At 34.7% G+C, this 72,089-nt stretch overlaps 4 protein-coding genes, 1 long non-coding RNA gene and 1 pseudogene across 6 annotated transcripts; 5 read left to right on the top strand and 1 right to left on the bottom strand.

Annotated features, from left to right (window-relative positions):
* Positions 1-1,731: 1,731 nt before the first annotated feature.
* LOC149400277 (uncharacterized) lies at positions 1,732-3,882 on the top strand. Its single transcript, XR_016296310.1, has 2 exons — positions 1,732-3,210; positions 3,407-3,882. It is a non-coding gene; the product is annotated as an uncharacterized LOC149400277 (long non-coding RNA).
* A 9,331-nt stretch (positions 3,883-13,213) lies between these two features.
* Positions 13,214-15,233, top strand: LOC149400276 (glutathione S-transferase F11-like). Its single transcript, XM_089613113.1, has 3 exons — positions 13,214-13,402; positions 13,597-13,645; positions 14,588-15,233. Exons 1-3 carry the CDS (start codon positions 13,256-13,258, stop codon positions 15,043-15,045), a joined length of 654 nt encoding a protein of 217 aa, XP_089469239.1. The 5' UTR covers positions 13,214-13,255; the 3' UTR covers positions 15,046-15,233.
* Positions 15,234-16,740: 1,507 nt separating this feature from the next.
* LOC149400275 (SAUR-like auxin-responsive protein family) lies at positions 16,741-17,817 on the top strand. The gene has a single exon (XM_089610296.1). The coding sequence runs from the start codon at positions 17,304-17,306 to the stop codon at positions 17,640-17,642; it is 339 nt and encodes a 112-aa protein (XP_089466422.1). The 5' UTR covers positions 16,741-17,303; the 3' UTR covers positions 17,643-17,817.
* A 13,853-nt stretch (positions 17,818-31,670) lies between these two features.
* LOC149400274 (CDPK-related kinase 3) lies at positions 31,671-35,834 on the bottom strand. Of its 2 annotated transcripts, XM_089611668.1 has the most exons (11): positions 35,070-35,834; positions 34,572-34,702; positions 34,279-34,320; positions 34,085-34,193; positions 33,889-33,967; positions 33,474-33,770; positions 33,159-33,268; positions 32,902-33,009; positions 32,721-32,783; positions 32,231-32,398; positions 31,671-32,142 (listed from the first exon to the last, which is right to left on the bottom strand). In XM_089611668.1, exons 1-11 carry the CDS (start codon positions 35,595-35,597, stop codon positions 32,005-32,007), a joined length of 1,773 nt encoding a protein of 590 aa, XP_089467794.1. In that variant the 5' UTR covers positions 35,598-35,834; the 3' UTR covers positions 31,671-32,004. The 2 variants fall into 2 exon arrangements, with proteins under 2 accessions (XP_089467794.1, XP_089467796.1); XM_089611670.1 differs by lacking the exon at positions 32,902-33,009.
* Positions 35,835-51,936: 16,102 nt separating this feature from the next.
* ROPGAP3 (Rho GTPase activating protein with PAK-box/P21-Rho-binding domain-containing protein) lies at positions 51,937-55,144 on the top strand. The gene is made up of 5 exons (XM_089612881.1): positions 51,937-52,643; positions 53,211-53,331; positions 53,441-53,560; positions 53,629-53,859; positions 54,436-55,144. Exons 1-5 carry the CDS (start codon positions 52,171-52,173, stop codon positions 54,901-54,903), a joined length of 1,413 nt encoding a protein of 470 aa, XP_089469007.1. The 5' UTR covers positions 51,937-52,170; the 3' UTR covers positions 54,904-55,144.
* A 9,256-nt stretch (positions 55,145-64,400) lies between these two features.
* LOC149400272 (protein trichome birefringence-like 14) lies at positions 64,401-70,950 on the top strand (annotated as a pseudogene).
* Positions 70,951-72,089: the final 1,139 nt, after the last annotated feature.

Below are 72,089 nucleotides of genomic sequence, written 5' to 3'. Positions count from 1 at the left end.
ACTTAAGATTTACATCTGAAAGTGGTTATTTGCCTAAAATTTACAAAACGTTGACATTATTCAAACGTTTAAATTGACTATTTTTTTTAATGAATCCGCAATCGTAAAGTTGACACATGAGAGAATAGGTTACAATAATGTCCTCCAACCTTCCATATATACAAATATCTCGAGACTTTTTTGAACTTCTCAAAATTTGTTGCCATAGGTTATATCTTGCGTTCAACGACTCCATAAATGGTTATTTGGCTTAAAGCAAAAGAAAAAACACAATACCTTTTTCGATTTCATATTTTTGGGATTAAATATGTACCATATGTCCCCAGTGTCCAAAGTAAATCCTTTATTCATATTAGTCAAACACAATCAGAAAATTGTAATTGCATGTCCCCATTAATTTCTTAACTTCTGTATCTCGTAGGAGATCAAGACAAGAATGAGAGAGAGAGAGAGAGAGAGAGAGAGAGAGAGAGAGAGAGAGAGAGAGAGAGAGAGAGAGAGAAAATTGATATATATATACATATTATTTTAGCGTACAAACTCACTCAAAATTCAATGCATTATTCAAAAGCATCAAACGTTTGCTACTATTCAACTTGGGGGAGTTGAATGGAGAAAGTATTTGACCAAAACAAAAAAAGTTGGAAATTGAAAAAGAAGATAGTCATAACACTAGGAATATAAATTCACTTATAATTTAGGAGAAAAATAGAAAATTGGCAATTGGACATAGAGATAAAGGGTAAAAAAAAAGGGTAAAAAGGGCAGAGTAAAAACGAGAGAATGGACCCCTGAGCTGAGCCCCATCTGTCGGTCATCGCCTCGAACTCTTCGCCCCTCTCTCTCTAAAATGACACGCCAGACGAGGGTTTCTTTATTATAAATTTAAATAAACACAAGATTAATTATTAGACTATAATAACACAACACACAGAACAAATAAATAAATAAAAATAAAAAAGTTTGGGAAAAAATATTAAATGAGGTTTCTACTATCGGGCAGCTCAATAACTCAACCACTCCTCTGACTCCCTTTCTGCCACTGCATTACTCTGATTCCTTTTCTATTAATTGTTTCTCATTCTAATATCTGTATTTTATTTAGTACGTGGTTCATGTAGGCCAATCCAACGGTCGAAATTGAATAGATCGGCGTGTGTGTTTCTCTCTCTAGTCCACCAAGAACATGCCTAGCCATTTTAGCCAGCTCATTTGAGTAAGGCTATGCTGGAGAGATGACACAATCAAAACATCACTCACTCATTCATTCATTCATCCGAAACCCAAAATCTAATGCCGGGTTATCATCAATTCATCATCACAAGTCACAACCACACACACACATGATTATAGTATATATATATATATATATATATATATACACAAAATACGAACTAATTGCTGTACGAGGTGTTCACATCCGGAATCCAACGGTGGATATGAATGCGATGAGAGAGAGAGAGAGAGTGCATGGGGTCGTGGTCACTTCTGGAATTGAGAGAAACGGAACCAAAAAGGGCTTGGTGGTGTGGGACCCACCAGTTCTGGCACCAATCTTTTGTCTTTTGTAAGGGTTTGGCTTTTTGGGCTCAGCTTTGGCTTTCCAATGAAATAAATGAATATCGATACATACTAAAATAAAAAATCAAAAATAAAAATCTCAAATTTCACTTACTTATAACCCCCCTCAATTCCCATGTCTTTCCCATATTCCATTCATCATTATCTCATTATCTCTCTCTCTCTCTCTCTCTCTCTCAACCCCCTTGAACACAGCCGAGACTCTTGGGGGATAAATTAGAGAGAAAAGTAACACACAGACACACAGAAAAACCCAATTCTAGTTTATTTGCTCCTGTGTTTTCTGATTTTTTATTATGCTGGTTTTGTTGGATCTTATTCATGGCATCTTGAGGGGAATGTTGTCTGGCTCGAGGACACTTTGATCAAAATATTATCCACACAGATATTACTCTTGTGATGATCTGATCTGTATTTCGTAATCTACTATTAAATTTTGATTCAGCGTGTCGTCGGACCAGGCTTCATTCCCCCCAAAATCAGAAAGCTTTCCAACAAAATCAATGGCTTTCAAAGAAGCCGCGCTCAATTCAGGTTTTTTTTTTGTTATATATGCGATATTATGGGTTTTGTTTTTATTTTTTTATCCTCGTTTGTTTTTATAGGTCGATTGAAGATTTTAGCCGTTTGCAAATTTGTTGTAATGTAATGATGATGTGGTTTGACTAATGTTTCTTTTTTGTTTTCTATTTGGGAGATATTGAAGATTGGTTCATCATTACTTTCACAACCTTTCTTTTTTTCTTCTTCTTCTCTGAACATATGTTTGTTAAGATTCGGTTTTGTCAGTCTAAGTTTAAAAGCCCCTTTTCCGGTTCATCATTAGGCAGATTCTGGTCATGATGGCTTTTCTGAATTTTTATCTTTCCCTTAGCCTATATGTCTTTTTCTGCAATATTCAGATCTGGATTTTCACTTTCGTATAAACATCATCTCTTATTTATTTTCACATTCTATTGCACGCCCTGCTCTATTTCTTTCTCTCTCTCTCTATATTAGGGTTTCATATCTTATATATGTATAAATGAAATCAAGCTTAATTAAATAAAAATAAAGATTGCCTAAAAAAATGAGCACCACCGAGAATTTACGACGCTATGTCAATGTAGTTTGTGATATTTAGTTTGGCCGTTTGGGGAAATCAAGATCTGGAATATTATAGTTTTCACATGAAGTTGGAGATATGGATCACATATTATTAATTGACAATTTTTTACAGCTACATAAAATATAAAGTATTATTTTTTTATTTCAGATTTATAAGCTGTCCACAACCAGGCTCAATAATGTTTTGCTACAACAATTTTCACTCTCTTTATTATTCAAAATATATGATGTCCTATTTACTTCGGTTTTGTCTAAACATGTGACATGACATAATAGTGTCTCTAGACAGCAACATTTTTCTCTGGGAAGAGTAATAAGCTGATTTGATTTTCTGTATCTACTAGAACAGTTCACAGTGTTGTGAATATCCGGTTGTTTCTTTTCATTCGAAACCCTAGTCTTAGTTTTATCAACATGTCATTGATTTAGATATAGCTTCACCATTTGCTCTTGTGTAGCAAAATCCACGAGATCTGACTGTCAGACGAGCTCTTGAACAATTGATACATCAATTCCTTACCGGTACTGTTCATATTTGATTTTAAATTATCACGGCCATTGTGATGTAATTAGTCAGCGATTCATAATGCATGATCAGTGTTCTGATAAGATGTATCTCTGGAATTGATTCTTCCTTATTTTGTTGAATGATCTATATGGTAACTGCTTATATTATATAAGCCTTTGTATATCTTTTTGTTGTTGTTGGATAAAGCAGGTATGATATTGAAAATTTTGAGCACATTCACATGAAAACATACAGAATATTTATCATCGAAGAAAACAGCTGTGCGTGACCACAAAGGAAAGTGAAAGAAAGTGATCATAGGCCTTCTTTATCACAAGATATATCTCTCTTACGTTCTCTATAGGAAGACTAGAAATATTGATTTTTTTTATTATGTGCATGATATTTTAGTGTTCGTTTAAAAATCAATGTAAAAAAGTCTTTCGCTATATAACAAAAGTGGATCTTTTACATATCGAGAGGAAGAAAAATCCAACTTTAATCTCATTCCATCATATTAAAGATAATACAATCAAATGAAATTTTGGTTGTTTAAAATAAGACAGCCTTTAATTTCTTCATCTTCTCCTTTTTTCACTGAAGAGTATGAAAAGACGCAGTCCTGATTGTGTCGTCTCATTAGAAGAGCTTTTATGGGAAATTGTTTCACTTTTTACCTTTGTCAACATGTCATGGTGAAAAACAAAAACCTTGTTTTACTTTCTGTTTTTTTTTTTTTTCTAATTATTTTTTTGGTGGTACATCGGGACTAGTAGCTTAGCCTCAACCCAATGACGCACACAGACATAGAAAGTGAATGAGAGCTTGATAATTGAATGTGGTTTTGACTATCAATGATCGTCATCAACCCCCAAAAAAGGCTTGTGTGGACATGACTCGGCATGAAATACCAAACCAAGTTGGTGTTTATAAAAGGGACTAATTGACCAAGACCTCCAAAAAGGTGCTTTATTTAATAGACTTTCTAACTCTCTTGGTCCTATCTGGTAGGAAATTTAAGGACCCTGTACCTTGCAGTAGGGCTTATTAGGCCGTATTTAATTTGTAGATGGGATTTTTAGGTGTTGAATCCTTAGAAGAACTGAAAACTTTGTATGGTGGATAGGCTTTCACGAGTTATTTAGCTCCACTCGTGCGTGCTTATATTAATGACCTCACAATTTAAGCGAGTCTTTCAAATACAGTTATTCATGTGAAGGCCACTTCCTTTTGTGAAAAGTTACCCATAAGCTTTTATTATTTTTTATTTTTTCTGTTTTTTTTTATTTATTTATTTTTTCGTCTAAGAGAAGCTCTTTAAGTGGAAAAAGCTTATGGGGGAAGTCTCTCATACGCTGCCAAAATCCATGTCAAACCATAACGCTGGCACTGAATAAGTCTGAGTTTTGCTCTTGAGCAATGAAAAAAAAGTCTTGAGTGGTTTTATTTTTCCAGATACTGAACGATTTTCTTAAGGAATAATATTTAAACTCACAAGATGATAACATAGTCACATATAGGCCGATCGAGTAACTAACCCCAGTCTTCTAAATGTATATATGAGAAGATAAGAGAAACTCGCTTGTCGAATTTATAATTAATAGTATTAGGTCATGGATACCAAGCTCATATTGTTGGAAACTAAACTTATTTTCCTAAGGGGACATCTGGGGTTCAGTGGGTTTGAACTCAGAGGTGGCGTTAAAATATCACTATATCAAACTAGGAAGCACTTGAAAACAAAACTTGATTTCGGTATATTTTAGTCTAGATTAATTGCTTTATGTTTAATTTTTTTTGGGCTTAGTATAAGTTCCTAGAATAGTCTTGTAATGTTTAGAATCTCTGGATTATTCTTATAGTTGTAAGAATTAATAGAAAATAACGTTTAGCGTTTAGAGCTTGTGATTTATAAAGTTGAGAACTCTTTTTTAGAATACGAATTAATATATAATCCTACTTTTTGTATCAAGAAATTCAAAAGCTACCAAATAATACACAAAGATCTTCCTATTTATCAAAAATGATATTTCCTTTATAATATTCTTCTCATCAAAGTGGTATCAAACCTATATGATCCTTTTAGTGGCGAGCGAAGGATTCTCTTTTTCAAATAGAAAAATTACACGGACTAAATCACTTGAAATGTGGAAATTGCAATCTAGCCAACATTTCAGCTAAGTTTCAACATAGCCACAATTGATGACGTGACTTTTATTAGTCATTTAGCAAATTACATATTTATCCTTTGCTTAAAAGTCAGCTGAATATCACATGTAACCAACGTTTGACCGCCAAAATCACCTATTTATTTTGGTTTATTTTCGTTTATTTATTACACGCTATATGAATTTATTCCATCATATTTTTATTTCTCGTTTTGGAGGTCAATTAGTTGCTCTGATTCGATGGATTTGATTTTCATTGACTTTCTCTTTCAATGCACACGAATATATCTCATTAATTAGGGAGTACTTATGTTTTTTATTTTATTTTTTTTAACGTATGAAAAATGTTTATAATAGGCATAAAAAATGGAAAAATGGTATGAAGTAGCCAATTCAAACTATGACTTTTGCAAAATAGCCATAGTTTCATTAGATATAGCAAAATAGCCAATTGAGAGTACTATGACTTTTAATCCTGCCTCGATTAATTTTAATCCAGCATGAAGCTTACATTCTGTCTTTATAGTTCGTTGGGATTAAATTTAATCCAACCTAGATTAATCTTACTTGAGCTAGTATGCATATAGTTGACAAATTATGGCTATTTTGCAAAAGCTTAAGTTCTATTGGGCTATATAGCTGCTGGACCCTAAAAAAATTATAATTGTTACAGCCCTAAAATTTGAAAAATGCATAATTTATAAATAAAAATTAATGAAAATATACTTACAATTCACAAGTTACTTATTTTAATCAATATTTAATTTGTTTAATATATTATATTAATTAATGATTTTTATAAAGGAAAAATAGTATGAAGTAACCAATTCAAACTATGACTTTTGCAAAATAGCATAGTTTCATTAGGTATAGCAAAATAACCAATTAAGAGTACAGATTTTCATTAAATTTAATCCTGCCTCGATTAATTTTAATTCAGCCTTCATAAAACTTACATTATGTCTTTATAATTCGTTGAGATTAAATTTAATTCAACCTAGATTAATCTTACTTTGGCTAGTTTGCTTATAGTTGACAAGCTATGACTATTTTGCAAAAGCTTAAGTTCTATTGGGCTATATAGCCACTGGACCCTTTTATAAATAAAAATTAACAAAAATTTACTGACGATTCACACAAAAATTTATTGACGACTCACAAGTTACTTATTTTAATCAATATTTGATTTGTTTCCTATATTATATTCATTACTGGTTTTCCTTTTAAATTTGAATCCAAACGTGTACTAAGTCTGATGACCTTGTTGACTTTCTTATTAGTAGGACTCAAACGTTGGCTACTGTTTTATTTTCACTAATTTAAACCACACAAGGGTATATTCGATATTTCATAGTCGTAAATTTCAGTAAATGGCTATATTACAAAATTTACCAAACGTGGACTAGATCTTAAAAACCACGTTTTAAAATGGGTATGTTGCTAGTTTACCTTTTTAAATATCGATGCTCACTAATGACAGTTATCACAATTGCAGTATCAAGATGAAGCCGGTAATACTAGGAGCTCAAGATGCATAAGAAACCATCGAGAAAGGACTTTAGGTGCAACATGAAACTATACGAGGTCAAGTTCAAGGGGAGACATTGGAGGAGTTAAAAAAGAGAGACAAAAATATTTGTTTCTATTTTTCAATCAGTGAGTGAGTGATCAAGATACGAAGTCTTCAAAGCCATGATTACGAAAGAAGCATAGAACAAACTTCAAACTTGTAACAAAAGAGTTAACAAGTTAAAAAATAACTAGTCTTTAAAGTTTAAACCTTTAAAAGTGAATTTGAAGGTTTGTTTACGGTAGACGCCGAGTCATTTTTCTAAAAGAAATTGTGAAGACATTGATAAAGTGAATGTCATAAAAAATTCTCTATGCTTTAATCCAAGTTTCTTTTTTTTTTTTATATATATAAAATAACTTTAATCCAAGTAGTTTTAACTTCATTGAACAACTACTACAACTCAATGATGAAAGAAAACTATAAATATTAAAAGAGTCAAAGAAAACTATAAATATTAAAAGAGTCAAAGAAAACTATAAATATTAAAAGGGCCAAGATGGTTACAACCAAAAAAAAGGAGGAAAAGGAGCATATGCAACTACAAAAACTACAACTTTAATAATTGTTTCTAACTCTCTTGTCTTGGTCCTATCTTGTAGGAATTTTAAGGACCCAGTTCTTTGAATGAGGGCTCATTGGGCAGTATTAAATTTATAGATGGATTTATGGGGATCAAGTCTCTCATACACTGCTGAATCCAGGCCACACTAAAAAGCTGGCACTAAAGTCTGAGTTTTGCTCTAGAACGATAGTTAACAAAGTCTTGAATGTTTTTATAACGATTCCTTAATATATATATATAGACACACGAGATTATAATATATATATATATATATATATATATATATATATATATATGGACTGAGCTGTAAATCTTATTCGTTTTAATATCAGTTCATAGTTTGAATATGTAATGATTAGTTGTATTTCATCTTATTTTTTAATAATTACACGAACCATGTGTGTCTGGAATAATTTCCCCTTTTCTAGAGGTGTGAGAGGGTAAAAACTCTCAGATAGAGAGATAAAATTTGAGCCTACACTCTATAAGGTGGTCGAATTTCTCAAGAGGAGATGAGAAAATATTTGAAACCCTAGCACACTAGGTTGGTTGAACTCTTCTCTGTCCCTAACCACTACTATAAATTGTGGATTTTACAACACTTAAAAACTGTTGTGAAGTGATAACTTCTGTACCATTGTATAATCCAGTGTTGTAGAAAGCTTCTATAACACTTAAATAATCGTAGTAGAATTCTGGGAATTCTACAACGCTTAGCTAATCGTTATGTAATCCCGGGTACTTTATAACGGTTAGTTAAACGTTGTAAAAACTTCTACAACGGTCCTCTGCTGTTGTAAAAATAGTGGATTTGTGACGTGCTCGCCGCGGCGAGATCTTCTACAACGGATATTTGTTCCATTGTAGAAGATCTCGCTGCGGCGATAATTACACGTCGCCGCGGCTAAGAAACGGGTTTACGAGTATTATATTTTTTAAAAAATTTTATTTGTTTCGTCAAATGTTACTGATATTTCACTAGAATTCCTAAGCATTTTCAAAGTTATCTGACTATAATATTTTGATAATTGAGTGTAGTTCAACTGATAGAGGTCATCTCTAAGTGCTGCAACTACAGTACTTCCTTCGAAGTCTTGTCCTTGTTGAGACAATGGTCACGGTAAAATTCAATGATATTTTGATGTCTTATGTAATTGCAGAAATGTTAAGTCATATTTTCGGTGATTTTTGAAACTTGTGGGATATTTTTCGAAAGGCAGTTGTCATCTTAACCTCTAAACAAGAATAACCAATATATAAAATAGGTAGAGAAGAGCCACTACCAACAACGAGCATGTTCTTTTCCTTGTAATTTGATTGTAGGTTGATGTTGCTCAACTCAGATGTCACATGATGTGTTGCTTGATAAGTGTGTTTCATGCGCGTTTAACTACTATTTTCCGGCTTGAATTTAGCAAGTTAGCGGGTGTTTTTTTTTTTTTTTATGGTTTTAGAGTGATTATGATGATTTACAAGTCCAAATGAGTGAAAGAGCCTTTATAAGCTTTTTGAAGTCATTTTCCGATAACATGAAGCAATCGGGAGTCAAAACGGAGCACGAGACGCGAAGAGACAAAAATTTGGGACTGCGCGCGCCGCGCAGTACCCTTCTCGCGCAGCGCGGTGTATGCATCCAATCTCCGAGCAATGCGTGTGCTTTACCTCGCGCCGCGCACTATCCACTGCGCGCCGCGCGAGGTTTGTGCATCAAGTCCAAACGATATGCGCACTCCGCGCACTTCCCAAAAGTTTCGAAGCGCGCCGCAACCTTCCTTTTGCGCGCCGCACAGTTCCGTCAGGCAAAATAGGAAATTAACGATTTTTGAATCGTTTGAACCGTCGGATCAGTTTGAATGACCTAGATCACTCCGAAAATCAAGAGAAAATCTATATTATGAACTCTTGTAACCTAAAACTACACTTAGCTTTTATTTTAGTTTTTCTTAGGTTGTTTGGCTAGTTGGGAGGGAAAAGACAACCAGAGAAGAAGATCACCGTTTGTCGCGATTTACAACTGTGATTCGGCATCTTTTTTATTTATTTTTTTTTTTTAATCTCTACTCCTTGGAATTCTCTTTTATTTATGCTTTGTTTCTATTTAGTTTTCATGGTTTGTTTTATTTTATTTTGTGTTTCTGTTCCTCACGATGCCGTGAACTACTCCTCTTAAGGGTTATGGTATAGCGAGTCTTGAACATGGTTATGGATTCAAATTCACTTCAATAAAGTATTTACCCGTCCTATATTGCTTTGCTTAATTCAATTATGTTCTTAATGCTTGAATGTGATTAGCTACCTCATTTTTGAATTTTATAGTGACTTGATGCTTGAGAAAAATTAGATTGATTGTGTTTTTTTTTTTAATTGAATTACTATAATACATTCTTCGGCTAGAGATAGCTAGACTGTTATTGAGTCGTTTAAGCGTACATTCTTGTGTTTAATGCTTGCCTTGTTTTTAGGAATTGAGATCGAGAGAAAAAATTCCGGCATAAGTTCAGGTTACTAGCAGAGTATGAATGTTTTTAGTGATATTATGATTGTGAACGTGACTAGCAGAGTATGAATGTTTAAATCGTGCCTAAATTTCGAGAATCATAACTATTGAATAGACTAGTGAAGCCATAGTCTTACTTTTGCATAACCGTAAAACTACCGTTTAATTGCTTTGTTTAGTTTCTTGTAAACAAATTTGTGACATCTTTTTCCCCATCTTTTGAATTCAATTCGGTCTAGTTGATTTAATTGTTGATTAAGCTTAGTCCTTGTGGGTTCGACATCCGTACTTACTATTCTATATTATGGGCGAGACGTGCACTTGCGTGTGCGAAAATATCGCAACATTGCTCCACTGTTGAAAAATAAATCCTAATCGGAGAGATCTTCTTAGGTTGATATTGCATATGCTTGAGCACCATGAGTCTGAAGTTGTTGCAGTGAACTTGAGTTAGATGGTCGAGGTGAGGTTTGGCTTGGAAGTTGACATTGACATTGAAAATTGAGGTCGAACCAATGAAAACACTTGATGGCCATTGGCCGATTATTGCCACAAAGTTGGCAAAGAGGATGCGAGTTATTGTTGTAGCTGAAACCACTGGATCTGCCTCCACCGCCGCGACCACGGTTGAATCGATCACCAATGTTGCCTCATCTGCCGCAAAATGGCAGATTTTCCGTGGGAGCTACAAACGGATCTGATGCATAGACTGAGTTCAGTGTCTTAAGACGCATCTCTTGCAATTGCAACGAAAATTGAATCTCCGGTAGTAATAGGTCATCAAAGCGGCTTGTGAGATTGACAACAAAAGATTCATGATCGGATCCGAGACCACCAAGGATGTAAAGAAATAGGTTATTGTCAGCTATATTCTTCATTTTGAGTACGTACCCATCAACGCTCAAATTGTCTTTCATCATCTGAACTAAAAGCCTCAATTGCAAAACTCTGGCTTTGGAAGTTGCTTAAAAATCTGGCTAAGGGTTGACCTAGCATGCTCTCTGAATTTGAGTCAACGAGCCAGCTCAATAGAAATTGGTCATGTCGCAGCCTGAGTATGCATTTGGGATTCAGAGTCTGACTTGACGTGCCATTAGTATTAGCCGATTGAAGAAACTGAGCCGGTTTGAGCAAGAAGCCTTCAAGGAGTTCATGTCTCCAGCAGTTGAGAGGACCTGGAAATTGTGTTAATCTAATCGGAGACTCAGTGCATTAACGTGCATATTGTGTTCGCTGAAAAAGCCTTCATCGATGAACTGTAAAAAAAAAATAAAGCTATTACGACCGCTGAAAGCATGTAAAGATTGTCAACGAAAGCAATACAGAAATAAAAACATAGAGAGAATAGAGAGAGATTGACTTGACTAAGAAACTGATTTTTGAACTGAATAAATCTCAGCTGTTGATATATAACGAATTCCTAACTTGTATCAACGACTGATATTACAATGACTTCCAACTAACTTTAATAGTCTCGACCTACGACCTGAATTTGTTTATGAGATTGAAGATATTTTTTTCGTCGCGAATGGTGAATTAGTTCATTATTTTCCATCTCACAGAGGTTGTATTAGTATGTCGGATTTCGATAAATGTTTTCCATTTTTAATACTTGGTCGTTGTTCGGGTAGTTCCCCACCAGCACTATCCTCAAGCTCACGGCATTTTGTTTTAACTTGCATCTGTGTAACATGTTGCCAACTTTACTCTCCAACTTGATTCCTGAAACGGTCGTTTCATTGGCGGAAAAATGTCGTCCAGGATTACGGATCGGGTGGGCAAATGGAACCAAATTGTTTGTTTCGAGTAAAGGAATGACATTTGATGTATATTCAGGGACCAAGTTGTTTGTGGTGTGTGTGAGCCTGGGACTCGGTACATGGATTCTCTGCTAGAGCAAATCTATGAACTGTACACGGATTTCGTATCGTGTTGATGAACCCCTTTTATGAGATAGAAATGCCTCTATACACACCGCGTTTTTCGTGACCAATCTAACACGCTGCCATCTTGGGCCGGTAATAGGTCCAGCTCAGCCCCGTGTCGTTTTGATTCCATTCTCCATTTGGTCGCAGTACACAATTCTTGTTTTGTTAGTTGTAGATCATTTTAATCGTCTTTCAATTATTTTATTTTTTTTACTCACTATCACCACTGTATCTATTTCTTCTAGATATGTAAAAGCTCTTCCAAGTTCTCTGGTTGTTATAGCTTCTGTGGTTGTACGTTAAGTATCATCTGATATGAAGTTATGCAGAGGATGATTAAATATGACTGGATTGACCATTTGTCTCTTTTTCTCAAAGGACTTGTTTTGCTATGGGTTGTCTTCCTTTGCAGGGAGAGAAAGAGAGAGGGAGTGCAAAAGTAACAATTCAGGCCTTAGTTATAACCAACAAAAGCACCTTCTCTAATCACAGTTCAACACGGAAACAAACACTTCAATAGACAATTTAAAACAGAGAATTGAACATATCAATCATCATCTCAGCTTGCAACAAGAGAGAGCTTAAGTGCACAAATAAAAATTGATTTGAAGAAATATTCAAAGTTAGGTCCTGAATCACTTGCTAGAACCCATAGCAGAAACGGAACTGAGATGAGTTAACGGCGAGCAGAATTAAAATTCAGGTCTTGTTTACACATATAGAATTGAATTGTGTTTCGCCGAACTGGTATTTTGCATTTTTGGGTACAATTAATTCGGAAAATAAGGAATCCATTAGGAGTAGCAACCTCACTGAGTTGAGGAGGTTCACGGTCTCAACAACACAAAATCTGTGTTCTTCATTTGTGAGTATATAATTTAAATGCATATTTCAACCGAATCAAGCGAATTCATAAGATTTCATACGAACGAAGGAAGACCTGGATTCAATAACATGGTTTCTTGAATATACGCAAAACTGAGAAGGGGCATAATCTATTGGAAGAAATTGTTGGATTAAAGAATTTAATGAGACATAAATCAAATTTCAAATTAAAGGGGTTTTGTTTGTTACCTTGATGGCTCGGAAAGCTCTGTACTCGGGGTAATTATTTTCACACAATATTTGGGGATTTTTGGCAAAGAGTAGAGTGACAACCACCACGTGTTCACGCAGCTATTGACTAGATGTGTAACCAACAAAATTACCCATGCAAAAACGATAGAGTCAGTGACAACCACCATCACCACGTCCACGTGTAATTACATTTACATGTATACATATACCCGACATGAATTGGAGAAATAATAGGTGATTAAAGAGTATAAAAAATGGTGGTCAAAGTGTATGGTTCGCTCAAGTCAGCTTGCACGCAGAGAGTGCTTTGTTGCTTTATAGAGAAAGAGGTTGAGTTCGAGATTGTGAATGTTGATCTCCCCTCCGGAGAGCACAAGCAACCAAACTTCCTAGCCTTGCAGGTTTTAATCTTTAATTTTTCTTTTATTTTTGTCGTGTTAGATGTAATTCAAAAAAATTGTTGGATTATTGACATGTCAAATTTTGTTTTTGATTGTTTTTTTTTTATTTCGATAGATTGATGTCTTTTTCTTAACTTTAATCAACCATTGTATTAGACTTTTTTTAACAGCTTTTTTTTTTTTTTGTCGTACAGCCTTTTGGCCAAGTTCCAGTCATAGAAGACGGGGATTTCAGGCTTTTCGGTAAGAAATTAACGTTTTGATGGCAAGCTAATTAGCAGTGAATATATTTTTGGACATATATACATGTGACAAAAAAAAAAAAAAAAAAAAAAAAAAAAAACTCCTTACTTTTCCAATTATGTGTTAGATGTTGCTCAATAAATTGTGCAATATGTTTATCGTGTGTGTTCGACATTAAAAAAAAAAAAAAAAAAAAAGAAGGAGAGATTTGCATGTGCGTTTTTTTTTTTTTTTTTGTATTTTGGTCTTTAGAGAGCAATATTATATCATATTTGTTCCCGCATATGGATATTGGTCCTAACGTTTTTTTTATACACTTTGGCATATTATAGTAATTGTAATATTTACACTCAGTGCTGATATAAATTGTTCATTATCTTCAGCAAGAAAACAATGACAAAATTTATAGGCTTGAATTTTTACTCTCGCATTGCTTTCGTGTATCATGTAAGCATAAATCATAATATGCAATTTAAAACCCTAATAATTGAATCAAACATAATAACCAAAATCTTAGAAACTAGATGATTTTCACAGACAATAAAAAATAAAGAGAACATACCTTGATCCATGACGAGAGCGTGACGGCGACGACGGAAGCGGTTAATCATCAGGATTGATTTCTCTCTCCTGACCCATTTAGGTTTTAACAGCTTTCTTTTGATGGTTCAGTAAAATTACGTTATGGGTTGAGATATGACCAATCCCAAGAGTTACCTTTATATATACCCACCATCAGGATATAATAGGGAAATTATCTTTTATTTATTAACCAATAGAATTTATCTTATTTATTATTAAACTAATGGGTATTAATACACTTGGGCCATAATTGTTTCACACGTACAAACCCACGTTGTGTGCTTCAGAAACAATGGGTCCAACATATCAACCTAAAGTAAGATCTTAAATTTCTTTTTTTTTTTTCTTTTTTTTTTTCAGAGTCTAGGGCTATAATCAAATACTACGCATCAAAGCATGAAAAACGCGGAAACGATCTACTGGGGTCTACCGCAGAGGAGAGGGCCATAGTGGACCAATGGCTTGAGATCGAAGCAAACAACTTCAATGGTCTAATTTACACTCTCGTGATGCAGCTGATTATCCTACCGAGCATTACTAAGGACCATTCAGTGGACCAAAAATTGGTGGCAAGTTGTGAGGAGAAACTTAGCAAAGTCCTTGACATATATAACGAGAGGTTGGGTCATGTCAAATACCTAGCCGGTGAGTCCTTTACGCTTGCGGATCTCACCCATCTCCCCGGAATTAGGTATCTTATCGATGAAGCTAAGATGGGACACCTCATTTCGTCGAAAATGAACGTTAAGGAGTGGTGGGGCAACATCTCTACCCGGCCCTCTTGGATCAAACTCATGAAGATCGCGGCTTTGGATTGATTGATATTGATGCTTTGGCTTTTTTTCATTTTTTTCATTTGTGTTTATCTTGGTTTGATGTGTCGTATGGTTTCTCACGCTATTAAATTTACCAATGTACTTGTATTTGTTCAGCTTTGAAATTAGACCAAACTGTTTAAGACTATTTTACAAATTTTAGATTCGTCTGGAACTCTGGATTAGGAAAAATTGTCATACACTAGATGAACGGTTTGAAAATTGGTTGTCAATCCACATGTAAAAAAAACAATAATTATTATTTTATTTTATTTAGACACACTATGCTTACGATAAATTTCAAAACCGTACTACCACATACAATTTTCACTCTTTTTTTTAGTTCATTTGGGCCAATAGCCCTCTAACTCTAAGCCATGCTTGGGCCTGACCCAACAAAGATAAAGCTAACGTTTGCCTCAAGCGCTGAGTTTATTGGGGATATGGCTCACCGTTCAAGAAAAAAAAACCTAAATATTTGGCTCTGATTCAACTTAGCAAATTTTGTATTTCTAATATCGAAAAGAAAACAAAGAAATAAATATTACATAGTATGAGTTCAGTTAACATATTACCACGTATAAAGTATAAACAATCTTAGTAGGAGCACAGTGGTATACCAAAAATAAAAAGGTACAGAAAAACTGAATTAAACGCTATTCTTATAATTTAGAAATGGTGAGATGACCACTCCACACGAAAGAGCGATATTTAGGATGTATACCAAATTGACAATTTTCCTTCAATTTTTTTTTTTTCGACAATTTCATATAAAAAAATGGACATTTTCCATAGGAGAATGTTTGTCACTTCCATTACACGTATACAGAAGGGAAGACACATTCCGTTGTTGTATATAATAATAGTAATATATATATATATATACAAAAATGATAAATCATAATAATACATATATAATATAAATGACGTCCACATAGACACGTTCAAGGTCTACTATTGGATGTGACAAGAATATATGTTTGCTTACATATGACACGTCAGCTGTCCGCTATGTGCCACGTGACATTATCTTCTTCATTAACCGTACACGTGTTTAGCTCTGCTCGCCACATTATTTACACCCCAACATGCATGCCTTCACTGCTCAAAACCTCCCTCTCCGTTCATTTGTTTCGAATTTCAATACAAACATAAAAGTAAATATATTCACTTTCTTTTAGTGATTATCAATCGTTCCGGTGACGAATATCCTTTTAGATTATCTAAAGTCTTCCTTTTGCAGAAAAATAAATTAGTCTTTACTCACAAGATTTATATCTGGAAACGTCACTCTCTATTTCGGTTTAAAACTCATATTTTTTTCGAATTTATTTATCGTAACAAATTCGAAAAAAACAAAGCATAACAAACCCTACTTGTATGCAGACTTGGACGACAAAATATTCCACTCCAGGCTTTTTAACATTTCAATCGTACGTGAACCGTGTCGTATTAAAATATGCAAAAAGAGCGAATTTTTGTGGTTATAACCCTCCTCTAATATAATTGTTCAAAATAGCGTTCGACAATATCTTTGTAACAATCCATACATTCATTTTAAAACCGGTACCAATGTCATCATGCATGCTGTATATAGACGTAGTCCGTTATAAATCTTAAAATCGCATATTTAAAAAAATATCTTGTGATTGATACAGATTGTGTCTTTACGATTTTGTTTCCTTGGGTGCATAGACACAATAACAAAAAGTAGGAGTCACACAACACAAGTAAACAAAAGGCAATTTAAATTCCAGACCCACCACCACAAAACCTCTATCCTAATTCCCATCTGATTGGGTTACATAGAAGAGTTGACGATCACGATAATATAATATATAGAGATAGTCCTCCAATATAAAATCCCACTACGCTCCGTAGAAAACAAGAAACAGTATCAAGTAATCGTATAGTACCACATGAAAAAAAAAAATTAAATAAATAAAAAAAAACCTTCTTCTTCCTCTCTCTCTCTCTCTCTCTCCTCTTTCTCTCTCTATAAAACCAAACCACCCTATATTCTTTTGTTTCCCGTTGGGTGTTGTTATGCGTTCGGTATTTGTATTTTGTCAACCATGACGACCAATCCACCACTCTTTCCTTCTTCTTCTTCATCTTCTTCACAAAAAGCCCTATTCATCAACCAAGAAGATCCTTGGCCATATTCTTAAGCTACTCTCTTTTATTTTATATATTCCCAATATACCATTTCTCTCTCCGTGTGTGTGTGCGAGCGAGTCTTTGTTTATTAGAAGGCGAAAATGAAGAGCAGTAGCAACAAGAAGGAGGCGAAGATTCGAGACGTGCCAAAGGGGTGCACGGCAATAAAGGTGGGGAGCGAAGGAGAGGAACAGCAGAGATTCGTGGTCCCGGTCATGTACTTCAACCACCCTCTCTTCCTCGACCTCCTCAAGGAAGCCGAGGACGTGTACGGATTTAATCACAGCGGTCCGATCTCCATCCCCTGCCACGTGGAGCAGTTTCGTTGCGTCCGAGCCTTGATCGACCAAGAAAACGCCCTCGGTCTCCACCACCACCACCACCACCACAATCACCACCACCACCAACACCACCACCACTTGGGTTGCTTCAGAGCTTGACAAGAACAGATCTCAATTTCTTTTTCTTTTTCTTTTAAGGATTTTATATGATGACGACAAAAGTTGTGTGTTGTTGGCTTGGTGACCGGTGAAAGCAAGAAAAACTAAAAATCTTTGCTTTGTAATTTCGATGAAACCGTGGTGTTATTATTAATTAGTTGTTCCTTTTGGTTTTGCCTTTTCTTTTTATGTTATTTTTGTTTGCTTTTTATATAATCGAATTTTGATGGCGTAAAGGACGGTATAATAGGAAGGCCCTAATAGTAAGGGGATTGCTTAGAAAAAGGTAATTGCTTTCGCTTGATGAGTTTGGTGACGCCGAAAGAGGATTTCACGATGGAATCTGAACATTAAATACACATATCTTCACTACCTCTTTGAATTAGTCAACAGCTATGCGTATATAACTATATATTCAAACCTATTTCCACTTTCGCTTCTTTTTATTTTAAGCAATGTATGTGTATATAAATACAAGAGCTTTCAATGTATATACACGAACCTTAAATTTTGCTCGTTTACTACTTATTGTCTTTAGTGTTTATGTACTACTATAAATGTTAGTCAAAAGGATTATTAGCATTAATAATGCTTTCCTAACTATGGCAATAAATATCAAATATACTTTACACTTTTTATCTCGACTAACATCATATCATCAAAGATTATTTCTTAAAATTCATGGAATAAAGTCTAAATAAATAATATATATATATATATATATATATATATGTATGTATGTGTGTTTCAGAAAAAAAAAGGTTAATAATAGAGAAAAGTCAAAGGGAGTGCCAAAGCAGGTGTGTTCATGCATGAACACCACGTCTTGTGATTTTTCTCAGTTAAACTTGAACCCCGAAAAATGATTTTTTTTTTCTTTCTTTCTTTCAACATAATAACAAGCCGTTTAAAATCGGCAAGGTATTTCTATTTTTATTCTTTTATTCATTTAAGTTAGATAGAAATCTCTTACGTCTCAGAGCTTGGAAATTCAAGGCTCAGACTGAGGGCCAGCACTTGTGGGCCTTTGTTGGCCAGTTCTCATCGTAGTTATTTTTTAGTACTTTGTCAGACTGTCAGTGAGCCTCTACATAATTTCTTATTACGTAACTGTCTCACTGCAAAAGATTATTACTATATATATATATACAAGAAATAGGTTCCGGCGTTGCCCGGGAGGCTTGATAAATTTTAATTTAGATAATAATGTGAACGGTTTGCAATTGTTGGTTATCACTTATCATACGTAAAAGTTAGCATTTCTTTTACCACTTTTTAATATATATTTAAACCATTTTAATTAAATAATAACTCAGATACACAATTTTTTTTAGCAACGTAAAAATTATGATTAATCAACATCATTACTTATATGTTCATTAGTTTTCAATAATTGTACTGATCATAAGTAATTTGAATTATAAAACTATTAATCGGTTAATAATTGTTATCGTTTTAAAGTTAGTTTAGGGAATTTTCATTTTTAGATTATTTTTGGAATTTTCGCTTTTTAGTAAGTTGTAATTATGAACACGATTTTTTTTAGCAACGCAAAAATTATGATTAATCAACATCATTACTTATATGTTCATTAGTTTTCAATAATTGTACTGATCATAAGTAATTTGAATTATAAAACTATTAATCGGTTAATAATTGTTATCATTTTAAAGTTAGTTTAGGGAATTTTCATTTTTAGATTATTTTTGGAATTTTCGCTTTTTAGTAAGTTGTAATTATGAACACGATTTTTTTTAGCAACGCAAAAATTATGATTAATCAACATCATTACTTATATGTTCATTAGTTTTCAATAATTGTACTGATCATAAGTAATTTGAATTATAAAACTATTAATCGGTTAATAACTGTTATCGTTTTAAAGTTAGTTTAGGATATTTTCATTTTTAGATTATTTTTGGAATTTTCGCTTTTTAGAGTTGTTTCTGGAATTTTCGTTTTTTAAAGTTGTTTTTTGGAATTTTGTTATGCGGTTACAGATGTAATTTTAAAACTTAAATAGGTATTTTTGGAAATTTAAAAAAAAAGGAGTTACTGTAGCATGAATATAAAAAGTGGGTTTTGCTATATATATAATAATAATATAGTATACACATATATATATATATATATATATATATATATATATATTTATTTTGCTTGAAGAATAGGTGCACAATATCATTTAAAAGGTTACATTGATGAATTCTTTCGCTGATGCAAATATTATTGAATTTGTCTTTGGGCACGATATTTTGTTTCATCAATTATGGTTAGATATTTTGTCACAATAGACTCAGACAATGACAATTGATCTATCAGCAAATAATAAATTCGTATTTTTTTAGAACGCAACTCGCCACCAAATTAATACTTTCAACATGAGAGAGATTAGCTGAACAAGAAATCAACTTGCTTAATTATATTATGGCAAACTAATTATCCAAGTGACAGAAAATACAAATTAAATTACATATCTCTATTCCCACTGCACTAAAATTTATAGATGTTGTGTCCCACCTCTTCTAAATTATTCATTTATTTATCTGGATATAACGCTTCGTAGCTATAAAATTATTATTCTTACATATTTTCTATCTGTCAAATAAAAAATTGCAAGTCTATCCCAATGATAAGTTAAAAAAAAAAAAAAAAAAAAAAAAAAAAAAAAAAAGAGTAAAAGGCATGTGTCCGTAAATAGTACCATAACAGAATTCAGAATTTTTGTACCATACATAACAAAATTTTGGTAATGTTCTATTCCGACCGCCCAAATTTTTTGAGGATTGATGTTCATCAGCGCGTTGATGACGCCCACACAAGTGGAACCCATCATGTCTGGTGGACACCGCATCATTGAACATCATTTTTGAAGTTTAATTGTGCATACAAATTTGGTGACTATACTAAAATTTCAAAACTAGGCGATCGATTTGGATTGAGTTTTATGGAATTAAATCCATGCCTCATTTTGATTATCTATATGAACGGTGTTTTCATTATCAAATATTGAATAGCAGCTAGCGACTATTGCCATTAGACATATCTATCTTTTTGTGGTTAAAACTAGGGTTATTAACCTATATAGTCATAGCGCTATAGTGGTTTTCTAAAATAGTCCACCTTTCGTTAATGTGTTGTAAATAGTCATAGCCACCTATTTACAATAGACGAAAAGACACTTATGTCACAGCCGTTTCCCGCCCGATATTATTAGCCCATTAATTAAAAAAGGAAATCAAATTTCGGCCTTAACTACTCGCGTGGATATCGAGGGATATTCATTTACACCAAAATTAAACCATCACACGTAACCCGATTGAATACACAATAAAAAAAAATGGAAAGAAACTCTAAGCGGCGATTCGACATCAAACGAGAAATCTAACCGGCGTTTAAAGATCTAAGACCGATATCACAACCGATGGCCAAATAACAAAAAAAACAAGGTATGCATGAACTATTTTATTGCATGCGACAACATTTTCTTTGTCACCGAAAAAGAATTGCTTTTGTTTGCTTTATTTTGGGCATAGGGTTAGACTGGATGCGAGTTTTGACATTCTTTTTTTTTTAAAAAAACGAAATGGATAATCGGTTTGGGGACTGGAAATGGATCGCTAATTAACAGGAAAATATTCGGGAATCAATTTACTTTCTATTTCCGAAAATAGAAACTAATTCAAATTAAGCAAGCGGTTAAATTTTTGAATTTTCGCTGGTTATTCAAATTGAAACTTCCTAATCGGTTTCATATTTGATTCAAATTTTTTTTAAAAAAAAATTGCCTAATTTAAAACAGGTGGCCGAAATGAATAAGGCAAAAATGTAAAAAAAGAAGAAGTTAATAAGCTGCCACGTATGCACAGTGGCTATTTACGGAGTATTTACCAAAGGTTGGCTAATTCACAAATCCTACGGTTTAGGTGGCTTATATAGCTAATTTTTTGTTAAAACTATGCCGTTTGACTGTTACATGTATGTATAACTAGGATTGACTTGTGATTATTATGCTTACAGTAAATGTGGGCGTTAAGGCCTTGTTTGGTAGGAGGAAAAATAGAAGGATGGATTGACACGTGGATGATTTTTCTATGGAAATAAGTTCATTCTCTTGTTTGGTAGGAGGAAAAATAGAATGATGGATTGACACATGGATGATTTTTCTATGGAAATAAATTCATTCTCTTGTTTGGTAGAGAATAAAGAAAACAAGGATTAAGAGAGATTCTTTTCTGTGGGATCCACACAAAACAATCCATTCTAAATTGAAATGATTGTGAATGATGGACACAAAAATGAAAGAAAATTACAAATATAACATTTAATATTCTAATTATTATACAAATATAATGACAATTTAGTAATTTTAATATGCAAAACACCAATCATTCATCTCTACTATAACAAACAAAAGATGGATTCTAATCTTTCCTCACACTATATATACTAAACAACTTTTTAAAAATTTATAATCCATCACTTACCATTCCTTTCTCTTCCCTCTTATTTAATCAATCCACTCATTTTTCTCTCATTCCTACTAAACAAAGCTTTAGGTAACAATAACATTGATTGGCCTAATCTCCTTTAATAATAAAAAAAAAAGTTTGATGGGGTTGACTTGTAAATCTAGAATAAAAAATTAAAAATCTAGCAAAAAGTGCAAAATAAATAACTTAAGGGAGAGTTATAGCCCCCTTGGACCTTTCTGGCTTCGTGTCTATTATGAAGACTTCAATCTAAATAATACTTGCTCGAACAATTTCAAAGCTTCATTTCGCATTCCTTATTTCTCTTTTCTTGGTAGCCATGTATTTACATTTTCCAATCAAATCTGAAATTCTATCGAATTGGAGATAATTGATGATGGAGTAAATAGCTTTTTCAAAACATCATGAATACGATGGCAGAGAGCCTGCTTATTGAGAATTATTTGATGAACCTTTTTAAAAAAATTGGTTTAAAATGCGATATGTCAACCGGACAATTATAGTGGTTAGTTGGGGCAGACAAATCCCAGTGTGTCAATAAAATGGGAAAGATTTCATATATCTTAGCTTCATCGCACTCAGGAGAGAAAGCAAATAAAAGCGAGGGTGCGACTCATCATAACCATCTACAGTTTGGTCCATTCACCGGACGCCAACTATGAACTTGCAAATTGTTCATAAACGTATCAACTTACGTGCCACACTCAATTTTAAAACCGGTGAAAAATATGCGTACGTCGCGTCACATTTGCTAAACTTTAGGTTCACTTCACTTTGGATATATATATCAAGTAAAATTTGTAGAGGTTAATTTGTGCTATCAAGAATCGTAAACAATGGGCACCAAAGAAATCGACGATTAAGAAAAAACTCTTAAAAATCCTGAACGAATAATAAATGTGAAAAATTTATTTTGTACATTGATTAGACTTTCATGGGTAAATAAGACTTGCGTTCACTTTCTAATGGAATATGGAGACACATATAAGGTGAAAGTAAATAAATATCAAAGATAAAAAGAAAGATAATTTGATAAAGGAAATATAAAACTAACATACCCTCAAAATAATGTATGTTATAGATACAAATTCACATTTCTGGTGCGGAAGGGTATTAGGTGCGACATGTCGCATCTAAATGTCGCACCTAAGCCCATATTCGGTGCGACATGTCGCACCGGATACTCATCCGGATGACTAAAAATTTCGCTAATGTTTAGTGTTATTCGGTGCGACATTGTCGCACCTAATATGAAATTCTCGCACCTAATACCTTTAGGTGCGACAAATGTCGCACCTAATACCGTTAGGTGCGACAAATGTCGCGCACCCAATGGGTTTTAAATTTAAAGTTGTCCGCCAAATCCCTCCGAAATTTTTTGGATCTGGGATTTCATATTGGGTGCGACAATGTTGCACCTAATATGATTATTAGGTGCGACAATGTCGCACCCAATAGTCTTAGGGTTTTTAAACCCGAGCCTCTTCTTCTCATTCACTCTTCTCTCAACCCGAGCTTCTCTGCAACTCGACCTCGACTCGTCTCTCTCAACCCCACGCCTCGTCTCTCGTGATCCGACTCTCTCTCTGGTACGTCCTCCTCTCTCTCTCTCTGTCTCACCGTCTCTCAATCTCACTCTGTCGCTCTCTCTCTCAGCCAGCCCCCCGCCCCGCCCGCGCCCGCCGGCCGTGACCAGCCTGCCCCGTCCCGCCACCTGCACCATCCCCCGCTCGCTCCGGTACGTCCCCCTCTCTCTCTCTCTCTGTCTCACCGTCTCTCAATCTCACTCTGTCTCTCTCTCTCTCTCTCTCTCTCAGCCAGCCCCGCGCCCCGCCGACCGTGACCAGCCTCCCCCGCCCCGCCGCCTGCACCAGCCCCCCGCCCCAACCGGCGCATACCCGACCCGAGCCGCGCGCCTCAGCTGAGCCCGACCCCCACGACGAGGTATGGGTTCCCCTCGTTGATGTTTTGGTCTCGGAATTTGTTTTGTTGGCCATGTGGTTTAGGAATTGATTTTGGATTTGATTTTTTTTTTGAAACGTTTGGTTCTTAATGCTTGGGTAAGGATTAAAAATCATGTTTTGATTAGATTGGTTAGAGATTTTGGATTGGTGAGATTTTGGATTGGTGAGGTTAATTCGTTAAGTTTATGTGAAGTTGAATTGGAATGTTTAATTTAGTTTAGTTTTAGATTATCGTAATTATTTGAATTGAAATATTTATGTGATTGTTACTTAGTAATTACGTTAGTTAAGTTGAATTGAAATGTTTAATTTAGTTTAGTTTTAGATTATCGTAATTATTTGAATTGAAATTGAAATTGAAATGTTTATGTGATTTAATTAGTTAACTTAATTGAAATTGAAATTTTTTAAATTGCACATCGAACACTCTTTGACATTTTGGAACGATTTGAGAAACGGTCCAAGCACGCGCGACTTTGAGGGGGCGCACCGGTTGACTCGAGCATTAGTTTTACTATTGGCGCCATTCGTTTCGAAGCTACGGACATTATCTACATGGAACGCTTTTCGAGTCTGTCGGCAACAATTTTTCGGCTCCTTAAAATGTCATTTACTGCACTTAATTCGCGTTTAATGTTTTGTGTTAATTATGTGTTTAATTTCGGTTGTTGTCTTTTGGTTTTCCCCAACTGTTGGGTTTCTTTTGTTGTGTATTTAAGGCTGCGTTTCAGACTTTGTAAGTCAGACTTGATTAAGAAATATTTCCAGAAATCCAATCTTCGTTATCCCTGTTTGGAATCGGATTTGTATTTTTAATAAAGAATTTTATTTTCATTTCTAATTTACACATGTTGTTAATTAATTTTTATGTAATTATAGATGAATTTTGATTTTTTTTTCTAATTTATAATTTTGTGAATTTTTTTTAATTAAAATAACCTATTCGGTGCGACATGTCGCACCAAATATAATGGCGGGAAGGGTATTAGGTGCGACATTGTCGCACCTGATATGAATATACCCGCCAATTTTAATAAATTTGGCAGGAAAATAGCTTAGGCATTAGGTGCGACATTGTCGCACCTGAAAGTGTCGCACCTAAAGGTGTACTTATTAGGTGCGACATGTCGCACCCAATGCCTTTTGCTACGGGTTATCCGGTGCGACGCCGTCGCACCTAATAAACTTTTAGGTGCGACATATGAAGTATTCGGTGCGACAATCGTCGCACCGGATGACGATTTTTGTCCTAGTGATATAGTATAATATAGTATCAGTAATTATGATTATAAAATACATAAAAAAAATTATAAAAAATATATTGATGAGAGAGAGAGAAAAAAAAATAATATACATTAATTTTTTTTTTTACAAAATAGATTAAAAAAAACTAAAAAAAAATGATATAGTATAATTAAGAAAAAAACCTTAAAAATCATGAACGAATAATAAAATGTAAAAAATTTATTTTGTACATCGATTAGATTTTCTTGGGTAAATAAGACCTGCGTTCGCTTTTCAATTAAATATGGAGACACATATAAGGTGAAAAGAAATAAATATCAAAGAGAGAAAAAAAATAGAATTTAATAAAGAAAATATAAAACTAACATACAGTCAAAATAATGTATGTTATTGATATAGTATAATATAGTATCTGTAATTATAATTATAAAATACATAAAAAAAATTATACAAAATATATTGACGAGAGAGGGAGAAAAAAAACAATATACATAAAAAAAAAAAAAAATTTACAAAAGAGATTGAAAAAAACCTAAAAAAAACGATATAGTATAATTAAGAAAAACCCTTAAAAATAATGAACGAATAAGAAAATGTAAAAAATTTATTTTGCATATCGATTAGGCTTTCATTGATAAATAAGACGTACGTTCGCTTTCCAATGAAATATGAAGACACATATAAGGTGAAGGGAAATAAATATCAAAGAGAAAAAGAAATAGAATTTAATAATGAAAATATAAAACTAATATACAGTCAAAATAATGTATGTTATTGATAGTATCAGCAATTTTGATTATAAAATACATAAAAAAAAATTATACAAAATATATTGATGAAAGAGGGAGCAAAAAAACCAATATAAATAAAAAAAAATTTACAAAATATTTAAAAACTAAAAAAAAAAAACAAAAACAAAAATAAAGGCAAAGAAAAAAGAAAAAAGAAAAAAGAAAAAAACTGAAACGCACAGAGGCAAAAAAAAAAAAAAAAAACCGAAAGAGACAGGGCAAAAAAAAAAAAAAAAAAAGGCGCCACGTGGCGGCCTGAAGATAAAAGTTGGGGGAGAGGTTGCATTTATTATCTATGTTATAAAAATAATGTATGTTATTGATAGTATCAGTAATTTTGATTATAAAATACATAAAAAAAAAATTTATACAAAATATATTGATGAAAGAGGGAGAAAAAAAGCCAATATAAATAAAAAAAAATTACAAAATATTAAAGAACTAAAAAAAACAAAAACAAAAACAAAAATAAGGCAAAGGAAAAAGAAATAAGAAATAAGAAAAAAAAAAAAAAAAAAAAAAAACCCCAACCGAAAAGGCACAGGGCAAAAAAAAAAAAAAAAACTGAAACGCACAAAGGCAAAAAAAAAAAAAAAAAAGGCGCCACGTGGCGGCCTGAAGATAACAGTTGGGGGAGAGGTTGCATTTATTATCTATGTTATAAAAATAATGTATGTTATTGATAGTATCAGTAATTTTGATTATAAAATACATAAAAAAAAATTTATACAAAATATATTGATGAAAGAGGGAGAAAAAAAGCCAATATAAATAAAAAAAAAATTACAAAATATTAAAGAACTAAAAAAAACAAAAACAAAAACAAAAATAAGGCAAAGAAAAAAGAAATAAGAAATAAGAAAAAAAAAAAAAAAAAAAAAAAAACCCAACCGAAAAGGCACAGGGCAAAAAAAAAAAATCTGAAACGCACAAAGGCAAAAAAAAAAAAAAAAAAAGGCCGCCACGTGTCGCCACGTGGCGGCCTGAGGATAAAAGTTGGGAGAGAGGTTGTGTTTATTATCTATGTTATATATATATATATATATATATATATATATATATATATATATATATATATATATATATGTTCCATTGGACAAATTTTAAGTGTGCTTCACAGAATAAATTTTAAGTTGCGGCGCTGGGAATTAAAGTCAGAGGGGTCATATTTGAAAAAAATTGAAAACAAAATCGTATAAATTGAGCTAAAAATATTTTAAAAAAATATAAAAATTTAGGTTAAAATTTGTAATTTTTTAAATGAGGGGGAATCAACCCACCGTACTCTGTACGTGGCTCCGTCACTGCTCATATTTTATTCCTTTTATTATTCTATTGGGAAAAATTAATAAAAAAAAAACATCACAAAAAACCTTCTATATTAACTTCTTTCTTTCTTTTTTTTTCTTTTTTTTTTGAGATTTGATGGAGTTTAGTAAGACCCAATATCTCTCGCGATTCCAAGTACGAAAGGCTGCTTCGCAAATGGACAGCATGTACTTCATGACTGGGAACGAACTAGATTGGACAATGGAGGCACTTTAGACAATCTGATTATAATCTAGATCGTTTGCCCAAGGTTCTTCATGATGAAAATGGCAATGTCGAATATTGGCACTCTAAAACTGATTACACATATTGTTTATATCAAGGAAAAAATGCCGTTTTCGTTGCCGTTTCAAGGTTCCTGATTTACGGAAATCGTCATGTCGATGGAAAATCGAATGGAAAAATATGGAAAATGGCAAGTGAAATGCCGTTTTCAAATGCCGTTTTCCATGAAAAACCGACGTGCCGATGGAAAACCGAACGGAAAAAATGTGGTAAAATATATTTAAAATATATACATGTAATACATACATATATTTTTCAATTTTTAAACATATATAAAGAAAATACATTATGTATATAATCTTATTGAATAGAAAATTGTCTATATATATATATAATATTTTATAAATGTGTGCTATTAATAATATTTAATATATATAATTTATAAATGTGTGATATTATGTATTAGAATTGTCTCATAGTATGTGTGATATTAAATATAATAGAATTGGATATTATATATAATCTTTAAATGTGTGATATTATATATTAGACTATGTGTGATATTATAATTTATAAATAGAGGTTATTATAAACACATATATTTATAAAAATGTCCACTTAGACTATGAGACAAAAAAAAAAAAAAAAACGACAACAGCCAAAAAAACGACACAAAAAAGAAAAACGACAGCAAAAAAAACGACAGTTAAAACGACAAACGACGAAAATAGACGAAAACGACAAAAAATAAAAAAAAACGACGAAAATCGGCGAAAAACGACGACGAAACGACATATTTGACTTTCGACGTCCGTTGACTCGCCAGAAATGAATTTCCCGGCGAAAATCGTGGAAATTCTCCGGCATTTGATTCCCTGATTTATATAGAGCACAATCAGCGTATATGATCCGAGTTTCATAATTCCAAATGGTGAACCGGAGCATGAGGATAGATCGATATCCAGGAGGGGGTGGTCAGGAAACGATCGAGGCGTTCAAGGATCACTTCGTTGCCATTTATTCAGAACCAAGTAACTGTGTCATGGGATTGACCAAGGTCGTGAAGACAACAATCATCAATTACATTAGTGAAATTGACAAGATGATGACGTGGTCTCAGACCACATGTAAAATACTAACGCTGTTTAACATTGTCGTGTGGGATTGTCCCAAACGTACTTTAATTTTACACGTATTCGTGGAGGGATTCAAGGAATGGAGGGCACCATCTGGGTTAGTTGCAGGCAGCGCATAGGAGTAGGACCTTAGGTCTAACCCAGGACCAAGCCATTGATCTTTTCAGAGCCGGTCCCAGGCTTGAAAAGGACCTAAACTGGGCATTAAAATTTCTAAACTATAATCATAAAAATAATAAATAAATATTTTCTAAAACTCAAAATATACACTTTTAATCAAAACAACAACAAAAAATTAGTCAAAATCGTTTATATCATTAATAATAAAATTGAATATATGTGTCTAAAGTACTTTTTAAATAAAAAATAAATAAATTTTAAACAAAAATAAAATAAAATATTTATTTTATTTAATAAGATCGAGGCTAATTAGGGCCCAGACCGGGTCCGGATTGGGCTTTTTTGAGGGCCCGGGCCGAGTCCGGGCTTGAGGGCCTATATCCGAAACCCAGTCCAAGCCCTTCAACAAGCCTAGTTCGGCCCGAGCCTATTCCCAAAAGGGAAATGGCCTTAGATAGTAGTCTTTTTGATACTTTTGACCAAAATGTTGTGGTCATTGTTTTTGGACAAAAATACTACCTAACCATATAGGAAAAGTCTTAAGTGCCCTTTGGTTTTTTATTTTGTTCATTTCCATTAAACGTGCTCTCAGCTCTCTCTCTCTCTCTCTCTCTCTCTCTCTCTCTCTCTCTCTCTCTCTCTCCTTGTTCATTGTTTCAAAGCTCTATCTTTCTCCTCTTTTTTCTTCTCTCGTTCATTTAAGGTAAAAAAAAAAAAAAGCTTGCCTTTTTCTGTTTGTCGTCGCCAGTGTGGTTTGTCCGCCGTCGTCGTCGCCGAAGAGGTAAACTTTATCTCTTCATGTAGGCGAACGAAATCTGGGAATTTCTGGGTGGGTTTCGTTCGTGTTTGTTTTTTTGTATGAGTTTCGTTGTTGACGTACGGGTTTCGTGTTTCGTTCGTGTTTATTTCTGGGTTTCATGTTTATGGGTTTCATTCCTGTTTTTGAGTTTCATATTTATGGATTCGTTCGTGTGTTTGGGTAAAAAATGGTTTTTTTTTGTATTGTCGGAGCTGACATACAAGTCTACAATTTCATTTATTGTAGACATACAAGTCTACAATTTCATTTATTGTAGACTTCTATGTCTACAATAAATGAAGTTGTAGACTTCATGTTGGCGAACGAAATCTGGGAATTTCTGGGTGGGTTTCGTTCGTGTTTGTTTTTTTGTATGTGTTTCGTTGTTGACGTACGGGTTTCGTGTTTCGTTCGTGTTTATTTATGGGTTTCATGTTTATGGGTTTCATTCGTGTTTCTGGGTTTCATATTCGTGGGTTCGTTCGTGTGTTTTGGTAAAAAATGGTTTTTTTTTTGGTATTGTCGGAGCTGATATAGCTGATATACAAGTTTACAACGTCTGAAATTATAGACATACAAGTCTACAACTTCATTTATTGTAGACATAGAAGTCTACAATAAATGAAATTGTAGACTTGTATGTCTACAATAAATGAAATTGTAGACTTGTATGTCTACAATAAATGAAATTGTAGACTTGTATGTCAGCTCCGACAATACAAAAAAAAAAACAATTTCAGAGTTCCTCCAATCCTTTCTCGGTCGATCTCTCGGTTCGGCGGTCTCCTCTGGCTCGGCGGATGTTCTCATGCTCGTCGGAGCTTCTTCAAAAGCTTCTCTGATGGCTTTTCTTTGGTCTGGAGTCGGTGGAGCTCGCGTCTCTTTTGTCTCAACCGAGTCACGCGGCGAAGAAAAGAGAGGCTCGGAGCTCGCGATTCTCCTCTTTCCGGTCAGAGTTCACGCGAAGATTGGCTCGGACTGGGCTGATCGAGATCGGAGTCGTGCGTCGGAGGCAGAGGGCGGCTCGCGACGGAGCGAGTTTTGGCCGGACTTGCAGGAACTCGGGCGGTGGTTATAGCGTCGATTTCGCCAGAAAGTTAGGAGAGAGAGAGAGCGGGAATGTAGAGAGACTGGGGAGAATTTGTTTTTTTTTATTTATTATCAATTTATTAGTTTTCACGTGTGTGTGTGGTGTGGGTATGTTTATAAAAGGGCAAAATTGTACTTCCTCAGCTGACCAACTACTATTCTTGTCCAAAACATGGATTTTCATATTTTGGTCCAAATTATGAAAAGTGGTAGTACTTATGGCCATTTCCCTTCCCAAAAAGAATTAAGTCAGCCCGAAACCTCTAAAAAAAGCCCGAGATGCTTAGCCCACGCGCGACCCGGCCTTATTAACAACAATAATTCACCAATTCAGGGTCTGAAACAATAAAACTTTTTTTTTTCTATTATAACTAAGTGGGGCAATAAAAAACCCTCACCTTTTAATTAAATGACACAAAAATCTCTCATATTCTCTTTTTTTTTTTAATCATGTAAAACCCCTTGCATTCCATCTTTTCAAAAATAAAAAACATTGTGACCCTGAGTTTTTTTTTATTTCTGTGCACAAATATTTTTAAAATGTCTAAAATTATCATCTAAAATTTGTACTTTGATCTATAAATATTTTTAAAATAGAAAAGTAAACATTATAAATTACACAAATTTTAAAAACATTTACGGATAAACTAGCAAAAATAAACTGCATAAACCTTTAAATTGGACCTAAATATATTTATCGTAGTGTAAAACATCTTAACGGAGGGCTTTGTTTTGAATTTTTTTTATTAAAATTTTAAAATACTTAAAACGACCCTTAACGACCTGCATATCTTAGGCGGAAAGCAGTGTATTAGAAAGGGAAAGGAGAATGGAAAAAACTAGTAAAGTGCGCTTTCATATAAAAACCAAAAGAATATGCGATTCTAACTTCTAAGCAACTAAATTCTTCATGACTTTTGATAAAAGCTAATCAGTTTGATACTATTTGCGCTCAATCCTCTTTTATTGAGCAAAATAGACGTATTCACCCAAAAATTGACTCGACCTTAAGATTTCACTCGACTAAATGTTCATTCACATCGCCTTTCCTTGCCACATCTGTAAGCCTCAGATCCTAGAATAAATATGGCAAAAAAAAAAAACCCGGAGCACGACAGAAACTCGCAATTCCAAGAAATTATATGCAAGGAAGTAAAAAACAATGAGAACGCTAACGTTGTCTTGTGTTTGTGCCACGAATAGTCACACCATGCAAGTACTTTGTATATCCCACCAAACTAAGCTTTCCATCGGAGTTTCTGATCCACTCTCTGAGGACTGAATAAGCCGCAGGACCAAGATTTAACTCCTGTGTAGCCAAAAGATGGAATGATTATGATTTGTAATTTGTTGGCTCACAAAAAAGGAAACAAAAATAAAAATAATGTTACTCATACCCGAGCCAATTCTTCGACAGATATAGCTCGGTTACCCTCAAGCTCAAAATGTTGAAAAGCAGTTGAGGCAATCTGCTCCCACGATTCCACAGCTTCTAATTGGTGGGTGCTAATTGCCGCCGCACAAAACTCTTCGAACTCCATCTTTCTATATGCAAGTGGTTCCATCTGAAATTGAGATTATCCAAAAATTGGTCAAATGGGCATATGCCAAATTCAAATAAAAATAAAATCAACTGAGATTGCGTGATTGAAGGGTCTCATGGTTCTGCACATAAATCTATGAAGAATGATCAGACTTGGAGGTTTTGTTATTCAAATACACGATGTCAAATAGCATTACTCAAGGTTTCAAGGAAAAGGGAAAATTTATAACAGCAAAAAAAAAAAAGAAAAAAAAAAAGAAAAGAAACAGTCCCAGGGATTAGGAAACTTGATGATGATAAGTATGAAATTACAGTTTTAAAGTATCATAATTGAAAACACTTACCGCGCTCACGACATCAAGAACCCTTGATTCTCTCATGGCGTCCGTTGAGTTTTGCAGAAGTGCCTGCAAAATTTAAATTCCCTAAACATAAAATTTGCATGTAACAGTAACACATAATGTGGCAAGATTTTAAACCATCAACATTGAAACAAAAAACAAACAAACTAGGATGAGTAATCACCATTTTAAAATTGTGGAGAGAGATGCGTCCCTCTACATCGGGTTCCAAAAGATTGAACTGTGCTTTAAGATATATTAGCTCATCCTCTGTCAGGGCTTTTGAAAGAGCCTGTAATAGTCGAAACATAAGCATAATAATAATAATAATAATAATAATAATAATAATAATAATATAAGGAAAATAATACTTTTTAGGGTAAGCCTTTTCAAATGTGGTTATGCTTTTCAAATAGTATTTCAGTTAAGTGACAGGGATACCTTTAGGGCTGCACGTTTGAAGGGAGTAGCATGAAGATACACCTTGACTAACTTAAATATTAATATATCCAAAGGAATAGGGTGATCGTCATTTCGCAACCATGGATGGGCTGCAAATAACAAGTGTTTGTTAGGCTTGCAAGGCAGGAAATAGTCGATCAGGATAATATGGAGCGGAATCGTTCAACTCTATGCTTTAGAAATGCACAGCAAAGACCATACAAAGCCCGACACAGAAAATCACACAAACTGAAACGAGTGCTAAACATTTTATCAATGCTAAAAGATATAAAGAAGAAAAGGAGAGAGAATTACTTAGAGCTTGTACAGCAGTCATTCTTTTTCTGTAATCCTTGTTCAGAAGCCTCTTTACAAAGTCCTTCGCTTCTCGAGAGATAGAAGGCCAGGGCAACTCGTCAAAACTTGGATCAGCTCTGAGTACTGTTCGGAAAATACCCGATTCAGTCCTAGCCCAGAATGGACGGCTTCCACATAGGAGGATATATGCGATCACACCAACGCTCCATATATCTGCTTCAAGGCTATATGATCTGTGCAGGACTTCTGGTGCAACATAGTATGCGCTTCCAACAATATCATTAAGTCTTTGATCTGTGTTACGATTCACGTAAACAAAAAGAGGGAAAGATGATCGTATCCACGCGGTATAGCATGCTGTTACTACAGCAGAATAAGTTATACGAATTAAAAATACGATATGAACAATCACCTGGTTTGGTGAAATCAGAAAGACCAAAATCAATGAGCTTCATATCAGCATCTTCGCTTTTGGAAGTGAAAAGAAAATTCTGGTAAAAATGTAAGACATAGACCATTATTGCAACGTTGCACTATTCATACACAAATATGCGACGGCGGTAAGATTTAGCGAGTTCGAAATTTGGCAAGTTTAGAAAGAACAAAACCTCTGGCTTCAAGTCACGGTGGACAACACCTTGTAGATGACAAAATGCAACTACACTTAAGATCTGTGTCACTATAAGTTTAGCGTCTTCCTCTGTATACTTTCCTCCTCTGCAAGACAGGCAAGCAATTTGAACATGTTACGATTCATAACAAACCAATATCACATACACACAAGAGATACAATAACTACTACCTCAATAGAATCCTGTCAAGAAGTTCTCCACCTTCACACAACCTGAGAGAGAGAGAGAGAGAGAGAGAGAGAGAGAGAGAGAGAAATGCATTATGAGGTGATTGGAAATGCAGATGACTTTACAAAACCTCAGCAAGCAGATGGTAACAATTGGAACCGGTTTTAACTAATATAATAGAAACCTAGTCAAGAATGTAAAATTTCAATGGCCAAGAAATTTATAAAAGATTTTCTCTGTTATTTTTTTTTTTTTTTGGTTCAAACTTATAGGTAAAGAACAAGAGAATACTCACTCCATTACTATATACACATTGTTGCTGTCTTCATATGCATCATAGAATTTAACTAGATGTCTGTGCCCGGATAAACCTTTCAAGATCTTCACTTCTCGCCGTACATCTTCGATGGCGATAGCCGTAGTCATCTGCAGCGTTAAATTTTTATTTTTATTTTTTTGTTCACAAATGTCCTTGCTATTTGGCCGTTAAATATGCCTAATGCCATACCATGAACATGGAAATTCAGATTATTCCAAATAGCAAACAAGTGTTGTGAGAAAACAAAAATTCGTAATTTCTACAACACAAACATAAACCATCCACGAATAAACAAGTATATGCGCTCTTGTTTGTTTCTGGCTCGATTTCTGAAGACACAAACTAGCAAATAACAACAAAATAAGGTCTTCGAGAAAGAAAACAAAAAAGAAAATCCTAATTCGTCTACACAAGAATCCAAAACACATAATAAATAATTAAAGAAATAAAAAAAAAAGCGAGTGCATTTGGAACCTTGGCTTTGGAAATGATCTTGACGGCAAAAGACTGGTCCTTGAGGTCTCCTTTCTTCCCCTTGGCGGAGCAAGTATGACCGAAATGCCCTCGGCCAACCTCCGCGCCAAGCTCGTACTTCGCTCCGATGTTTTTACTGTAACCGAAAGCCTTGTCAAGCCTCTGCTCAGCTTCCTCTCCACCTTCCTCGGGGATCGGCCCATCCTTCGGCCGCCGAGTCCCGAGCCGCTTCGCCAACGACGCCTTTATGTGTTTCGCCGGAGATGGCGGCGCAAACCTCCGCTTGAAAAACCTCCCCGGCGTCGACGACCTCGCCGGTGACGGCGAAACCCCCGCCGGGAGCGGACTAGCAGCCGCGGAAGCCCCTCCGCGAGGGTACGGACTTGGCCACGGGCTCGGGCTCGCGTTCTTGGCGCCGAATCTCCACACCGGCGTCGGAGGCTGATCGTTGGCCGTAGCCGTCTCGGTGATCACGACGTCCGGCTCTGCCTCCGTCGCTGGAGTGGTTTTCCCATAGCACTGTCCCATGGCGGAACCCTAGGCGGAGATTCTTCGGCGACGATCCCTCCGTCGCGTAGAGTCCGAGTCACTGTAAGCTCATCGGAAGTCGAGCGATAGCTGATCTGATGACTCTAGAAAGAGAGGAAAAAAAAGATCTGCGGCGAGAAAACGATAAACAAAGAGAATGTAGGAAATACTCTCTCTGTGTTCTTCTTAGTCAGAGGAGAGAAATAGAAGACGAAGGTGTGTAAAGACAGAGACAGAAGAAACTCAAACAGTCTTGGATTTTATATACGCTGCCACGACCGCATCATAAGAATCATTTACCCCAAAGCATCTGACCGTACGATTCCTGGAATAAAGCATAGATGTAATCTTAACCATTGATTTTCCGTCTGAAGCAACCAAACTTGTTTGATTAGGTAATTTCGTTTTCTATATGCCAATAACATAGATATTATATTTCCTGATACATAAAAACATTGAAATTATATTTCGATAAAAACAAAACATAGTAATTATATAAATAAAAGGAAAGTATAATAAATTTGGAATATAAGTATAATTTGACTAAGACACCTCTAAATATAATGACTTATTTTTTTTTCTATCATCTCTCTCTAATACAAAAAAAAGACAATCATTCCCCTAAAAATGAAATTTGAACTTGAATATGGACAAGTTTATTATTATTATTTTTAATTCAAACTTGAATATATATTTCGTTTTTTTTTTTTGAAGAAAGAATAAATATATAATTATTTTTACATCTTGAAAATTTCGAAAAAATTTAAAAATTGTGAAAATTACATCTTGTATATAGTAGTCTGCAACGATTTGCGGTGGAATGCGATCTCCTTTATCTCTATGTGGTGGGTAGAGGTCTCTTGTGGTGGGATGCGGTCTCCTGCGATTGGCACAATCTCACGCGGGCGCGGTGGGTTGCAGCCTCTTGCGTTGGGTTGCGGTCTCACGGCTATGGTCTCATACGGTAATATTTACAAAAAAAAAAAAAAAACTTTTAATTTGATGTCTCTATGATTTTTTTAGGGCGGTCTGGCTATCTAGCCTAAATTAGACCCTTCTTTTAAAATTATAGTCCAACCATGAATAAAATCGAGTAATTAGTCCAATTCATTAACAAACAATATCCTATTCCGATAATACCCCTTGAAACAACAAATAAAAAAAATCATAAACACAACTAGACTTTTAGCAGAGAAACTCTAAATCTCTTTTCATCTCTCTCGATGACGATCAGAGGAAGCGTCGTTGCAAGGGATTGAGGTCGTTGTCGATGCAAAGCACCGATCAAAGTCGCTGCTGCTCCATCGGAGCCTTGGCGGCCTGCTCCAATTTCAGATGGGTCGGCACGGACTCCTGTGGCAAGCTCTTCCTCAACAACAATGGAAATAAGGTCGTCGGATGTGAACGGCTCGAAGAATCCGAGGAGAGAAAGCTTCGATGTCGTTGTTCGAGATCCTTGCAGGAGGAAGATCGCGACAGTTAATCCAATTAACATTCACAGTTAATATGCAGAACTAGACTTACGACCTTCAAACGGCCGGATCGGCGCAGCCGCGAGACTTGCCGATGTTCGAAATCATTTTCGGAAGAGGTTCATCGTAGTTAATTAGATTAACCGTGACAGTTAATCGGATTAACAGTCGAACGAAAAACCACAGTGATCGTCCTTTCGTCGGGCCGGTGCTCTTCCTTGTCCGATTCGTACTGGAAATCGGCGATCCTCAGGCCGCCGAGGTCGTTCCACGTCGAATTCTAGTTTTCTTCTCCATCGACTCCGATCCGGAGCTGAGATGAGAATATGCTGATCTCCAGAACCACCGAGGCTTCTTCTTCCTCCTCTGGTCTCTTGGTGGCGATGATCATTGTTGTTCTCCGGCGAGAACCATAGTGTTGATTTGATCAAGCAAGAAGAACAAAGAGGAAAGAACGCTCCTGATTGGATTGTGCTGGGGTTGGTATATTGGCGATTCTTTCAATCCACTTTAAATCTAGATCTGACGAGAGATGAATCATGAAGGGCGTTTTGATAATTTTAATTAATATGAGCTATTTCCCCAAATAAATGAATAATTCAGCTATTATTACGAACTTCCCCTATAAAAAAGGCTACTTATTAAGACACTCTCAGACTTTAGAAGAAACTAGGATTTTCTTTCAAAATAAAATTTTAATAAAACAATAATACGGCTAGGGGTGGATCTAGTGCACCATAGGTCATAACCGATGGAAACAAATAATATTAGTCAACACTCCTTTTATGTATCTTCGTTTTAGACAAATAAAGTGGTTGTCTTTCGTTGTTGCATACAGAGCTCGAGTCCAAACAAAACCCAAGTTTTGTTTGACTTGAATCTTTTATAAGTAATATATTGTTAATAATAATAAAATTAATATTTTGTAGGGAGGAAAGAGAATTGAAATGAAAGTAATAGAAAACCAAATGTGGCTTACCGGTAGCGGGACGGGACGGAATCCCCGCTACCGGTAATGAAGGTAACGGGACGGGAGGTCCCGTTAAGACTAACGGACGGGAGTCCCGTCCCGTTACTGTAGCTAACGGGATCTGCGGATCCCGTTAGCGACCGTTTTATTTTTTTTTTATTTATTTTTTTTTAATCTCGGCCGTTGGATCAAAGATCCAACGGCCGAAAAAAAAGAGCCGTTTGAATATGAACGTTGGATTTTAGCCGTTGGAGCCGAAAATGAGGTTTTTATTTTTATTTTTTTTTCCCACTTATTTCTAAAATCTATAAATACCCCCCCATTTCATTCATTTTCTTCACACCTTTCACTCAAACTCTCTCAAACTCTCTCAAATTCTCTCAATCTCTCTCTCTAATTCTCTCAAACTCTCTCAATTTTACTCTCTAAAGCTTTCATTTTCTCATGGCATCATCATCCCACAACCGAGGAGGTCGAAGGGGAAGAGCTTCCCGAGGTGAACGAATGCACCGTTTTGAAGAAAATTGGTTGCATTTGTCTCAAAACGCCCCCGACCCAAACACCCAATACTCTTTCGATCCAAATTATGTTGCTCCTACTTTCCACAATACGGAATTCACCGAAATTCCAAACACACAAATGCCATATTATCCTCAAATGGATCCCGAGCAAGCATATCAAGCACAAATACCGCCATCCGAAGCCGCTTTTCAAGAGTTTCAAGTGTTCGAGGAACATTATCATCAATCCCAAAATCCAAATGAAGAAGAAGACGACGACGAAACCCAAGATCCAAATGAACAACATGATGACGAGGAGGAGGAGGATGAAGAAGAAGACGTCCCACCGCCACCACCTCAGCCTCGAACTCAAGTTCCACGACCTCGACAACGTGAGCAACAAGAGGAGACCCGACAAAGACGACGTGCCCGAGAAGAACAACAACAACAACAACCACCTCAACAACAACAACCACCGCAACAACAACAACAACCTCAACAAGCACAAGCATCACGACGTCGAGCGAGGTCTGTTGTCTGGACGTTCTTTGAAGAGGTGGTTGCCAACGGTGAAAAAGCCGGAAAATGTCACGTTTGTGGCAAAATCTTTAGCGCTCATAACACTAGAGTTGGGACGTCGCTATTGTGGAGTCATCACAGACACTGCCAGGGGGGGACACAATCTGGAGCCTCTACAACCCAAGTAAGTAACATCGATCCTTTAAGATTTAGACGTGATTTAGTTGAATATTTTGTATCAACCGATCAATCTTTTAGTCATATCGAATCTCAAGGCTTTGTTAGATTCATTAGTTCTTTTATTCCAAACGTACAACTAATGTCTAGGAAAGCCTTGAGATCCGATATCCTAAAATGGTTTTTAGGAGAAAAGGAACAAATGAAAGACTCAATATCCTCTGGTAGATATAGCGTAGCCTTAACATCGGATATATGGACCGGTCAATCTAAGATGGACTTTATGAGCGTTGTAGTCCATAACATAGACGACGATTGGAACCTGAACAAACGTATCATAGCGTTTAGGAGGATAGAAGGTTCGCACACTGGTGAGAACATCTTAGATATCATAGTTAGTGTTTTAGCTGAGTGGGGTTTGAACAATAGGGTTATATCTGTGACCTTAGATAATGCCACTAGCAACAACGCCATGATTAGGGAGTTGACCCAAAAACTTAACGCAGACGAAACCCTTATACATCAACGTTGTACTACCCACATCATCAACCTCATAGTTCAAGCCGGAGCCGCTAGTTACGACCCTTCGATAAACAAGATTAGGAATTACATAAGTTGGATAAATAGTTCAACCTCTAGAGTAGATGAGCTTAAGAGACGGCTTAGACTAAACGGCCTTCAAGAACGCACATTTCACCTAGATAACAAAATTAGGTGGAATTCAACCTTTCTTATGCTGACCAACTTCTTATCCGAGCGTTACGTCGATGTTATTGTTTCTTACATTAACAGCGTACATGGCGAAAACGCTATATCTGATTTGGATATTAGGCTGGCTGAATCATTTGTTTCTTTTCTCGACATTTTTTATAAAGAAACTTGTTATCTTTCTGCTGTTTACACTCCCACTTCTTTTCTCGGTCTTCATACTATGACCGCAATAGCTGTGCATCTTGATAAAAATAAAAACGAAACTATTTTTCAAGATTCTATTCAAGCAATGACAGCAAAGTTTTTAAAATATTGGGGGGCTGGAAAGGTTCCATTACTATACGGTTTTGGAGCCATTCTAGACGTCCGATGTAAAATTGGAGGTTTAAAATTTTTTTTGAAATACATAAGAAACCATTTTGTGGACCAAGATTACGTTGCACTTGATCTTCCGAGGATCGTGCAAGCTTTTTTTGATCTTTTCAAGGTTTACGAGGCGAAACTTCTACCGCAATACCGAGCGCAACCTTCTCAATCACAGACGCAATATCCGAGAAGACACCAATACACGAATGTCTTCGTCAACGCGCCCGCGTACAGCCCGTCTCCTCAACAACAAGAAGCTGGGACAAGTCAGACGAGGTCAAGCGCAACCGACGCACGGTCCCATCCGGAGATCCAAGAGTACGATAGGAACGATTGGGTCAGGTCGGACGACGAAGCCATCGACCTCTTGGTTTGGTGGAGGCAGAATGCGAGGAGGTTTCCGATCTTGTCATCTATGGCACAAGACATCCTCACCATCTCAGTTTCAACTGTGTCCTCTGAGGCGGCTTTTAGCAGCGCGGGCCGGATCATCGACGATAGAAGATGCAGCCTGAAACCGGAGATGGTCGAAGCATTGACGTGCGGAAAAGATTGGATTCAACATCGAAATCGAACACAAGAAACATTCATGTGCTTCGATATTCTAGACGATTTTGAAGTTGATTTTGCAAACGTAAACATAAATGGTTAAAGTATCGTGTATAACAAAGGGATATCCCGGCCCTTGTCCGGGATACATTTTCAAACATTTAACGAGGAAAGGGGTGCTCTTTTTCCTCGCCGTCGCACCTTTTTAGGGGTCGGTGAGGTTTTTTAGGAGGCCCATTTTTAATTTCACATTCTTCTTTATTATTTTTTTTACCCATTTTTAATTATTTAACAACATTCATATTTTTCATTTCTACCCACTTATTCCAAATCTTTTCACTTTAATCCTTTCATTTTATTTATTAAATTCTCTTTTTTTAATTTTTTTTTTATAATGCCTAACGGGATCCGCGGATCCCGTTAGACATTTACCGCCTCCGTCCCGTTATATAACGGGACGGGACTCCCGTTCGGCGAATTAACGGGAGTCCGGGCGGGGGCGGGACGGGAGGCGCGGGAACTCCCGGTAAGCCAGGTTTAAATGGGATAGAAGGAATTATGATAGTTGGGGATAAATTACAGTAAAGTAATATCGCACTTAACAATTTTCTTTTCTATTTCTTTTAAATGTTTACAAATAATAAAAAAAATAAAAAAATTCAAAATTATAGTCAATTGAAGGTAGCACGTAAAGGACACAACTTTACCCATTATATATTTGTCGGTTATTACCCGATTTTTTTTTTTTACACGATTATTACCCGATTTAAACTGACTAAATTTAAACGAATCGGATCTCTTGGTTCTAAGTGGATAAATAAATAACACCAGTTAAAGTTTAACGAGGCTGAATCCGAGTAACAAATTTGTCGTTTTGTACCATCTACCAAGTACCTGGCCTATTTGCAATAAAACAAATATTTTTAATAAGAACTGAGAACAAGTCATATAGGTTCTTCAAAATTTTCCGTGTATCATTCGACCAATATTTCACACTTGAAGATATCTTATAACCTAGTTAATAGATATAGAGTCAGGCCCGGTCCTAAAACTTGTGAGGCCTAAAGCAAATTAATTTTTATATGACTTTTTTAATGTTTATTTAGATTATTTAGTATATTTGAGCCTAAAAAAATATATTTTTTAGACCTAAAATATATTAGATTTAGGATTTTTTTACATGATTTAGGTTTTTATTTAGTGAGGGCCTAAAGCAATTGCTTGACCTCCCTAGAGGTCAAGCCGGGCCTGTATAGAGTATTATTATTTTATACCTATTACCCAACTGTTGCCCCCGTTACCTTACCCATTTGAAAAAATGGATAAAAAGGGATAATTTTTAAGGCACATTTGAGTAAAATATTAGAACTAGATTGGTATGTGGCGACGTGAAAAATTCCCTAAAAACAGTATCGACTATTCGTGATGAAAATAGATCGATTTAGATTTGTAGAGATGGGTGTTAGAGTTCCGTAACGAGACTAAATCCAATTATGAAATAATGGACGAAATGATAACAAATTAAAAGGCTGAAATCAAATGAACAAAAGGTGGCTCTGGTCCTTTTTATAATTAAAGATGAAAGACGATGAACAATGAACGAAAGGTATAGAATTACGATCTCGAGAATATAAGAAAATAACAAGGGTTCTAAGCCGAATGTAACGTGCGAAAATATGCTCTTGGATCTCGTATTTATACCTGCATGAGATGGTTGGCGAGCTATAGGGCCACGCCGTACGTCGAATCCATATCTCGTCGGTCTCATGGGGCCACGTGTCGCCTTTGACCTGGTCTGGATAGATGATTGACGAGTTTGTGATGCGGTTAGTATGCGTTGTCTGAGTCTTCAGGGAGACGGTTGAAAATTTTGCAGAGCGAGTTGACCTTCGTAAAAGTTAAGTCGCGGGTACGCAGCCTAGCTGACCTTTACCAAAGTCAGCTCGCCAAACTGGTTGTTCTCGAGACATTGACCTAACCATACACAATGTCCAGCTCGATTCCTTCGCGGGTTAATTTCATGGACTTGGGCCATGTTTCCAATTTGGATCCAAACAATTTCGTGTTAATGGAAGACGATCGAAGTCCAACATCAACAATATCTATATACTATATTATGATGTTAGTGATAATGTTACTCACAAATTGCGTGACAACATAGATTATACCAAGTAGATGCACAAAGACAAAAGCAAGAAAAGTAAATAAGCCACGAGATTGGTAACCTAGCTTGGCCAACAATGCCTACGTTGGGGGGAGGGGGGACAATACTTCCAGTAGAAAAGAAATTCACTAGTCAGTGGTAGAAATAGCACACAACGGTCTTAGTTGAATGATCAACATTTCAACGCATTTTTCATAAAACTACCCGTGAATTTCAACTCAAGTTACTCATGAATATGAGATCCCCTTACTTTACTACAAATACTCATCAATTGTTTGATCAACGTGTATAATTGCACATAATTTTTACAATAATACGAAACACAAACCCTACTATGTCACTCGCAAACAAAGGAGATGAACGTAGATAGAGACAATCGCACTCACACAAATCAGAAACAAGTTTTCGCTCATAGACCTCTAAAAAACTTAGTATGCGTAACCAAACTCTTAAGGAAAAATATCTTTTTTATATGAGTCAAATCATAGCCGGAGCATTGCTACGGTTTTCGGGTAGATCGCCGCAATCTGATTCGTTGGAGATAAAATTGGAAGAGAATCACATTGAAATAGAACTTGCACAAAATGCTTACTGAATCAATTAGATGCGATCTTTCAAATAGGCCAACATAATTTTCAAGATTAGAACATAATGTAAGACATCTCGAAATAGTTTCGCCGAACTACAAACTTAGTCCATCAACGTACCAACAACCAACAAAAACAAATATAGCAATCGTAAAGAAACATGTAAAAACCGTATAGCTAAAGTATAATGAAGAATTAGGGTTTGGTAACAAAGCCAAAAAATTGCTACAATTTTTTTATAATGTAAGTTTACACATCGTGAAAATAATAAAATATAAATAAAGTCAAATTCATGAGGACTAGTGTTACCGACGTTAAATAAATTCTCATAACTCAATTTTCATTTCAAACACAAAAAATAAAATGACGACGATATGAGATTAAGGAGATTAAACATTATTACCACAAAGCATATACATACAGTTAATTATTGAGGAAAGTTTTAGTGGAGTAGATTTAAGATGACATAATAAAATTATACAAGCTACAAATTCATTGTTTAAAATAATAGTCCATCTCCCAGTATATAGATTTATAAGAATTCCTCAGAGCCATAAATAGCAGGGCTGTAAGAATCTAACCAAATTTTATAAATTATTTAAATTTAATTTCATACTATCTCCTTTATGCAAGATACATCATCTGCTTACAATGTTAATAAATAGGCATAAATTTAGTAGGTCACTATTTGTTCCAACCAATCCACAATTTATTGTCTTTAAGTGGTTTGTCTTCAAAATGACATCCTCAAATATGTACAACTTCAATGAAATATAATCTGCAAACCAAACCTTGTGAGAAGATATATATGTTTGCTTCTAATGAATTAAAAAATACATTTGCAAGCTGTTTGTGTGTGGTGTGGATAATGTGTGGAGCTAAGGGACCACCAAACGTGTCTTGAAATAGCAGCTCATCCCATTGTAACATATAGTCAAAGGAAGATGACTTCGACTATTTACATAACAAACAAGCTGCCAATATATTAATATTTGACTTTACTTGTATTTTTTTTTATTGTTGAGGAAATATGAATGGATAAATAATGGAACGCCCCTAAGAAAAAAATGTATACCGGAGTTGAGTCGGCGGATCATGATTCATGACACATGATAAAGTTGTGATGAGACTAAGTAAGAATGGTAAATGCTTGTTTCGTATCAAGTTTAAAAGTGTTACGCAGTTCGATCTAGAAGGATTTTATGATTCGACATGAACTAAAAGATAATTCTCTATTCGACTAGAATCTTTTCACAAACATCTCTTTATTTTTAATTTCAATCGATTTGATCTTTAATATAAATGACACTGGAACAACATAATTTTTAATTTTCAAACAGTTTTTTTATTTATTTAATATGACACAGAAAACAGCAAACACTAGTTAAATAATTTTTGAATTAGTAAAATATATATAAGTCAAATTAAACTATAAACAAAGAAAATATTATATAGAAAAATATATTTATAGAAAAAAAATTAAAATATTTGAAAATTTGAGTTTGAAACGAAGATAGTAGAGGTCATTTCAATTATTGTTGTGGAAATTAACAAACTTATATGTTTTTTAAGTTAATGGCAGGACAAATATTCAATATTTGAGTTTAATGTCACTTAAATATTCAACTTTTTTTTTTTCATGATAAAAACACTTAATGTTTGAGTTTAGTATCATCCATACTACCTCGACAGAATTAGGAATTATTCTCATTCCTTCTTTTTTCACCTTCTGGTTCTCTTTGGTTCTTTCTTCTTCGTCGACTGCTTCTCGGAAATGGCTGATGAGCAGTGCTCATCTTCATCGTTTGGAAATAACCACGCAGCGACTAAAAAGCTTTTTTATGGTCAATTTGGTAACTGGAAATTATATGAGCTACCCCCATGTAAAAAAATATTTTTTATGAATTTTTATATCTTTTTCTTATTCTTAAAATATCTTCTATAATTATGAGAATTCCTTATTTTTTTACAATTCTTCTTTGTTGCTTGCGGTTTTATTTCACTTATTTTAATTTTTACAGTTTTATTTAACTTTTTCTTAGTTTTAACAATTAGTATAATATAACGGCAAACTCATCTAATTTTTTTTTGTGAAAATAGAAAGAGAGATTTAAAAATTCTAAATATTCAGGATATTTATGAATTTCCCCATCTTTTAATAAAGCCAAGATTTAAGTTTGGGCCTGTAGTGCTTGTAATGGGTTGAAAATCATTCAAAGTTGTGACCCGAAGTGTAGCCTTGTAGTTGTGACCCAAACTTTTCACTTATTGGACTATCGGCCATATTGAATTGATTGCTTTTATTACTTCCCATGGAAACAGCGTCATGCACAAAATTGCAAAGAAATGAAGAAACGAGACGCTAAATTTCTTCATAAGAACATACATTAGAGACTAAGCTATAATGCGATTTTGAGTTGCTTAAAGAGGCTTCAAGGTCATCATTGTGTACAATCGATATAGATAGATGTTGAAAGAGATGTGGGATAATTATAAGCTAAGTGCTTACATCAGTTTGGTCAACAATCATTATTTGTACAAAATACATCAGGGAAGAAAAAAAATAAAGTTCCAATCTGGGCAATTTATTTTCAAGCTCAATATATTATGAACCTTCTTCCACATGCCTGGTTTTTTTTCCCCTCCCTATTCTTCTCTTCGAGATCTATAGTATGATATAAAATTACGTGACAGTGAATAATTTTCCCAGTTAGGTGACAGCTCATTATCACGTCTCTTATATGATATTGAGAAGTACTGACCATTGCTGCTGGATTAGATGGTCCCCATATATCTCATGCTTGCCTTAATCCTATTCTTACTTATTTATTCACTCGTTTTCTTTTTAGTCGTCTAATTTTCTTAAAACGGGAGTATAACACCCAAAAAATAAAAAATAAAAATCATTGACTTGTGTTATGTCCCATTTTTTTTTTTTTTTTTCCATTGTGTATATAGTGATGCAAAAATAAGTTTATGTTTGAAGATCGACGAGTGACTTGATTATGCTTTTTTTATGCTTTATCAGGACAGTTCATTAGCTGAGGAACTCTCACATTTCTAACCCATAAGGTATATATCCAAATTTCTAACCCATAAGGTATATATCCAAATATTGTACAAATTATATCTTAAATATATATATATATATATATATATATATATATATATTGTACAAATTTCTTTCCTTTTTTTTATATAAAAAATATTGTACAAATTTCATGTTCAGAAAGTACATAGAAAGAGACCACCAGCAGAAAGTATCGAATCCATATAAAGATCTATATATATATATATAATTAAAAAGATTTACAAAAGAAAAAAAAAAAAAAACCCAACTAAATACACAATTTTTCCAAATGTCGCCGGGGACCAGCAAGATGACTGGATTTTGAACACTTGGCCAAGGAGATATGATCCATTCTAATTTTCTAGATTTTATATCAAGAAAATCTGTCAGTCACAGATATTATAAGAATATGGTATAGGCAAGAAAATTCAGACATAAGTTAAATCCAATTTTATGAAACACTCGATTTTTTATTTTATTTTAATTTTTGTAGTCTAATCAGGAATCTGATTGTTGAATCTACCTTTTGATTTCCTAAAATTTATAATGTAATTATTCACATTGGTCCGCTTATTTTCAAACCATCTCACTTGTTCTAATCAATGAGACTAGGGTATGTTTGACATACCATCTAAATTGACTAATTTAAAAAAAAAAAATACCATCTAAATTGACAATCTCATCTGAATTGTTCCATTATAAATTAGACATTCAAACATGTCATTTGAACTTTACTCCATTTAAAATATCGTTCGGAAAATTACATAAAAAGGGGCAATTCAAACGAAAACTTGATAAATTAGTGTTCGATTATCACCATCTAAATAGTATATGATGGTATTGAGAACAAAAACAGAAAAACGAAAAAGTGATGTAAAAATTAAAACTCAAGTCATTGAGAAAAATTACTCGTAATAAGCCGCTTAAAATTTACAAATTGCAAAAGTCATCACCAACATTTTCTTAATTGTTTTTATTTTCCGAAAATTTATACATGTATATTTCATAATCAATTATTCATTCTCATTTGGTCTTGCACATTTTAAGTGAAAATTAAAAGCAAAAAACATAAGTAAACAAAGTTGTATAAATCAACTTAAATAAATTAGGTTCAATGTCAATTAAAAAACGCAAAATTTGTACTAATGAAGTTTATTACAATTTTTTTTTTTTTTTTTTCAGTTTATATAGGACAACATGTGAAAGAGTATATTTGTATATTTTATGTAGTTAATTTTGATTAATAGGTATTATGCAAAATCTTTCAAAAAGATCGAGTACAAAGTATTATAGTTATTTAGCTATACTATCCTATTATTGATTGAAATAAATTAAAATTATTATAACTAAAAATTTACAACATCATTTAATTGATATATCTTATTTTATTATATTATTAAAAAATCACTAAATATATTTTAATAATATTATTTAAATTGTGAAGTATCATCAAACATTGACTAATATAAAGTTCAGTACTTTAATTTAACTTATTATGCGTGATTTATAGATAAACATTTACAATGTTCTATTCATTTTTTTTACATACTCAATGATTTGTTAAATGATCAAATATCATATTGATTTGTTAAATGATCAAATATCATATAAAAAATAATTATTACTTTATATTATTGATAATATATTTCTTCTTATTATGACAATTTATAGTATTTTGTTCAATAAAATAAATAAAAAATTAATTATAAATTATAATTATAACAATATATTTTAATTTGAAGCTCATGTAAGTTTAGTACATTATTATTATTAAAATGCATAATAAAATAATATATTTGAGAAAATTTAATACATAATGACTAATATATCTTAAATGGTGGACATTCTTAATGAGTTTAATTCATCTACTTAGTATAATTAAAAGAATGGTTAATTAAATATCCATTTAAATGAGTTTAATGTTTTTTTTTTTTACTCAACAAACACATAAAATCATGAAATCTATTTAATTTAAATGATAATGGCCCAACGGATATTTGTAATGGGTCTAATTCTCAACTAATATAATTATAATTATTCTTTTGGCACAAAAAAGTGAGACCACGTGGCAGCGCTTAAACTAACATCTGCACTTGGTTATTCAGATATTTGGTAGCGAGCATATGGTCTATTCATTGGGATAAGTTGACAGATCAATTACTCTTAAGTATTCAATAAATCAACACCTAAAAGAATATATGTGGTTAGTTAAGAAAGATTACTCTAGTTTGGTGGTTTAGGTTTAGCCATTACTTGAAAATACACCAAATATTTGTCGCTCTCATATCAAGGAAGGCTTTGAAGAGCATTTTAGATGCTTGGAGTAGCTCAAAAGAAACTCAACGAATAGAAGAGCAGTACATATCGGGGCAGAATATATGCTTCATTTGCCGAGTTAATTATCTGTAATTTATTAGTTACATTTTATTTCTTCCTCTAACGCTTTGAATACATGCTTAAGAATTTGAGCATTTGTAGGGATTGCCATATAGGGCGAGACAATTGTGGTGGTGTTCGATAATTTTAATTACCACTAAATTGATTTTTCCTTTGGTAAATCTCAATATTTAGAGCATGCCACATAATTTGAAGCGTCAAACAAAATTACGAGCTAGGATAGGAGTTTCTTCAGCAGTTTTGTGTTGAACTCAAATCCCATAATACAAAAATAAATAAGTGATGAAGGGGTGTCTGATCATTTCAATTACATAAGCATGCATATTTTTTCACTATCAAAGCCCTATATTCTTTCCCCATCAAAAGAAGAAGACAAAAAGAAAAAGAAAAAAAAGAGAGAGAAAAAAAATGAATTTTACATTTGATTTTTATGACACGTGTGCTTCACGTGCCAAAAACTCAACATAATTACTAGAAAATTGATGGAAGGATATCAATTATAAGCATGCAAATGATAAAATTTTATGGTGTAAGATTGATGATTAGTGCTAATTTTTTTCATTTTGTGATCATTCTTATCATATTATTCATTGTAATCATTTAAAATCACGATTTGTAATTGAACATCTTATGACTTGAGTGTTTACATGTGTTTAGGTGATTCCAAACGAGTTTGGAGCTTAAATATCAACTTTTTTGTTGTTGTTGAAGAAAACGGATCAACCATGTCAAAGAGGAACAAAACAGTGATGGTACTGTAGTACAGCAAGCCTGCACCGCAGTACAAAGAGCAAAATTCACTGACTGTACTGCGGTACATGTCCATTAAAACCCCATTCCAACTCAAATAAAATCAATTTGAATTTTAATTAAAAGGAGACTTCGGGATTTCGACCTAACACACTTAGACTACGATTTTCAGAGTCAAAGAAGAGTCGTACAGACCACGAAGAGAGAAGATGATTTTCGGTGATAACCGGAGTACGGATTTATAATTTCCAAAAATCCCCGATTCTTTGTATTATAGTTATTTTTTTAAAATTAATTAGTCATTTAATTAATTTAGATCATTGTGGGTTCGATCTTTATTTGCTGCTATATTTAGTATTCAATTAAGGAATTTATTTTTTTTATCGCGGAACAACACGCATAAAAAAATTAAATGATCACAGAGTGAGTTGTTATAAATGTTATAAATGAGTTCTATTTATATAACAAATACTTAAGCGCATTACTGAGTGACCTAATAACTTCCTCACTTCACCATAACTAGGCTTCTCAACCCACCCTTTGAGCACTTAATTATTGCCCCCATAGAAGTTTAGCATGAATTAATCGATCGATGCGTGAAAGAAAACATCGATATTTATCGTGCGTACTCTTAACATTTGGTGTTCATCATTGATCTAGCTAGTGTTTACCGATATATAATATACAAACATACAAATATATATATATATATATATATATATATATATATATATATAACTTATCAATTAATAAACCATGCAAGAGTCTTGAAAAGTACCGCAGAGCTTTGGAACAAGAAAGGAACAGTGCACGTGCCCATGTGACTCTTGACATGCAAAATCCAACACAGCGAAGACACGCTTTATACACTCCCACGGACTCTCATAACATTTTTTAAATAATTCCAAAACCTCATATGCAAACGTTGTTCTATTGTTTTACCCAAAAATAATTCACTTCAAAAGCTAAAACAAAAATTTCAGTAGCAGTACTGCAACTCACAAACGCGATTTCTACTCTTAAGACAGTTTGCAATGTTGAATAAATGTACTTGTACATATAATAATAATTTTTTGGCTTTACACAATGAAGAATAATGAAGCTACTTGAGACTAATTTAGAAGAGGAAATTAAGCATGCATTCATATTCATTGATGGAAAAGAATCTTAAAAATATGAAATTAATAAGTTTGAGTAAGATGTGGGATCTATTGTTTACTTTATTCGGTATTATAAATTATTACTATATTGACTCAAGCTACAGAAATTAAGGTTAGCTGTCATGACTCATGAGTAATTCTTCAATGCGATTGATATTTAAATATAATATAAAAATTCAGCTTTATAACACCAGGTTTTTAGGAAAACAAATCTTGTATCCCAAGGTGCTTATGTAACACGCATGAATATATATAGATATGGATAGAGTTGCTCAAAACTAAAGCTATTAATATTTTCATCCCTGGAGTAAGTTTATCAAAGAAACAATTAATTGCTATGATCCCAATGCAAAGACAAACCAATCCTTATGTTTCCCTTGACTTTCACTCTTTCCTATTTATATGAAAGCGAAATCTTAATGAGATAAAATTAATTAGCCGATTACCAAATTGAGTTTATGCCCATTGAAATGAATCGCGTCGTATGGACAAGAATATAAGGACAATAGCGTCCTATTGATAAGGCAACTACATAAATATTACGCAATATATATGTATATAAATATATAATCTTTTGTTGTGAACTAAATTTGTTTCACCGCAAAACAAAAGTACGTTTGAAAGGTGATAGCTATTTCAGATCGAGAGCAAAGAGAGGGTCCCATTTTCGTTGTCCGGTTAATTCAATTCACGTCTTATTCAATCCAATAAATATATATTTCTATAATTACACAAACAGGTGTAAATAATCTTTATGGACATATACAACACACATTCATATATACCAAATTATCAATACATTTTCTTTTTACACGTGAATATAGCTTTCACTCACTCATCGTCTCATGTCCCAGCATCGTTTGTCAATTAGCCTGTTTTATTTATTTTATTTATTTGTTTTCCTTGTCGTAGTTCCCAGTTTTTTACAGATAAGTAAGCGAAAATGAAATATTAAAAGGAAGAAGTGAATGGGAACAAAGAATGAGCCAAATGTCCTCATCACTCCTTTTCCCTTCTTCTTCTTCTTCTTTCCTCAGTTCTCTAAGTAATAATCATAATCATTCATCTCTTAAATACAAAACTTTTTTTTTCTTTCTTTTTTGCTATCTCTCTCTTTCTTTCCTTTGTTTTTTTCTTTCTCGTTTTGACACCCTGGTTTCTCAACTAACTCGTCCGTGCTCATGACTCGGCTTTTCCGATCCAAATCTTGTGCTCGAGTCGAGTACAGCACAGCCCCACCAACTCCAATCTTGAGAGAAGAAGAAATCGATGACCAAGAAGATTACGATGGAGAAGAAGAAGAAGAAGAAGAATTCGAAAACGACGACGAAGACGAGGCATTGTACAACTCAGCAACGACGCCGTTTAGCAGCAAAGCTCGGCATTGCGACGCAAATATCAATGGTGATAATAATAACGAAAATTCGAACCACCAATTCGCCATAGTTGACATTCTCGTGACGGCTCTGAGGAAATCCATCGTCACATGCAGCGTAGAGAGAGACGACGTGTCGTCGTCGTCTTCGTCGTTGGATATCAGTTGGCCGACGGAGGTCAGGCACGTGTCGCACGTGACCTTCGATAGGTTCAACGGCTTTCTTGGTTTGCCTACCGAACTTGAGCCTCAACTACCCAGAAGAGTCCCTAGTGCCAGGTTCAATATTTTCTGTTTATTCTGTTACAATCTTATACAAACCTTCGGAATCGGAAGTCAAAAACGCTTTTTTTTTTTTTTTTTTTTTATATATATATATATTATTTTTTATTATTAATGACATTTGTTTGGTAACGTTTCTTGTTTCATCCAATTAACAAGACTCTCTATGTCTTCGGTGGGCAAATTTGCGTATTTGATCATTAACCAGAAATGTCGTTCGTTTTTAATTTATTGAAACTCTCGCAATTAAGAACAATTTTTTTTTTTTTTTTTACTGTTTTTATTTTACTTATAAAAAAATCGGAATGAGTCTGTTTCTGCGTCAATGGTTTCTCAATGTACTTGCAGTGAATCATTCTGTCTTTCTCATGGTCTTACTTTTTTATTTTTTTGTTGAAGTAATACGCTCGAGAAAGCCAAAATAGAAATAGATTTCCTTTACATTTCCTTTTCCTATTCATATATAACCCTTTTTTTTTTTTTTTTTTTCACTTTTCGTAGTTTGTATTTTGATATGTTTCTTTCTGAATCATTTTTTTTTGTTAAAACAAATACGGCGATCAGTGTGAGCGTATTTGGCGTATCGGCACAGTCGATGCAATGCACGTACGACGACAGAGGAAACAGCGTTCCGACGATCCTCCTCATGATGCAGAAGCGCTTGTACTCCGGCGGAGGCCTTCAAGTACTCAATTTAACTTACTTACACAATTATATCAAATTTCCTCAAAATTAGTCCATTTACAAAAAGAAGAAAAACAAAATGACTTTGTGTAATTGGTGCGGATTCAAAGGCAGAGGGCATTTTCCGCATAAACGCAGAGAATGGGCAAGAAGAGCTCGTCCGCGACCGACTCAACAAAGGCGTCGTTCCTCACGGGATAGACGTTCATTGCTTAGCAGGTCTCATTAAGGTACTAATTTTTTTTTTAAAATTTTAAATTATTTCGGTAAATATGTTAATTCTTGTATGATTGTGTAGGCTTGGTTTAGGGAGCTTCCGAGGGGAGTGCTTGATTCGCTGAGCGCGGAGCAAGTGATGCAGTGCAACACGGAGGAAGATTGCTCGGAGGCGGTGAAGCTTCTTCCGGCCACAGAGGCTTCGCTGCTTGATTGGTCGGTCAATCTGATGGCCGATGTCGTCCACCACGAGCACTTCAACAAGATGAACGCTCGCAATATCGCCATGGTTTTCGCCCCCAACATGACTCAGGTATCAATCACCCCCGCATTGAAAACAAAATAGAACTAACAAGAGGGTATAAATGTCATTATGCGTTACTCTTCTCATTGCCAATTGATTTTGAGATGAAACCTCTCATATGATGCTTTACACACACAAGCATGACTCTATTCTTGCTTACTACTTTTTGAAAACGCGCTATACAATGTCAATTTTAGGGACGTGCTAAAAAAACATGCGTCGAACAGTTTAACGAGAAAGGACGGTTCGAGATATTTATTTATTCATTATTAATTTTAGGGAATTTTAACTTGTGAAATTAAGCCCATCTTTTCGATTGCGAGCATAATCATGTTGAGATTAAATGTTGAAAATCTAATACTTTAAGTAATAATTTTTGTAAAAATAAAAATGACTAAAACGATCCAAACTGAACCGGACCGATCTGTAATAATAGTGTTTATCAAAGACTTGTATGAAATTCTATCCGTCCATTAAAATACACAACAAAACATTCATGTAGAAAGCACTTTCTTGCATAGTGAAATCTACAAGACATCCATTTGATCTGGTGTGAGAGCAATAAGCTGAATATATCTGTTGCAGATGTCTGATCCGTTGACTGCTCTGATCCACGCCGTCCAAGTCATGAACTTCCTAAAGACTCTGATCGTGAAGACACTGCGCGAGAGAGAGGAAGCGCACGTGAAGCCGCGGCGGCTATTCCTCTCGAAACCCGCTGAAGCGTGCTCGGACTCGGGCAGAAGGAGCGTAGAGCCAAGCATCGACGAAAAGCTGTGGTGCAATAATTCCCAGGCAAAGACGAAAGAGGAAGATCTAGCAAGAGAAGAAGAAGAAGAAGAAGGGCAAGAGAACAAGGCGAGGAGAGCGAGGCTGGCGGATCATTTCAGGAGGAGGGATGAGGAGAGCGGCGATTGGCTGAGCTTGAGGAGAGGAGTGAGAAGGCTCTGCAGACACTCTGTGTTTAACCTCAACAGGCCTTCCAAGAAGACACCCACTCTCGGCGTTGTGAATACTAACGCCAGGGAAACCGCAGGGCAAGCTTGGGCCTAGAGAAACATATCAAACCTGTTTAAGAAGACTCTATATACAATTCCTTCCATGACTATTTGGTTAACTAGGAATTGAGGTTCATGAGTGGAAATTGGGTATACGTAGATATATGAAGAAATGAACAACTTTGTGTGGTTGTATCAGTAACTCTTCTGCGTCTCTTCCTTTAGTAGTTCTGATATTTAGCTGTGTGAGTGAGCTAGTCTTTTTTTTTTTTTTTTTTTTGAAATTGTATGTAAAAGTCATTTGAAACAACTAATTGATAAACAAAATAGTTAAAGGTTCAAACTTTGAGCGAAGTTTATTCTATTTTAAAAAAAAATTGACACTAAGATTAAACATTTTGATGATTATTGTTATATCATCATTTTCACAAGGTTAAAACGATACCTATAATGCAAAAAAACGACAAGGCAAACCATAATACAAGGGTCCGAGCCCACTATTAGAAGATTTAAACTCGAAGATATGTCTGCTTCAAGACCTTCTCGACACCAAGTACTTGGCCGTCATGAAGAAAGTAAGCACTCGGCTAGCCAAAAGTGATAACCACTCGGCCATCATGAGAGAGTGACCAACCACTCGGCCGCCAAAGAAAGTGACCAACCACCCCGCCGCCAAGAAAAGTGACCAACCACCCCGCCGCCAAGAAAAGTGAACAACCACTCGGCCGCCAAAGTAAATGACCAACCACTTGGCCGCCAAAGTAAATGACCAACCACTTGGCCAAGAGTGAGAGAAATAGCCACTCGGCCACCAGCTCCAAACCACCTAGAGACTACTCCAACCACTCGCCCAAGAGAGAAAAATTATTCTCTAGGCCTCGACCACTCATCCACTCAGCCACGACCACTCATCCATCAACACTCAGCCGTAACCACTCGGCCGTCCATCATTCATCCGTCACTGCCAAACTCATTGGCTCCTATAAATACCCCATACACTCACAACACAAGGTGGGTTCTCTCAACTTGCAAAAACTCTACACAATTGAGACCGCGACTCTCTCCCTCTAGAAAATATAGAGACGAGCACAAATCGCTCACCAAGAATGAAAGACAACCCGATTAATGTTGAGCGTCAGAGCGCGCGCTAGGGGAAACCCCTCTGCGTCCCTCTAGTTCACGCTTCTTGTCATTTTCAGGTGAAGAACATGACGTTCACGAAGACCTCAAAGATCACGAGGAACCCGAAGAACACGATGAACTCGAAGGACTCAATGAACACGAAGAACACGTAGAACCCAGAGATCGCGAGGAATCCGAAGAATATGAAGAACGTGAAGAACTCGAAGATCGCGAATAATCCTAAGAACACGACGAACCTAAAGAATTCGATGAACGTAACGAATGCGAAAAACACGAAAGCAAACTATTGACGAAGTAACGAGACGGAGACGACAAGAAGAGAAGAACTTCACCACACTCAACCTACGTGTGGTGATAGGGTCCGACCCTAGATCAAACTACGAACGGTTCTAAGTGTCAACCCAAAAACGCGGTTAACAATTATTAGAAACAATTTATCACTTCTAAAAAAATTAATCCTAAAATCAATTTTTGTTTGAAACTTAATTATTATATATTTTAGCTATTTCACTAATTTTGGACAAAAATTGACTATTTTAAAATCCATTACTTTATATTTTTATATTGAGTGTTTAACTAAATCACACTCGTTTTATAGTCGGTCATGTAACCATTCCATTTCTTTACAAAAATAACAGCACTCATTTTTCCTTCTAAATATTGTTAATTAGATTTAAATTTAATTCCACCATGTAGGTTAAATTATCACACATAATGTCACACTGTTTTTCTTTTCATGACTAAATTTCTTAATCGAGATTTATAAAAACAAAAGAGTATAATTTATTTAGGCATATATAATAAAAATGTAGGCAACTAGCCCTAACAATGTATAGTCAAAGTAGCGTTTTTATGATATTAAGTGCGACATGTCGCACCGGATACTCATCCGGATGACTAAAAATTTCGTTAATGTTTAGTGTTATTCGGTGCGACAATGTCGCACCTAATATGAATTTGTCGCACCTAAAGGTAAATTTGTCGCACCTAATACCTTTAGGTGCGACAAATGTCGCACCCAATGGGTTTCAAATTTAAACTTCCCCGCCGAATCCCTCCGAAATTTTTCGGATCTGGGATCTATGATTATTAGGTGCAATAATGTCGCACCCAATAGTTTTAGGGGTTTTAACCCCGAGCCTCTTCTTCTCTTTCACTCATTCGCTCTATCTCTCTCTCTCAGCCAGCCCCGCCCCGCGCTCTCTCTCTCTCAGCCAGCCCCCCGCCCCGCGCCCCGCCGGCCGTGACCAGCCTCTCCTGCCCCGCCGCCTGGACCAACCCGCTGCCCGCTCCGGTACGTCCCTCTCTCTCTCTCTCTCTCTCTCTCTCTCTCTCTCTCTCTCTCTCTCTCCGTCTCACCGTCTCTCAATCTCACACATACAATCTCTCTCTCTCAGCCAGCCAACCGCCCCGCGCCCCGCCGGCCGTGACCAGCCTCCCCCGCCCCGCACTCTCTCTCTCTCAGCCAGCCCCCCGCCCCGCGCCCCGCCGGCCGTGACTAGCCTCCCCCGCCCCGCCGCCTGGACCAGCCCGCCGCCCGCTCCGGTACGTCCCCCCCCCTCTCTCTCTCTCTCTCTTCGTCTCACCATCTCTCAATCTCACACTCTCTCTCTCTCTCTCTCAGCCAGCCAACCGCCTCGCGCCCCCCGGCCGTGACCAGCCTCCCCGCCCCGCCGCCTACATCAGCCCCCCGCCCCGCCGCCGCCTACATCTTACTCTCTCTCTCTCCCTCTTTCTAATTTTTTTTTTAATTAAAATAACTTATTAGGTGCGACTTATTAGGTGCGACAAAGTCGCACCTGATATGAAATGATCCGCTTGGGCATATTAGGTGCGACAAAGTCGCACCTAAAAGTGTCGCACCTAAAGGTATACATATTAGGTGCGACATGTCGCACCTAATACCTTTAGCGACGGACTTTTAGGTGCGATTTTGTCGCACCTAAAGTTGCACCTAATAAACTATTAGGTGCGACTTTTGAGGTATTTGGTACGACAATCGTCGCACCGGATGATTATATTTGTCCTAGTGATATTTGCACCTTTCTTTTTCACTGCTCGAACAATCACATGCAGTATAAGTGAAGTTCGAATGAATTCGTCAATATTAAAAAGGAGTTAATAGCGATAAAAATACTTAATTTTTTTTCAAAATTATATTTATATATTTAATTTTTTTTGCGACAAAAATATTTAATATTTTAATCACACCGTAGTTACTTAGACCATTAAGTAAAATAGAAAATAGATTTAATAAAAAATATTTATTCTTAAAAATAAACAAATATTAATCATATAATATTATAATACAACACAATTCAAAAGAAAAAAAATATATCATTAACAGTATCCCGTACCAAACTGCATAATTTTGTACAGACGTAATACTTTGCATTTATTAGTGATGTTTATTTGGCAAAATTGCTCATAAAAGGAGGATATTTGTTGCTGATGTGGAGCCTTCACGCGGTAGAGAATATTTGATTTGTTGCAGATTTTGTTGCGACATATTCTGGGACTTTCTCGGAATCATCAAATATCCGCGAGATTTTCTAGGGATCTGAAGATATGATATCCCTGATGCCAGCAACTGAATCACATGCCCTAATTCGCTTCGAAGACTATATGAGGCGTCCTCATTTCACACACCTTCTTGACGCTTTTAGGGAAACACTTGTTTGAGAGATTTATTTTTTGAGTGTTTTAGCTGAGCATTGAACGACCTGTGTTCAAGCTCTTAAGGTGTCTGTTACCTCTGCTTGGTTGCCTATATACGGGTGATTGTATTAGAAGCAAGATGTTAGGTTTTTCCTTTGTTCTTATCGGGAAACACTGTTAGAAGTCTCGGGAGAGAGCTTCTGTGGGAATCGAGGGGATCTCGTGCTTAGGGGGAGCCTAAGTTGCTGTTGAAGAAGATAGACGTAGGTTGGGTAGCTAGCGAGGGAGTCGTTTAGTGTAAAACCTTATTGTACCACGTTATCATAGTAGATTGCTTTCCACCGGGCTAAGGCCCCTCAGACGTAGGCAGGGATTGCCGAACTGAGTCACCAATCTCTGTGTTCTTTATATTTTCGCACTTACAGCTTTCTCTGTTTTGATCACTCGAATTTTAATGATTGTCACAGGATCCGTCATAACATATTCTGTGACATACGCACAGATCACGTAATTTCAACAGTATCCCGTACCAAACTGCATAATTTTGTACAGACGTAATCGACATACCTAGTCTCACAAATTCGTACATAATTTCGTGCAGACCATCACGGACAAATTTGTAACTCTTAACTCACATAATCAAGAGAGAAGTATTCGAGGTACCTAAGAGTTTCAAATCTCTGAGTTTAATTGATCTAAAGCGTTTAGTGTGGTGTAAATAGTATACCACTCAGTATTACAGACTAATAAAGCGAACATATAAAAATAGACACATCAGCCAACAAAAATAAAAAATAAAGCCACGTCAGTCAAGCTCCTTCAATTACCACCTTCAAACTCAAATACTGCAATAACTCCCTCAAAGTCAAAGACTGTTTGCCACGTACTTTGAGTTTGGAACGCCGTGGTGAGAAGAGAGAGCTTGAAATTGACTTAGTCAATACATCTGCTATACTGATCACACAAATTTGACCTTCATCCAACTTGTCTCGTACAAAAAATAAAAAAAAATTAGGAAAATAATCAACTTAAACGTTTGATATTGTTAAATAGCCAACGTTTCGTAAATCTTAAATAAATAACCCTAAATGATGACGTGACTTAATATATGACAGTTGCTATTTACTTAAAATTTACGTTTGTAAATATATGAAAGTGACTATTTACTTAAGATTTATTAAATATTGACTATTTAGTAATATCAAATGTTTAAGTTGGTTATTTACCTAATTAACCCAAAAATAAATTCATCTTCACGTGCTTAGAACACGATTTGCTGAGAGCATCACACCACTGAGATTGTCACACCAGATATCCCGTGGACGAGATTGCGAAAGCTAGAGTTCACTCACTAAGGAGAGAAGCCATAAGACCTCTGAAATTACACCACCTCAACTTCGAAATTTATCTATGCAGGTTGAAGATTTTTTTTTTTTTTTTTTTTTTTTTTTTTTTTTTTTTTTATGGTCATTTGACTATGGTTGATTTGATTTGTCCATCAATCATTTTGTATATTTTGAAAGAGTTATATGTGCTCGATTTGTAATGTGCTCACCGTTCTTCCACTTATCGGAAGTATGCATACATGAACGATCACTTGTATTTAGTGTTAGATTCACTTCGACTTACGTCAGTAGCATGCCTTGTACTAAAATGTTATTATCTTGTACTGATAACTATTTTACTCTATTTTTAATGAAAAATTCGTGCAATTTAAATTATTTATTTATTTATTAGTATTCCAAAATGTACTTTGTATCATTTTTTAAAAAGGAATATGACATATTAAATTAAATAATAAATTAACTCTTATGATATAGCTGTAATCTGAATTTTATTAGAAAATTAATATTGAAAAAGAACAAGTCGTTAAAATACTTTCAATAAAAATTACTATTAAAATTGACTTATATATATATATATATATATATATATATAAAGTAGAGGAGACTCCATAGTGTTCCGTGGTTTTTTTTTTGAATTTTTTTTTTTAAAATAAGAGATTGAACCCTAAACACATGTAGTGTTCATTCGTACCGTTTTTTTTTTTTTTTTTTATCAAAAAGATAAAAATATTTTTATAAAACTTTAAATACATTTTTTTTCAAATCTAAATATTTATGGACATATCTATATATATTTTTTCTTTCAAACTAAAATATATAAATTATTTCGCAGCAAAGTCAGTTTTGCATAAATTTGAATTGAGATACATACATGTAAATTAAAAATAGAAGCCGACAAGTCTTGAATGAAACATTTATATTCGTCCTCGACACGAAAATAATCGCAAACATTTCCGTTCCTCCCGACAGAAAAAGAGAAATGATATATTATACTAAAGAAAAAAATTGATTCCTATGATATAGGTGATGATTTGGACTTTATTAGTAAATTAATATTAAGAAAACTACGTGAGGTCTTTAAAATACTATTTCAACAAAAAAGAACTAATTAATAAAATTGACTCCTATGATATAAAGTGAATTAAAGAAAAAGTTTTGTTTTGCATAATTGAAATTGAGAAAAAATAGTAAAACTAAAAATGGAATCCAACAAGCTTGAAAATTTTTTAATGGAAATGAAATGAACCTTTGTATATGTTTTTATGGTACTTTATTTTTTATTTTATTTAATGAAGCCATCTATTCAGCTAGTTTAAGTTCCCACATTTAACTTTTTCCCAAAAAGGGAAAATGACACATTATATTGAAGAATATGACCTTCTATCTAAGTTTAAGTAAATCACAATTAGCAACGAATTCAGCAATTTTCTATATTTGATATAGGATCAAAATTTGAAGACCAAGGCCAAGCACATAATTAAGTAGAAAATTTAATAATCAAACCTTATAAATACCAACAAAATTAGGGATTAAAAATGGAGAGTGCCTTATGTCTTTTCACATTCATTTTTTCTAGAAATGGAAAGCCAAACTAATGACCACATCATTAATAGCCTAATGAGTTCTTTACGTTCAAATCACGTTCCTTCAACTTTTTTTTTTGTTAGAATTAGGAAACAATTAATAATCATATATAATTCTTTGAAGATTTATTGACATCGATGCCAATAAATTTTCAAAGAATTTTCAGAATCGTTTGAAGATATGTCAATAAATTTTCAAAGAATTTTTCAGAATTGTTTGAAGATTTATTGACATTCATGTCAATAAAAGGATAAAATGTCAATAAATCTTCAAACGAATTTAATTTTTTTTTCTTTCAAATTTTCCAATTTTTCATTTTTTTAACTTCACATATCAAACGAAAAATGATCTTATAATTTTTCTTTTGTGACCATAAGTAAATAACAAAATTAAATACAAAATAAAATATAAAATATTTCATTAATGGTATTTTTGGATTAATTTTAACTTATTGGATTGTGGTCCTAAGATATTGAGGAGGTTATAGTTTATAAATAATCCCTAATACGAACAGATAATCAACACAAGAGCAATAAAAAAATGGGGCAATTAAGCCAGTAACCCAATAACGCACTCTCTTTTTGCAACAAATACTTGATAAATAATTTCATAACATAAAAACCAAACACATAAACAATTTATCTTTAATTAGGATGGAATGAAATAAAATCTCAAATATTTATCATATCAAAGTCTCTTAAGAATAAAAATTAAAAGTTAATTAATTAAAAAAATGTATGAATGAAAAAATAGTAAAAAAAGAGAAAAGAATAGAAAGTATAAATTAATAATAAATTAAAAAAACTTAACCCAAATAAATAATTATCAATTTTATAGATATATATATATATATATATATTTTTTTTTTCGAGATGTTATAGATATATGTCTTTGGCATAAAGTTTTTTTTAACAGCCATGTTATCAGACTTGCTATCAAAGATGACAAGCTCACACGGCTCGAGTAATAAAGAGACTGATGCAGAGAGTGGCATCATATATATTGAGATATATTAAGGGATCCCATATATTAATCCTAGAAGAAATACATGTATTATAATTCCTCCAAAATCATAAAAAAAATATTAAACAAAAATTTAAAATAAAATATCCATTCTTCTTCCGCCGCGACTACGTCCTCCACGCCCATCTCAGGTATCTCTCTCTCTGACAATAAGCATGAAAATAAAAAAGTTATAGAATCTAGGAAGAAAGAGAGAAATATTTGAATGTAGAATGATAATGAGAGCAACTCGTAAGCTACCAAAGTTGTTTTATTGTTTATGGGGTAATATCAGTCACTTTTTTTTTACACATTAACTTTGTGGGTTGTAATGATTATGACAATAATGTCTTTTTCTAGCACCCCGAAGTCCACTATTTTTATAATAAAAAATTAATAAAATAATAAACACGAATACTTTGAATAGAGAGACTCAGCTCTCTCATCTTTTGGTGCTACTACTATTGGTGATTTTTATCCCAAGTGCTACAATTGATGATATAGATAAATAAAAAAATATTTTCTTTTATGATGTGTAAAAATTTGGCAATTTATTAATTGAAGTTGCTCTAAGAAAATTTAATCTTCAGGGAGAAGAGAATAATAACAATAACACCAATCGAAATTCTGATTTATTTTCCTTCCATTTATTTGTTGTCATTTTGCAGTTAAGGTCCCATTGATTTGTGTCTAATCAGATTTTGTTGGTAATCTCTGTGATTAGACATTGGTCCTTGTGTGTGTGTGTGAGTGTGTGTGTGTGTGTGTGTTATATTTGTTTCTACTGGTATTATTTTTGTTATACCAACAACCACGTCCAGATTATATACAGTATTGAATTCGAGCTATATATGTGTAGTTTTTTCGTACCTTTCCGAATAAAAAATTCTTGAATATGATCACTTTAGTTTCCATTGTCTGGGAAGTATTTTGATTATCAACTTACACATCAGGGAGACATTCATTTATTCATTTCCGAGCTTTGTCGATTCAGGTACTTCTCTTCTCGACTCATCTCTAATCTCCATCTGCCATTTGTGAGCTGAACGAAGATCGAAATCCATCGGCTGTTTCACATTTGAGCACAGCAAATCGTTCAGATTTTGAGGTTTTTGTTTCTATCTTCGGGAATTCGGCAGTGATTCAGATCGAATGAGTTTAGATTTAGAGAATCTAGTTAATGAAATGTGTTCGGAGTCTTGGACAGAGTTGTTGTGATTTTTCCCCCTTGTACATGCTTTCATTTGTTTTGTGCATTTTACGCAAAAAAACCAGGAAATTACAGTGATAAACACGTCACGTGATACTATTTTTTAGGGTATTTTTGTTCAGCTAAACTGTTTCTAAACTTGTTCTATTCGTCACAAATTCTCTAGCTCTGAGTAGAGAATGAAAGTTGGTTATTATGGATTGAGAGCTAGAGGAGTCTCATTTCAAAGTATTATTCTTATGTGCGCGACGGTTTACGTGTGGATATGGAAGGGAACACTGACTCTTAGCACATTCCCAGGTCGAACTACCTCGAGGTTTATCTAAATCTATACATATTGCACAGAGCGTTTTTTTTTTTTTTTTAATTTTTTTTTTTTTATAATTAAGCAGAATTATTGGAAGTGACCCCAAGTAGCTTCTACTTGGAAATTAAAAAAAAAAAAAATTGAAACTCATCCTTGGTGGCTCTACCTTGCACGAAAAAAATAGGTATGGTCTAGATGAATTATCGATTCCAAGTGTCTGCAAGCTCGGTGGATGAAGATTCGAAAACTAATGTGCGACAGATTATCTGATTGTCTTTTTTGTTTTACGACGCAGATATTCAATGGGGGTGTTCCCGGTGTTGGGTGGGGCGGCGGAGGTGAAGTCAGTGACGGAGCCACTATAGGCCCCCCCTCAAATTTTTTTTTTTGCATTTTTTGCCATTTTTTTAAAAAAAATTACTTAAAAATTTATACTTTTGGCCCAATTTTTATAAAATTTTTACAATCAAGCCCCCCCTGAAACTTTTTTTTCAAATTAGCCCCCCCTGGTTTACTTTTCTGGCTCCGTCACTGTGAAGTGGCTAGTGAGGCAATACGAGAACATAGAGAAGAAGAAACAAGCAATGAAGAAAACGGAAAGGAAGCTAAAGTAGTAAACGAAGTAAGCACGGCTGACAAAGGTTGATTTTTTTTAATAAAGGTTTGTTTATTGATGAACTTATTCTGTGAGAAAGTTGTGATTATTTTCTCTTTATTTTTTCTTGCATGTTAAGCTAGTGTGCAATTATGCAAAAGGAAAGTGGGTCGTTGTGGACCATAACCAAACATTATACTCTGGATTTGGTTGTAAGAAATGGCTCTCAGAGATGTGGTCTTGTCGGCGATCACGGCGTACAGATTTCGCATACGAGAATCTCCGGTGGCAACCAAAGCATTGTCAGCTGGAAAGATTTGAAGAATGTAAGTGTTCTTGAAAAGGTTAGAAAATCTTCATGAAGTTTTAAACCTTTTTATTTTAGGGTTCTCTAGATATATAGCCTTATAAGAGCATCTTTAATGGTAAACAAATATCATATTTGCTTAACTTGCCACATAAGCAATTTAAGCTACAACTAATTTAAGCTAATTTGCTCTCTATTGGTAAACTAAATCATTCTCCTAGCTTAACTTTATCCCACATGTCAATAATTAATATTTTATTATTATTTTCTATTCAATTCCCACTTATTAAATAAAAAAATATAAAATATGGGCCCATTTAATTTGCTAAGCTAGGTAGTTTAGTTAAGCAAAGTAACTTAATTAAGCTAATAGGTAAAGTGCAACATAATGTTATCCTGGCTTCTCGGTACGGAAGCACACGGAAGGACGGACTTCCGAGACTTCCCGTGCGCCTACGGAAATTCCGAGTTCCGTGTGGCACGGAACTGGCGAGTTGATTTCCATGGATCGACGGAAGTGACTTTGGGGTTTGAAGGATGACGACGGAAGGCAGGGACGCAGGGTATGTGCGCACAGGTTTGTCAGAGTTGGTTTTTTTTTTTTTTTTTTTTTTAAATAATCTGGGCCGTTGGATGTAAAATCCAACGGCCAAAACTTAGTCTGCCATTAAAGTCTGGTTCTTTGTTTGGAACTCTTATTTCCGTCAAGCTTTAATTCGGACGACGGAAATTCCATTGCCGATAGCACGGAACTGCCGTCCTAAAGTCCCGGAAATTTTCCTCCCATTTTGACTCGGAAAGGTTCGCTGTCGGACACGGTTGTGCCGATACCGTCCGATAGCCAGGATGAAACATAATGGTAAGCAACTAGCTTACAACTTTGCTAATTGCTAACAAGTCCTCACAATTGTTAAGCCACAAATCATTAAAGATGCTCAAAACATAATAAAACTGCTACATAGTCAACTTTTCAATAGTCACGTCTTTTTATTTATTAACATGGTCAAATTACGTAAATACCCAAAAACTAACCTAATACACAAAAAAAGTATATATGGAATGCTCCAATTGTATATGGATGACTATTTACCTATAATTAACGAAAGATTGATAAGTTATTTAGAAATTTGTTTATAACACCCTTAGGAACTCATTGTGAGTGTGAAGCTGAGGTGTGTAGCTCAGCTGCCAGCTCAGCCTATAGTTGGTTAGGCACGTCGCCTATAGATGTCTGACACGTGCCCTGCGTTGTAACTAACTTATGTAACTAACTGTGTTAGAAGCTTAGCATATAAGCTACCTGAATGTAACGATTTTCAATCAATGAAACAATTGAATCAAATTCAGATCAACAATTCTCTATCTCTCTCATCTATCTCTACTCTCAAATCTTCTGTGTGAGCAATACTACAGGTTGCGAAACAAAACCCTCGCTTTCGTTGGAGATTCACTGAGAAGACTGCAGTTTCAGTCCCTGATCTGCATGATCACGGGCGGCTATGAGCGCGATGACATGGTTGAGGTTGGGGAAGAAAATAAGGGTGGGCGTTCTGATTCCCCGCAACCAACACCAGGGTACTCTACTTCTGATCCGCCTGCGAAATCCAACTCTTGAACTCCACAGACCTCGACACAGACTACGCGACAGCCCCGCATCGTTCTTGGCCCGAAACATCCACCGCATCCACGTCCTAGGCCTCTACACTGCGCACCACTGGAACAGAGTGAAGCTCAGAGCCAACCGCTGGGTCATGCACGTCGGCGGCGAGATAAGCACCAATATACGCCTCAGGGAGATTTGGAAGGCGAGGAATCTGACAGTCCACAGCGTGGTGAAATGGGCGGACGCGCAGTTACCGAAATACCCCGGCTTGAAAGTGATCTACCGGACGATCTCGCCCAGGCATTTCGCGGGCGGGGACTGGAACACCGGGGGTAGTTGCGACAAACATGGTCCCGATGTCGATTGGGGCGAAGGAGATAGTTGGTGAAAAGTTCGGAGATTCGATGGCGAATTCTACGGTGTTGGAGCTTCTTGACGTCACGGCTATTTCTGGGCTGAGAGACAAGGCTCATATACCTCGGTTTCGAGGCTCGGTGAACTGGACGTTATCGGATTTCTTGCATTGGTGTCTGCCGGGCGTCCCTGATACGTAGAACGAAATACTTTTTGCGCAGTTAGATAGCATCATCTTTTATAATGTTTTTCTACTTTATTTTACGTAATGTGTAGATTTTGTACTGGAGTTCAGAGTGCAATTCTGTACAAAACGGTGTGTGATTACTGATTATATTGAAATTGATGGAGAGTAGAGCCCAGATGCGATCAGGAAGTGTTATACGAGACATCATATTTTTGTGTGGAACCCTTTTCATGCTTAATCGGTCCACTATCTCATTTATTTATTTTACAAAAAATTAAAAAAAATAGTCAACTTAAACGTTTGATATTGCTAAATAGCCAATGTTTGGTAAATATTAAGTAAATAACCATAAATGATGACGTGGCTTAATATGACAGTAACTATTTACTTAATATTTACGTTTGTAAATATATAAAATTGGTTATTTACCTAATATTTACTAAACCTTGGTTATTTAGCAATTTCAACGTTTAAGTTGACTATTTTGTTAAATTACCCTTTATTTCATTAAATATATACTTTATGTATACAATGTATTTTTCTATTTCATTTAACTTTTCTTTTTCGTGTTTACTTTTTCATGTAAAATTAAGGGCAAAATCTTCTGAAAATTGAAACAAAAAAAGTATTTATGAAAGGTTTAAAAATATGAAAATAGAATTTTCAAGCAGTTGACATAATTATTTTTTTAAAAATTGTTCACTATGAACTTTAATGAAATTTATGCAGAATATGAGCATAGTTCCTTTAAAATTTTGGGCTAACTCTATTTATTTAAGAAAATAATCAATTTAACGTAACATCATTGCAATATTTCCGTAATACCCAAACATTTTAAAAAAATTCAATTCTAAATCCCTGAAAAGCTTTTATATAAAAAATATCTAAAAACTCGCAAAATTAAAAATAAATATGAAATTAACAGTTAATAATCTTTATTGCATAGGCATATAATGATTAATAATATTTACCATTCGCAATATTCAAAAATACATGAAATGAAATATGATTAGATAAGATTGGCTATTGTTTTTTTTTTTTTTAATTATACATGATTGATTGCCTATTTTTTTTTTTTTTTAATTTTCCCGCTTTTAACTCAGTATGTAGCTTGAATCCACACTCTTGAATATTGGTTTCTATTTTTTATTCGTTTTTGCAAATACATTAGTAGTTAGTATTTCATTTCAAAATTGATTTTTTTTTTATCATAAACGTAAATAAATTGTGTATGTCAATTAAGGAATATCAATATTATTATAATTTATTTATTTATTTATTGGGCTGTGTCGTAAAGGAGCTATTAGTGCGAACTTTGATTTTGAGAATTAGCCATAATAAAAGTAAATCAGTTAATAAGGACTTAATTTTCAAGATCTAGATTTACGTTAATTAAAAAATTATAAGAGAGGATATAAGTCAAGCAACCGAAACAAGAGTAAACAAGTACTTACATTGATTTTCGGTTCACGAACTGAAAGCTTTCACAATCCGTCTTCGTCTTGAACGTACAAGCCTCCACACGATCAAATAAGGGACTCTACTTCAAGGACTCGATGTGATGACACCTTAGTCTTCCGAAACGTAATCTCCGAGACGAATAAGAAAGATGAGTGGGCACAGTCTTTATCTCACTAGATCACAAAACTAGGTGTTTCGAGATCTCTCTCTTATTTTACTAAGAATGGAAACGAATTTCCGAGGGGAGAGAGAGGCAAATGCACGGCCAAGGGAGGCTAGTGATGCACAAAATTTCTCTCAAATTTCTTAAAAAAATTGCTTATTTTTGCCTTCTCATGAACCCCTATTTATAGTAGTAAAAGGAGATATTCATGAAATCTTCCAGAATATTTTATTTCCTTTTATTGTATTCATACTAGAGGATTTAATCTAGGCCATTGGATCTCAACAAGTGAATCCTACATTTTCTGTCATCCATCAGATCAATATCTATGAGATATTATTCTTTTAATTAAATAGAGAATAATTTATTTAGTGAGATAATAAATGAGAATATATTATTCTCCTAAATACTTTCCTTTAAATAAGGAGAAAATATAGGACAATATCTTATATTTTTCTCTCTCGTTTATTTAAACAACTAAAGAGAAAATATTGGTAAATACCAATATTATAAATTTCGAATTTTAGGCACACGGCCAAGGGGGAATTTGCGCAAACCCTAGTGCCAAAAATTCCCAAATCCGATTTTCATATTTTGTGCAAGACCCAATTGCTTAAAACCCAATTAATCATTTATTTACTTGGTCCAACAATAAACAAATAATTAATAATTGTTTATTTACTTGATCAAACAATAAATAAACAATTCTACCATAAATATTTATTTAATTCTGCGAATACCCGTTTTCCAGAATTAATGTTGTCAATCACAATTACAACAAGTGAGATTAATAATGATAAACATTATTATACGAAAGTTCTTATCCGCATTTATCAGAACCGAATCGGGGACTATGGACCTAGTAATAGAAGCTTAACAAATCCGATGAAAAAGACGAAATAATCCTTTCTCTTTTTCCATCGATTCGTTTAATCTTGGTCAAATACTCCACCTTGTAAGCCAAGACTGGACTCTCCTTTATACTAGAATTATATTTACTCATCGTGACGAGTGTCCACTGATATAGTCAGTTCGTGATCACGATCCTCCAGGTTCAACCCGTGTCAAGAGAAGTCAATTTTTCCGTTATACTTCTCTTGATACATATCAGCCTTAACCATTGTTGCTTCCCTAGCGAAAGATTCTTTCGAACGTTACTTACTTCGAAAGTGCGCGCAATCTATCGGTTCTGGAATCAACCCTTAGGTGAGAGAACATTAACCTTCTTTCAGGATGGCTGGATTCCGTATCTGTAATCATTTCCCACTCGAATTATGCTCTGAGAAAACTCCCAAGACATAAACTGTGATTAGCATGAATAGCCTTTTAGCAAATGAGTCAAAGACTCAGTAACATAACCCAGTGTCCATGATCACTTCAGGATTTAGATCAAGTCTCACTGTGACCATCATAGTGGCCTCGGTTAGTGTGTCGTAACGGTCCTTAAACGACACATCTACACCAAGACCTGTCCGGGTCGTACACTTACCACAAGTGTAGAATGCTCCCACATAGTGATCGGCCTTCACCCATGTGTTCCACATATATGACTTTAGATATAGTTTTCCAGGCGTATATCAGTCATCGACCATGTTTTAGCACACCGCCCGAACTCAGGTGCCCAGCACGTGACTCAGTTAGATACGGAGGCTATGGAATAATGAATGTTTAATAAATCTCATTAAATAAGAAATAACGCTTTCAATTCAAATAGATAATAAATGTCAAACTTTATTTTATTAATAATTTCAACGAGAATTTACATAAGTATCTTCTCGTGGGCAAGAATTCCTAACACCAGGTTCGGGTGGCGCATCTGCTCTAGCCGGTTCATCTCCCACCGGAACTGCTTCTCTGCCAGCTGGAACGAGCTCACCCGCTTGATGGCCAGGGTGGTCCCGTCCGGGAGCTCGGCCTTGTAGGTGGTCCCGATCCGGGTGGCCATGATCACATTCTCTCCGCCGAAGTTGTTGGTGGCGGCCATGAGATCGGAGAGCTTGAGCTTCACCAAGGGCTTCTGGAAGAGGGAGACCTGAGTGAGCTTGTGGGCGCGAAGCCTCTCCGGCCAGTCCCCGCTGCCGGAGAAGCCTCTCTTCGTTTTGCCGTGCTTGACGTGGTATCACCACCAAACGCCGACGCCGAAGAGAAGCGAAGCCGCGGCGAAATCCATACAATACAATAAGGGGTATAATGGTATTTGTACTCTCAATTGATTATTTTGCTATACCTAATGAAACTATGGTTATTTTACAAAAATCATAGTTTAAATTGGCTACTTCATACCATTTTGTAAAAAAAAAAATGAAGAGAAGAATGAAAGAACGCCACAATGAAAGAACCACTCAAAGAAAAAAAAATTGAATAATCAATTACGCTTAATAGAAATAAGCTACCTGCTTAGGGGTATAAATGTAATTAATCTTCAAATATGCGAGAATTGTTTCAAAATAGCCAAAACGTTGGCTTCATACGACATTTTGATACGTCATCAAGCATATAATAATTGATGCATGTTAGTTGACCTATAAAATATAACTTTTGTTTTTTTATTGGGAACTCTATCTTATTAGCGTTTTTAAAACTTAGAATTGTTAAATAGCTAACATTTTAGTAATATTTGGTAATTAGCCAATCTCTGATACAATAAGACATATTTACCCGTATTTTTTCCCCTAATTCTTTGCCAAAAACAAATTAAATGAAAATAATTTATCTATACCTAAATACTCTCTCTCTCTCTTTTCGTTACGTTTTTAGCCATAACGGAGGTTTAAAAAAATAGCATCTCGCAATTAATAGTCGGTAATAGCTGTTAATAGGTTTCTACCAGAAACATATTAACAATTATTACCGACTATTAGTTAAAGCAGAAATCTATTAACAGTTATTAACGATTATTAATTGCGCTTTTTTATGTTTTTGACATTTATCCATGGCTAAAAAAATGCGACGAGCGAGATAGATAGAGAGAGAGTGAACGTGAAAATAGAGAGAGAGAGTGAGAGATAATTGAGATCCTAATAATTAGGGATTTTGAATAATAGATTAGATTTTATTAATTTCGAAAATAAATTATATTAACTAATTGGGTAAAAATGGTATAAACAATGTGCCACATAAACAGAATGGTTATAAATCAAAAAAATCTGAAACGTATGACATTATGAAATTCTTAGATTTGAATAGGCTTAGTCAGTTACAAAACTCTTTTTTACTTATAACCATAAGCTCTGGATTGGTCGAGACTCGAGACAATTCGAAAAAAATCACAAAAAGGAGAGATAAATTCTTAAGATCTGTTGTTTTTTAATTCTATAATTA

The sequence above is a fragment of the Urtica dioica genome, chromosome 4 (assembly GCF_054948205.1).
Source record: "Urtica dioica subsp. dioica isolate 48M chromosome 4, U.dioica_male_clone48M_v1_H2, whole genome shotgun sequence".
NCBI classification, from domain to species: domain Eukaryota; kingdom Viridiplantae; phylum Streptophyta; class Magnoliopsida; order Rosales; family Urticaceae; genus Urtica; species Urtica dioica.
Note: the sequence above shows the minus strand (reverse complement) of the source record. Positions and strands in the feature narration are given on the sequence as shown.

Excerpts from the sequence above, each read along its gene's own strand:
- LOC149400276 (XM_089613113.1), top strand. The coding sequence starts at position 13,256 with ATGGTGGTCAAAGTGTATGGTTCGCTCAAGTCAGCTTGCACGCAGAGA. Across the intron at positions 13,403-13,596 it reads CAAACTTCCTAGCCTTGCAG|CCTTTTGGCCAAGTTCCAGT; the intron begins GTTTTAATCTTT and ends TTTGTCGTACAG. Across the intron at positions 13,646-14,587 it reads CGGGGATTTCAGGCTTTTCG|AGTCTAGGGCTATAATCAAA; the intron begins GTAAGAAATTAA and ends TTTTTTTTTCAG.
- LOC149400275 (XM_089610296.1), top strand. The coding sequence starts at position 17,304 with ATGAAGAGCAGTAGCAACAAGAAGGAGGCGAAGATTCGAGACGTGCCA.
- LOC149400274 (XM_089611668.1), bottom strand. The coding sequence starts at position 35,597 with ATGGGACAGTGCTATGGGAAAACCACTCCAGCGACGGAGGCAGAGCCG. Across the intron at positions 33,010-33,158 it reads TCAAACGTGCAGCCCTAAAG|GCTCTTTCAAAAGCCCTGAC; the intron begins GTATCCCTGTCA and ends CGACTATTACAG. Across the intron at positions 32,784-32,901 it reads CTCTCCACAATTTTAAAATG|GCACTTCTGCAAAACTCAAC; the intron begins GTGATTACTCAT and ends TAAATTTTGCAG.
- ROPGAP3 (XM_089612881.1), top strand. The coding sequence starts at position 52,171 with ATGACTCGGCTTTTCCGATCCAAATCTTGTGCTCGAGTCGAGTACAGC. Across the intron at positions 53,332-53,440 it reads ACTCCGGCGGAGGCCTTCAA|GCAGAGGGCATTTTCCGCAT; the intron begins GTACTCAATTTA and ends GCGGATTCAAAG. Across the intron at positions 53,860-54,435 it reads TCGCCCCCAACATGACTCAG|ATGTCTGATCCGTTGACTGC; the intron begins GTATCAATCACC and ends TATCTGTTGCAG.